This window comes from Micropterus salmoides, unplaced genomic scaffold (genome assembly GCF_014851395.1).
Source record: "Micropterus salmoides isolate LMB-PRFRI ecotype aquatic unplaced genomic scaffold, ASM1485139v1 Ms_hic_scaffold_15, whole genome shotgun sequence".
Taxonomy (NCBI): domain Eukaryota; kingdom Metazoa; phylum Chordata; class Actinopteri; order Centrarchiformes; family Centrarchidae; genus Micropterus; species Micropterus salmoides.
In genome coordinates this window covers 24,511,769-24,583,857 of record NW_024040596.1, presented here as the reverse complement: position 1 = coordinate 24,583,857, position 72,089 = coordinate 24,511,769, and the positions used below count along the sequence as shown (strand labels likewise).

General features: G+C 39.3%; 3 protein-coding genes across 7 annotated transcripts in view; 2 read left to right on the top strand and 1 right to left on the bottom strand.

The window, feature by feature from the left end:
• Window positions 1-4,316, top strand: part of tent5c (terminal nucleotidyltransferase 5C) — a 6,993-nt gene extending 2,677 nt beyond the window's left edge. For all 3 annotated transcript variants that reach the window (XM_038721209.1, XM_038721208.1, XM_038721210.1), the window contains exon 2: window positions 1-4,316. This exon is cut by the window's left edge and continues 1,026 nt beyond it. In XM_038721209.1, the coding sequence (XP_038577137.1) occupies window positions 1-148 (148 nt within the window). In that variant the 3' untranslated portion in view covers window positions 149-4,316.
• A 22,141-nt stretch (window positions 4,317-26,457) lies between these two features.
• Window positions 26,458-63,519, bottom strand: gdap2 (ganglioside induced differentiation associated protein 2). 3 transcript variants are annotated; one of them, XM_038721205.1, is made up of 14 exons: window positions 63,272-63,519; window positions 61,610-61,836; window positions 57,022-57,161; window positions 55,822-55,975; window positions 54,754-54,842; window positions 53,925-54,001; window positions 52,736-52,895; window positions 49,379-49,529; window positions 48,631-48,707; window positions 46,685-46,761; window positions 46,002-46,141; window positions 38,123-38,177; window positions 37,063-37,206; window positions 26,458-28,799 (listed from the first exon to the last, which is right to left on the bottom strand). In XM_038721205.1, the coding sequence occupies exons 2-14, from the start codon at window positions 61,789-61,791 to the stop codon at window positions 28,758-28,760; spliced, it is 1,488 nt and encodes a 495-aa protein (XP_038577133.1). In that variant the 5' UTR covers window positions 61,792-61,836; window positions 63,272-63,519; the 3' UTR covers window positions 26,458-28,757. The 3 variants fall into 3 exon arrangements, with proteins under 3 accessions (XP_038577133.1, XP_038577134.1, XP_038577135.1); XM_038721206.1 differs by having other exon boundaries at window positions 61,610-61,831; XM_038721207.1 differs by lacking the exons at window positions 61,610-61,836; window positions 63,272-63,519 and adding an exon at window positions 59,551-59,655.
• Window positions 63,520-64,688: 1,169 nt separating this feature from the next.
• wdr3 (WD repeat domain 3) overlaps window positions 64,689-72,089 on the top strand; it is a 15,274-nt gene continuing 7,873 nt past the window's right edge. Inside the window, 14 exon segments of the mRNA XM_038721204.1 lie at window positions 64,689-64,707; window positions 64,798-64,878; window positions 66,003-66,204; window positions 66,321-66,530; window positions 66,845-66,963; window positions 67,949-68,027; window positions 68,817-68,912; window positions 69,179-69,280; window positions 69,511-69,603; window positions 69,605-69,613; window positions 70,683-70,783; window positions 71,218-71,322; window positions 71,501-71,731; window positions 71,842-71,935. Of these exon segments, the coding sequence (XP_038577132.1) occupies window positions 66,031-66,204; window positions 66,321-66,530; window positions 66,845-66,963; window positions 67,949-68,027; window positions 68,817-68,912; window positions 69,179-69,280; window positions 69,511-69,603; window positions 69,605-69,613; window positions 70,683-70,783; window positions 71,218-71,322; window positions 71,501-71,731; window positions 71,842-71,935 (1,413 nt within the window). The 5' untranslated portion in view covers window positions 64,689-64,707; window positions 64,798-64,878; window positions 66,003-66,030.

The following is a 72,089-nucleotide window of genomic DNA, read 5'->3' as shown; positions in this document are numbered from 1 at the left end:
CTTCCGAGTGCTTGCGGAGCAGAACGCTATCCCTGATGCGTCCTGCGTCACCTGCTACTATCAGCCGGCGCCTTATGTCCGAGACCACAACTTCAGCAACTACTATGTGTCTAACCAGAACATTCCAACATGGCTGCCGTGTAACTGACAAAACGCGTAGAAGGATGTACAAGAGGACACCGCCTCCGCTGCTGCTGCTGCTTTTGAGAAGAGAGAAGGAATAAAAACACCTCCCCAAACAAATTAAAGGAAAAAAAAATAAATGCTATGTTCTTCTCAAGGCACATTTATATTTAAGTGGACAAGTGTTTTGCTTTGTTTTTTGGAATCCTTTCTCATTCCTTATCTACAGAGGTGTCTAGGTCATTGAATAGAAAGTGATATTTTTAAGTGTTTAGATTTATTCTTTCTCATCATGTTTGGTTGTTTCTGTGTTTATCAGCCTTTATTCTTAATGGAGTTGTATTTTTGTGCCTTAACCCCCCCCCCCCCCCCCCCCCCCCCAATAATTTAAGTGTGGGCTATTTTTTGAAGAAAGGGAAGGAAAAGAAAATGTTACAGCCTTAAATTTGTTTTTCTCCAGTTAACAAAATAATAAAATGTGAAAAGGCAGAAAAAAAAAAATTAAAAATTGAAATATTGGGGAAGCGGTAATACAATAGGTGATGGCCCAAAAAAAAAAAGCAGAGCACCAGTGTTAAGTTTAGTTCACTGGGGATGGAATTAAGGTGGTACACTAATAACTTTGTTCACATCAGAAATGAAGGGGACGTGAGAGGGGTCAATTTAAAATAATTGATTTTGACATGTAACTAGCTCTCAGACATTTGTGATCTCCATAATATGCCGTTAGTGCCTGTGATTATTTGTAAACGATGCAAGAGAAAATGTGTCCATTTTTCATTTTCCACTGTGAATTTAAGTGTGGGACGAGACCCCTCCACCCCCCCACCCCCAAAGCCTGGCTTTGAGTGGGATTCTGCAGTGAGACAGTTTTGGCCTCAGATAGACGGGCTCCTGTGTGTCTGAGGAGTTCATTACCCCCCCTGTTTTTAAGTCACTTCCAACGCCTCAGACACATCCAGATGTCACAATCCTTTCGTTATTGTGGGAGGCTGGCTGACAGCACAGAGTGGACGTAGGCCCGTTGAGATAATGCGGCTGGCCTCGTTGCTTGGAGCGAGAGCTGGTTGGCAGGCTGACCGGCTGTCCTTTCCCTTAAAAGGAGCAGCACATGGCGTGCCGGCAGGGTCGTCCCTCACAACCATTGCAGGCTCGACGGCAGCCCTGAAATGGGCTCCTCGTCTGTTGCAGCTCAGCGACTGGTTCTCACACTACCGCCCGTCTATAATTATCCTCTTCTTTTTTTTTTTTTTTTTTTCCTGGGGGAGGTACCGTCTGAACCGAGAACGGGTGTGCAAGCAGGAGCCCTGCCACCTTACATGTGTGGGAGCTGAATCACTTCCGGTCCACTACTAGTGCCTGCTGGGTACCCTGCAGTCTTTGAACCCCTTTTGTGGTCATGAGGACAGACACCAGCAAGTGAGAATGGTATGTTAAGAAAAACGCCAGCATGCCCCCACCCTCCCAAACCTACGAATTTCTATTTCTAGCCAAGCCTATTATTAGCTGTTAATTTTTGCAGTGTGGCATAGCATATGGCGTAAGCTGTGACTTAAACCTGTCTCATCTTCCCTCTCCTGACATTGTAGTATCCAGGTTTTGAGAGGAGTAAAGTTGCTCTTAAACCTCTTGTGTAAGTGGCAGCTGCTGTGTGCCCCCTCGCCCTCCCCAGTTCTACAGAAGTCCTCTATTATTCCTGCTCACTGCCTTGCCGCTCATCTCACTGCGGCTCGTGTTTATACCAGATAACCAGGAAACTCCTTATCTGGCTGACCCACAACTCCTGGCTAGTTGGAGAACTGCTAGGGGAAGGTTAGCTCGGCCTCTTCTGCAGGTCACAACCCGGGGTCAGGGCAAGTTCTGCTGGCTTAACTGCTGAACTTTTGGTATAGGAACTGCCATAGTCTGTTTTTTGTGTTGTTTTAAAACAAATGAGGTGCCACACACTCTGGACCAAAGTCTGCTTTACAACCAGCAACTGAAGCACAAAAGTGCCTTTTGACTTTTCAGAGAATGCTTTAGCTTTTTAAAAGTAGGTTTTTTTTTTTTTGTTTTTTTTTTTGGTTTTTTAAATTGGTGATTAAGAGGGATTAGCTTTCAGCCCCTTTAAATCCTGTGGAACATAACTAAATACAAGACTGTAATCGCTATATTAGATACTAGTTTATGGGAGAACATTTGGTTGGGGATATAATTTTGGTTTGAATTTAAGTTTTTGATACTTTATTCTTTTAGTTTCAGTCCCAACCCATACTTTTCCATGAATCTACTGGTCTAGTCATTCCTATCAGTCTTCTCAGCTATTTAGTTATTTTCCCTTCTTTGTGTTTTACTAGTAGTTTGGGCCTCATCACTGGCAACCATGTTGACTTCAGTATTGCCTGAATGCCTTTTCAAATGACATATTTACACCCCTACTTTAATGGACTGCCCAGCATTGTATCTCTTCCTGCTCCAAAGCAATCTGGCTAGATTTGTTTTGTTCCCCCATCCAAACCAAAGCAATACCTAAAGTGCACTGACGAGCCATACTGTGGCACAGTAGCTGGAGGTCACCCAGCAGAGACCCCATACTAACAGAAGCACTTTAAAGAGGCCTTGTTTTACTCCAAATCCAGCCACCTGAGAGAAATGTAAATAAGCTAATGTGGTCAATTGCTGAAGGGAGTTGAGCTGGTTCTCAGGGACATAATGTGTTTTTGAGGGCTTTGTTTTGTCAGTTTGTTTTGGAAGGGTAAATTGGTTTGATCTGCCCTTAACATTGAGATGTCTCTTCCTGATACTCTCCTTCATTTTGTGTCTTTTCCTCTCTGTATTCTCTTTCTCCTCTTCTCACCCAAGCTACAGGTTCTTATTAGAGTAGATCATGCTTGAAGGTGGAGGTAAGCCAGCAGACTTCAGCTTACTACAGCCTGGCAGCAGCTGTTTGCTCGGAACCCTTATAATCACTGTGGATAGTCCCTTCCTAGTTAAGCGCCAGCAGCTAAAATCCCTTTCAGGAAATTGCACCCCAGAACCTCTATCATTCCCCAGTTTGTTCATGTTCTCTGACTGATTATAAATGGGTTAATCAAAGCATTCAACATTCAAAACCAGCATCCTGGGTGCGCTGCTGCTGCTCACAGTTGCAGGTTGAAGTCTGCTGAGCGTGGCGAGGACTCTTAACTTCCTTGGCTGGCTTTCTTGTTGACATCGCTCACTAGTTGCGAGCAAGGTCAAAGAAAATGACAAACATTGCCTGGAATGTAAATCCTCTGCGTTTTTTGAGCCCACCCTACCTTCATGTGTTTACGGTTATTTTTCTGACGACTGAAAAATGTGTACCTGTTAATGAAAGCTTTACCCCCCACAACCCCACTAGATGAGAGGGGGGCTGCAGCAGGACCCATTATAAATCACTTCCTTCGTCAAGAATGATGTATGTATGTTTCATGTATGAATCTTTTTGTGAAGGACGGTGTGTGTGTGTGTGTGTGTGTGTTTCTTTTTTTTTTTTTTTTTTTTTTTCCTGCTGTAAACTTCTGTGTTGTTGATCCCGTTGCTTCTCTCCCACCCTGCCTTTGGTCGTCCAACTTGTTTGGGCCTTTGGTTTATTAGTGTGTGTGTGTGTGTGTGTGTGTGTGTGTGTGTGTATATTATTTTTATATATATTTTTTTTTTTTTTTTTTTTTATTTGACACCTGTAGATGTATTCTTTGCTGCGGGGGAGGGGTGCAGAGCAAGCTGTGGATTAGATATTTAGTGGTTATGCTTGTCTAAAATTACAAGTCTTAACACCATAGGAATGTGATGGAGGCCCTCTGGAAGCTCTCCTACAGTTTCGATATGAAGAGTTGTGAATTTCTTTTTGCAGCAGATTTGTGTTTACGTTAATGTGTGAAGGTGTGTGTGTGCTTGTTTGCATGTGTATGAAGGGATGCTTGTGGCTATAAGTTTAAAAAAAAAAAAAAAAAAGTGGGGAAAAATATGAAATTTGTCGCACTATATATATTTTTTTGAAATGGTTAATGCAAAAGAGCTTTTTTGTCAGCTTTGTGTGATTGTGACGATGAGTTTGATGGTTACAACCATTATACTATTTCATTTTTCAGCACTTTTACCTCACTTGAGTTTTTCCTTTTGAATGGAAATGTATATGTACATCAGGAAAATGTGTTTGAAGAGGAAATAATTAAAGAGTATTAAATGCAGAATCTGCTTCAGCTGTTTTCTGTTGACCAAAATCTTGCATGTCTTCAAACTAGCACGAGACTTGACATGGTCAAATGTAAATATAACTTTATTTCTTTGATTATTTAAACAGCCTAAACAAAACTTGTCTGTTTATAATATACAGTGAACTGAAATGTACTTCCTCCAGGACCACTATGCAACAACGAGGAGCACAGCTCTACATTGCAGTGTGAAAAGAGTGCAGTAATATTCAGTACAATAATGAAACGCAGTACAATAAACAGTGGCGCAGCTAGGCAAATAAAGGTAATTAAAATACACCCTTGATTTTAACCTTCGTTGGATAATTAAAATACAGACTTAACAAAATAGAATTGAGTACAAAATGTGCAACTACTGTTTGCTGAGGCTGGCTTCTATGACACATTACTCACATTTCTTGATGGACAATCAAGCAGCTCAGTCAACGTTTCTGCTGTTGCGCATCTTCACTTTTCAAATGTCAAACAAAAGAAGTCATCATGACGGGACCCATCATGTAGTATGTCGATGTGAATGTAGCAATATAAGATTACAGTTCAGATGATGATGGCATCCTGTCTTTCACAACACATTGACATCTGGCGAGCTCACTAAACCTGCTGCTAAAGGATCAGTTAACCTGAAATTTAAACTCATTTTTGTTTTAGTTTTGAAGTGTTTTTGTCCTGAAATTTCTGCCTCCACCACAATACAATGGAGGTAAATGCAGTTTTGTATATAGGCTTTGTTCGAAATGGAAGCCAGCTGCCTCGCTACTGTAATAGACAGGTGCTTCAGAAGGCATCACTATGAACATAAGTTTCGTACAGCCTTTTAGGATGGACGGCAACGCGTGACGTCGGCACGCGTCCTGCGTCTCTTCTAGCTGTGAGTCACCAGCAGCAAGCTAGCTATTGAACAGGCAAATGGCTATCAGACGCCTCAGAAATCATACTAAACAAACTTGATTGGTTACAGTCACAGGCTAATATGATAGTTCAGTGATTAGTTTGAAAATGTATATTTGTGAGAAAATATCTGACACTTTAGTAAATAACCCTCACATCTTGCTTTATGATACTCCAGTTCATATCTTAATGCTGCAATAAAATGGCTTATACACAACAGCAACATGACTTCACCGCAGTTAGAAGTGATATTTAATCGTTGACTGCACTCACAGAAAGTGGTACAACATAATGTATTTCTGGGAGCTTTAGTTCCCACTTTTACCATCCTCCTCAGTTTTCACTTCCCGACGACTTCTTCACTTTAAGTCTCGTGGGCATCCTGATGGAGACTTTAACCAGAAATGTTTTCCGTCTTCATCACTGGGGAAGCGGTTAGTGGAGAGATCAGTCAGCTCAGCATTCAGAACTTGAAGTCCTGTTGTTGCTGATCTGAGTGCAGTGGAAAACTCTCCCCCTGCCAGAGTCTTTATTGGCTAATGAAAGCCTGGACCATTGCTTTTGTGAACATGGTGCTTTAGGAGTACTTCAAAACATTTAAGCCTGTCGGCCTCACCATTCATTTACATCTCCGCACACTCTGCAGAGTCATTGCTTATGGCTGAACAAGAAAAGGAAGTTGTAAATGGACTTGTCATGTGTGCTTTTGTTAATTATTGATTTCTCCTTTTCCTTGCTGGCTGGTTATTCTGCTGTATGTGTTTTCCCTTGTAACACACTTGTGTTGTTGCTCATCCACTGTCCGCGTGCTCTGCCTTTTTCCGCTTGGATAAGACCCCTTCCCCCTGTCTCTCTCTCTCTCCGGCCCTGAGTCACTAGCTGCCATTCATAAAACGCATTGACATATCTGCAGGGAATGACTCACTGTGTAGACTTAGGTGACGCAGCAATCTGCCCTCACCAGCCTCTTTTTCCATTCCCCTCTGTCCACGACCTGATGCCGCTGTACAGATCGTATTAACCTTTAAGTTTTTCATCTAAGCCTCACTTCCTTCCTCCTCCTTCTCCTCCTCCTCCTCCTCTCTCCACTGTGGTTTGTGGTTTCATGTGAATAAAGTCGATATCTTCCACCATCTAGAGAGTTCCCTCTTTATTGTGAAATACAGTAGATTACTGCTTTGTTTGAATTTTATCCTTGGGTGCACCAAACCTGCGTCAGGCTCTCAGCGCCTTCAACAGCACTGCAGCTGGACAGTCGCTTGAAAACACTTTTTTCCCCCTAACCAGCAGTGTTTTTTTACAAGTTGCAAAGCAGCACCTGGTCCCTCAGTGCTTCTTACTGTCTGGCAAAGCTGCAGTGATTCAACCTGTCTCCCAAAATGAGAGTTCTCTATGAAACTAGTCTTCAGAGACACAACATGCAACTTTTTCTTTTTCTTGGCATGTTAACGCCCTAAAGCCTTAAAGTCTGATGAACTCTGGCATCTTCTATCTGTCTTCTTTAGTCTTGGACCCAAAACTTTTCAATAAGTATGATAATAACATAATAACATTGCTTTTGAATTGCAAATGATCTGAAAGTTAGGGTGTCTACTGATGGTTTTGCATGTTTTCTAAACTCTGAGGAATATATAACACAAACTCAATTTAACCTCTTAAACTCAAAATTTTCCCATTAAATTAGATAAATAAATAAAAAGAAAAAACCCCGCTTCAAAGGGTTGTAAAGTTGGAGCCACTAGTGAGTCCATCAGAGTTTAAGAGGTTAAATCAAACTGTTACAAGTTCAGGTGTTTAAGTGTTTGTTTACTTAGGATATAGAGACTAAACTGCAGCAGTATTATCATTTAGCTCTATGTAAAACACCTTACAATAAAATACTTACCTGAAAACAAACTTAGGTAGGTGAGCTGGTTCGTGATTATGCTATTTAAATGTTAAGGGAAAGTTATTTTTATTATCATTATTATTATGGCATTTCTGTAGCACAAATGAAATATCGCAGTCAATCATCATCTCATAGATGGTCCGAGGGCGGGCATGATAACAGGGATTTCTATTCCGTTGTGGTTTCAATTGCCTGAATACCATAATCGGAGTCAAAAAATGTTGAGGCTGAGTAGTAACCCAACCACCTGCTCAGTGAGTGCTTAGGAGAGAGGGAGAATTAGTGAGGGCAGTCAGCTGAGGGTTAAGAAGCTAATTGCTCAGCAGCTCGTTTATTTTGTTGTTGAGTGTCTCACACATCTTTGAACACATTTACACAGCTGTTGTAAAGTGAGATTGACCTTTGACCCTGCGCCTCTGCTGTGTGAGCCACACACACTCTGGTGCATGCTGGAGGTTAGCGTCGGCAGCATGTAAAATTGAAACGTTTCCCAATTTCATTTAATAATGAAAATATTGAAAATCTGTATTACATTTAATTCTAAGTAACTATAAGCATACTGAGAGTTTTTAGTCCTTCCCTTTGTCCCTTCTTCAACTGGTCTTAAAGTTTCGGTCACCAGAATTACATAAAAACATACCTCTAGTCTCACTTACCCTTAGCGGTATGTTTGCAGGTTTGGTTTGATTTGCCCAGGGTTTAAGATATCAGCCTCTGAGATTTCTGAAGTGCAATACAAAAAGAAAGGGATTTTTCTTTGCGTTGTTGACATGCATGTGTGGTACATTGTTCCTTTTACTCTGGTTAATCCACAGAACATGCTGCCAACAGAATAAGAACCAGCTGGACGACTTGAAACACTGAACCCCAGTCTATGCCAACAGCCTGTCTGAAGCTTTCTTGTTTGTTTAATATTACAGTAGATCGGGATACCTGCATGGCCGGTCACAAGCACATCAGGACGATTTTCAGGACGATTTTCAGGAGACATGTCTTGTATACAGGTCAATTCTTGGTCTTTGGTTTGATTTGTCAGAGGCAAGGCAACATTTCTGGCCTGCAGGAGGTTGACAGGTTAATCTCTCACATCCAGAATAGAATCTCTGGCATGCAGGATGGCTTTTTCCTGGTGGGCAGGTTGATTTTCAGTTCAGATAATAATAATAATAAGAATACTTCCTCCCTCCCTCCTGGTGTGTGATGGTAGTTGCCGTATATGTTTTGGAGGCATTGTCAACATCGCTGCATATATTCTCTTTATTGAGCTGTAACTTTTTCTCAGTCACAGTTAAGCATCTCGTTTCCTGAGTTTCTGAGGCGGAAACACAAAGCAAAGTGACAACTGGTCTCCATGAGGGAGTTTCAGGGCTTCAACAAAACCCACACAATCCGCCCTCCCCTGTACATGCAAACACAACCACAACTCCACATGCCACACACACACACACACACACACACACACACACACACACACACAAAAAAAAAAAACCCTCTGGCAATGTTTGGCCAGGTCAAACAATGCAGGATTTCTGGAAAAGGCAATGGACAGCAGATAGCATGTCGGGGAGGGGATGAGTCACCACACATCTGCCATACATACACCTGGCAGTGGCCTCTGATAGTAGCGGAATTCTACTTTTCTCCGTTTTTATTGTTTAACTGTAGTAATTTTTCATGACTTGTTTGTTCAGTGTCAATTCTTGAATATAACTCAATCAGCAGACGTGGAGAGTAATTAAGTAGTTCTAACCATATTGCTGCATAGCTTTTTTTTGTGTACATAGGCCTTCTATGTGTGTGTGTGTGTGTGTGTATGTACCCATCTTACTAATGTTAACGGTTTTATCTCAGTATTAATGTAGGAGGTTTCAACAGAGGTATTGCTGGCTAACGTTAGCTAAACAAAGTGCAAATGCAAACTTAATGACCAGAGTAACAAGTAGCCTGGTAAGTGATACAATTCTAGATATATCAAATTTGGTAATTAGCTGACAATAATAGGAAATATTATCGAGATAGCTGGCTAACGTACCCTCCTGAACATTATTTAATTCACTCGACTTCACCGGCTTCAGTTTTCACACTTTGCACCAGTGTGTTAATGCACTACACAGTGATGTAATGACCTTCTTCATTTTACAGTTTCCTTAGAAAGTAGTTCCAAAGAAAACGCCTTGAAAATATGTTTATATATTTATCTTTTGCAAAAGCAAATAAGATTTCTGTGAGCTTCTGATTGGACGTGTACCAACTGTGGAACTCCACAAGTCTGCTTCATCCTCGGGAGCAATTTCCAAATGCCTGAAAGTACCACGTTCATCTGTACAAACAATGATACACAAGTATAAACACCATGGAACCACACAGCTGCCTTACCACTCTGTCTCCTAGATATGAACGTACTTTAGCGTGGAAAGTGCAAATCAACCCTAGAACAACAGCAAAGGACCGTGTGAAGCTGCTGGAGGAATCAGGTACAAAAGTATCCACAATAAAAAGAGTTGGTTATCGACATAACCTGAAAGGCCGCTCAGCCAGGAAAAAGCCACTGCTCCAAAAGTGCCATAAGAAAGCCAGACTAAGGTTTGCAACTAAACATGGGGACAAAGATAGCTTTTTGGAGAAATGTCTGATGGTGTGGTGAAACAAAAATTTAACAGTTAGGCTATAAAACAAATGGCGAGGCTTGCAAGTAAATGAAGATTACGGCTGTAATGAACATATGTTTGAAAGAAAAAGGGGGAAGCCAGAGAACACCATCCTGACCGTGAAGCACGGGGTCAGCAGCATTATGTTGTGGGGGTGCTTTGCTGCAAGAGGGACTAGTGACTAGATGTCATCATGAGGAAAGAGAATTATGTCTATATATTGAAGCAACATCTCAAGTCAAGAGTTAAAGCTTAGTTACAAATTGGTCTTCCATTATTTATGACTACAAAATCAAGGAACTGGAGTGGCCATCACAAATCCCTGAACTCAGCAGGCCTACAAACCTGACTGAGTTACACCAGTTCTGTCAGTAAGAATGGGCCAAAATTCCAGCAACTTGTTGTGAGGAGCTTGTGGAAGGCTACCTAAATGTTTAACTATTTAAAGGCAATGCTACCAAACGCTACCTCAGTATATGTGAACTTCTGACCCACAGGGAAAGAGATGAATGAAATAAAAGCTCCCGATTATTCTGACATTTCACATTCTTAAATGGAGGAAAAGGCAACTTATCTGCAAAGTCGCACAGTGTTCTGAATGTGACTGAATGTGTGTAAATATTGGTATAAAAGGCTAAAGGGACACCACAGCCTCACAAACAGTTCAGCAGCACAGGTGAAGACAGATGTGTTTTTAGCACAAAGCTCCTTTCTGGAGTGCCTGTGCACAGCTTGACCTACGGGGCCATTGCATCTACTGAGGGAACTTTCTATTTTAATGTCACAATATTGACAACATTGCTCTGCAAAGTCAAAGGGAAAAAAACAACACACATTTGTGTGTCCCTCAAAGGTCATGACTAAGGTGGAGGAGGTGTAACGCCCACTGCTGTTTCAGTGTGTGGGGGGCAGAATAAAGTGATCGTGATTAGTCATTACCAGAAGCAATTGTGTTCCAGCAATCATGTAACTGTGATGCTATTGTGAGCCACTGTATTATAAAACGTGTGAGAAACAGAAACAATGTGGAGTCTTTCGGCAGGGTGTTGGGTTAGGAAACAAACAGGCACAAAATGTTCTACAGCTGCTGCTCATTCACATTGGCTTCGCGGCTGAGGAGGTTGTTGTCACCAGTTAAATGGAACTCATCTGTGTGGTAATTAATGTAGAAAAATGCTTTCATATCCTCGTGGTTCCGTCCTGTTTTCAGTACCACTGTGCAGGGTCCTCTGGGTCAGGGCAGATTAATTAGTACTTGGCTCGATTGACTGTAGATCCCTGAGAAACCTCATCAGCATCCATGCGAACAATCCAAGATTAATGAGCTGTGGCACTGATAGCATCTGTTTTCTGGGATGATAATTTTGCTGATTATGTGTTGTGTGTGCTTTAGTTCGTTCATGTGAGTGAGTTAGTGAATTGCAGTGCAGACAGGGGAGCGTGTTGACAAACTTGCCTTCTCATGTCTTCTTCTCCTGGCTGAAGATAAATTGCCGGCCGTCTTTTTGACTGAACCAAGGCTGTTTCTGCCCAATTTGATGCCCTGAGCCAGACATCCGAGACATCCACTGCTGACGTTGAGAGCTTTGATCTTGTCAAAGCCAAAAAATATTAAGATATTTTTTGTATTTTATCCCCACTCAACTCCACTCGACTCCATGTCATGCCATCAGCAACATGCTGTCCATCAATCAGTAATCTTGCACACGCACAATATGCTGGATATAAAGTTAAAACAGAACAAACAGGTTGGTGACAAATTAAAGGAAAAACCAACATTAAAAGTCTTAGTGCAGTGTTGGACAGCTATGAGCCTCCAGAACAGCTGCAATACTCATTAATATAGATTCTCCCAGTCTCTATTCCCTGAATTATTTGCATTTCTTATGTTTCTCCACTTATTCAGGTTTTTTGTCTCATTTGTCACCTATTTGTTAGTAATTTTTGTTTTTTTTCCTGCATATATGACTGGTAAGCAGCGTTGTGAGACTGCGAACCTTGGAGTGAAAAATAAATAAGCAGGATTAATTGGTGACATGACAGGGAATGTCAGTGTGTAGTGCAGCGCGAGAAGTTGGTTTATTCATATTTATGCATTGGACGTCAGTATGACAAACATTTGACTGTTGATTGAGTGTTTGAAATAATTTTCCCCCATCTCTCTGCCTGTCCAAGGTCACCTTCTCGGCTCAAGCTCACCTCATAACCTTTTTATCGCTGCCATGTTATTTGACCACCCAGAGTGTAAATCCTTTAAAGGACGCTCCTGGTAGTGGTTGAGGCCCATTAACTATAAATGAATGAATTTACTCTGCATTACTTTTACATTGATTCCCCACCACACAGACACCCATTAGCTTCCATTTAAACAATGTGTTTATGGCACCCTTACAATTTCAATTTTGTTGAGTGATAGCTGCAGAACCAGGATCATTAATCAATTGATTAGAGAAGCTACCAGTAGCCAGTGCAGGGTGCGGAGGAGCAGCGTAGTGTGGGAGAACTTGGGTGGGTTGAAGACCAGCCGAGCTGCTGTATTCTGGATGAGCTGCAGAGGTCAGACGGCACATATAGACACACCGGCCAGGAGCTAGTTGCAGTAATCAAGGTGCGAGACGACAAGGGCCTGGACCAAAGATCATCTAGGGTGGTAAGATATGTGGGTCTAGGTATTGAGGTTTAATCATTCAAATATAGCTAATATCATTTGAGCTTCCTGCATGAAGATCACTTTTGGTAAAATTTAATCAAATTCAAACAGTATATTATGTCTTAGATTTAACTCAATGTGTGCAATGTGCAATAATTTAAAAGCAACTCCATCCCAGCCTGAAGGTCCATTAAACCTATTACAACTTTCTCTCCATATGGCCACCGCCTGGACTTTCACCTGTGAAGGAAACAAATGAACATAAAAAAAGAACAAGGGTGAGAAGTTGAGCAGCTCATGTAAACTGTCCACCCTCCTCAGGAATCAAGCAAGCTGTGCAAACATCAACAGCCACTTCCCCCACCATGCAGAGCCCCAGAGGAGCGCCATTTATGGGAGGACATCAAGTTCCGAGAAACAGGTGGATGGGTGGCGTGTGGAGGGTGAGCCAGGGGCCGACCGACTTGTGGCTGAAACAGAGAAACAAAAAAAAAAAAGAAAGAGAGAGGATTCAGCACTTCTCATGTACCTTACCATGCACCGGTGATTTCTTTCCCAGAAAGACTTGCAATGCACACACACACACACACACACACACCACCTTCTACCCGTCAGTCTAAAAGACACCCACAGCCCCATAGATCCTGCGCTAAGCATAATGGGCAGGCCTGTATTTATGTCTCCTGAGGATTTACATAGAAAGTTACAGTTGGAAGTTTACATACACAACATTTTAACATTTTTTTATTACAATCCTAATAAACATTCCCTTTCTTAGGTCAGTGGGGGATCACTAATTAATAAAAGTAGAGAGAATGATTTATTTCAGCTTTTATTTCTTTCAACACATTCCCAGTGGGCCAGAAGTTTACATACACTGAGTTAGTATTTGGTAGTAGCCTATTGTCTTTAGATTTGGGTCAAATGTTTCAGGTAGCGTTCCACAAGCTGTTCAAAATAAGTTGCTGGAATTTTGGCCCATTCTTCCTGACAAAACTTACGTAACTGGGTCAGGTTTGTGGGCCTCCTTGCTCACACATGCTTTTTCAGGTTTGCCCACAAATTGAGGTCTTGTGATGGCCACTCCAATACCTTGATTTTGTTATCCTTGAGCCATTTTGCCACGACTTTGGAAGTATGCTTCATGGTCATTGTCCATTGTCCATTTGGAAGACCCATTTGCGTCCAAGCTTTTACTTCCAAGCTGATGTCTTGAGATGCTTCAATGTATACAAATAATTTTCCTTCCTCATGACGAGATCTATTTTGTGAAGTTCACCAGCCTCTTGCAAGATAGCACCCCCAACATGATGCTTCACGGTTGGAATGGCGTTAACACAAACATTATGGCTAAACAGTTCAATTTTTGTTTCTTCAGACCAGAGGACATATCTCCAAAAACCAAGTTGCAAATTGTTGTCTAGCGCCAAAGTACCTTTATCAGACAGAATGCTTCTCCTTTCTGAGCGTTAAGACAGCTGCGTGGTCCGGTGGTGTTTATATGTGGAAATTGCTCCCAAGGATGAACCAGACTTACACAGATTGTTTTCTGAGGTTGTGGCTGTTTTTTTTTTGATTTTCCCCCGAATGTCAAGCAGTGAGGCACAGAGTTTGAAGGTAGGCCCAAACGTACACCTCTAATGGACTCAAATGACATGATTTCCTGGAATTTTCCAAGCTGTTTATAGGCACAGTCAACTTAGTGTACGTAAACTCCAGGCCCACTGGAGGTGTGAAAAAGTGAATTATAAGGAAAAATTACTTCCCAACAGACTTGATTTGTTAACATGAAATCTGTGGAGAGGTTGAAACATGAGCTTTGATACGTTCAAGTCTAAAGTGTAAACTTCTGACTGCGACTGTCAGACAAAGATTACCGCCAAATTGATCCGTCCTGCATATTTCCAGCAGAGCGAAGCCAGAACAGCATGTGTTTGTCTATAAATAATAAGGAACCTCAGCATTGGCGTGACGTTTGTGTCCGTCTTCTCTGAACTCTGTGAACAGTTGTTGGTCAAGAGTTTGTTTCTGTACTTTTCGTGTACTCTGACATGTTGCATGCATTATACTCTGTTCATATAGATCGCTCTTCTTTCAAGTTGTCTGATCCCCTTCCAAGCGAATAAGAAAATGGGCCTTTTATCTGGGCGTCCTGTCAAACAGCACGTCTCTCACACCACGCCTGGACTGCAGAGTGAAGATCAGAGGTCGGATAAGGTATTGATTGCCTTTAAATTATCAGACTATTACTACATTACCAGGACAAAGAGGATGTTCAACAAGTGGATTTTCTTTTAAAAGTCTAACTGCACAGGACAATACCTTTACGCAATAAGTCAGCAGTCTAACTCTTAAATGGGATCACAGCGGAGAAGGATCTTCACTACTTGAGACGTTAGTTGAGACGTGTGATCATGTGGTGGAAGAAGTACTCTAAAAGTAGTAATGTAACCATGTAGAAATATACTCCTTGAGTCCTAGACACTGCTTTTTACATAAGAGGTCATGAGTCAAAAAGATTGGGACCCACTGGTGTAATCTTTTCCAACGTGTTGTATGTTACAAACCTATCAAGGACAAATATGAAGTAGCATAAAATGCTAATACTTGCATAAGGAAGAAGAGCCTCAAAATTCTACTTAAGTACAGTACTTGATTAAATGTACTCAGTTACTTTCCACCACTGGTGATTATAAGCATCTAGGCAACCATTACATTCAAATGATTTGTATCTTCTTCTTGTTATTTTCATTGTTAGTTTCATCTGCTGAGTTCACATTCAATATAAAGAGACAGGAAATATGAGCTGGCTTGAATCCAACAACTGGGTTCAGTCACTGTGTTTGTGAGTTTCTTTTCACCTCTTTTGGCCTCTTTCTCTTTTTCACTTTTCAACAATGTGAAAATACACTCAAGTGAAACTTGACTAAAGCTAAGTCAGCTAAACTGACAAAGCTAGGTTGTGTGTTTGTCTTGGGCATTTTGAAATGATCAAATACATCAGAAAGGCCAAAAACTAAACCAGACAACATCTTGATTAGTAACGTTCGGTTGTTAATTTTTTTTTTCTTTTAAGCAAAGGAAGTGTGCAGGCAGAGGTTCACTGTTTCTTTCTTACAAATTATTTTTACTTGTAGTAAGTACTGCAGCTGCTCATAAAAAGTACATACTGTTGCATGCAGTATGCATACATTTGGGTCATAATACTTTGTAGTTACATTGCTTGAACTTTGACCCTATTGCTCGAACTCAAGCTGTGCAGAGAACTGTGGGCATATTAAATAGTATGGCAGTATGGACAACACTGTCAACACTGTCATTGCCGTTAAACCTGCGACCTTTCGGTTGAGGACAGTCACCTTGGCTGTGCATGCAGAATACGTGCAGTTTAACTCAAGGAAGATAACTGCTGCTAACATTTTCTTTGTTGTGCTTTCACTTGTGGCCACACCACAATCAGGGATGTCACAGCAGGTGTTTTGCCTTTGACAGCTGATTGGAGAACACCTGTTGTGACATAACTGATTTGGTTGTGTGTAAAGCTCATAGTTACCTTAAAATTAAATTTAAATTGGCATGTTTTCGATGGCAATTTGGCAGGTTTGGACTTTGATCCAGTGAGAACCTTGTCAAAATGTCTGCAAGTATCCCAACATTTAAGTACAGTACAATAAAGAATTGGTCAAAATTGAAGCAGCAGAGGTTGAGATATTGTGACTTTTGGTCTCTAATATGAGTCAAGCTCCAACAAACCTGGATCCTACATTTTGCATAATGCACCTGGATAGCTTCTTCCTTAAACCCTTTCCTGCCTGGTAAAAATCTGAAAATCCTTCAAGCAAATGTACTTGTTTAACTTTGTTTGAAGAATAGTAACTATTATAAATGTATAGTGTATGTCCATATGGGATGAATTTGAAGTTTGAAAGTGGGACTATGTGGTAAATGCAGTCTGTAACTGTCTGAACAACCACTCAGAGCATTTGTTCTTGATGAAGGAAGAAGGGGCTCCATTAACACTATGATATTTACTGCCGGGTTCTTGAGCCGGTCGGCTGATCAGTACACTGCGGGACTTCCTTTTCTACAGCTGGTAAAGCCATTATCTGCTGGATCATGCTGCTGGGTCATTTATGGGAAGTAACAGTACATCACCATTGCCCCCGCTTGCAATCTCAGCTGTTGCAGTGAAAGACCTTCAAAATAACAGCGAGTTGTCCCCTGAGCCCCAAAAAAACGTCCTGAATTTACATAATGAAAAACAAAACCTGACCAACTGGGGACATAGTTTACACCAGTGAATAATTTAGCAGGCTCACAAATGATGTTTTGAAGTCGACCTGGCCGTGTTTATTGTAATAAAGAAACAGCATGGCTATCAATGTTTTTAGTAGTTTCTGGATTACAGGTGCATCTCAGAAAATTAGAATATCATGTAAAAGACTTTGATTTTTTTATCCCAAAATATTAGAATATTAAAATAAAGAATGTATGATACAGAAATGTCGACCTTCTAAATGTACTTGGTCAGAGCATCTTTTGTATTAATTACTGCATCAATGCGGCGTGTCATGTTGGCAATCTGCCTGTGGTGCTGCTGAGGTGTTAGCAAGCCCAGGTTGCTTTCATAGTGGCCTTCAGTTCATCTGTATTGTTGGGTTTGGTGTCTCTCGTTTTCCTCTTGACCAAGGGCATCACTTTGTGTTGAAAATTGAATGGGACATAAGGGCTTAGATTAGAGGCATGATGATACACTTGGGTTACGAGACGTGATGATGCACTAGAACAAGACGAAACGATTTTTACCACTATTTTGAAGAAATATGAAATGCTGAAATATATGAGCAAAAGGTCTGGGGGTTTTCCTCCAGACAACTGGAGCATTCAACACATTTCCTGCATTCTGGAGACATTTTCTGCTCCAATTTACGGTGGAAATGTCTTTATGTATATAAAGGGAAACAAAACAAAAGATTCAGCTGGCAATTCAGAAATATAAAAATATAACAGAATAAAATGCAGTAATCAGTAGCTTGTTTGTTTTTAACTCAAGTTACTTTTTTTGGACAATGCCCGTTTGTTTCTTCTATATTTAAAATGCATTGCTTGTTTTCTTATTGTGCAAGGAAACCTTTCTCAAAGTATTGTCATTTCTTAGTTAACATTTCTTGGTGTGAGCTATTTTTCAGAACATTTAAAACAAGTGTTTTAAAAAAGTGAGGAAGGACAAATCAGTCATTTCAAAATGTGGTTGGGACATGTCCCCAGCATCCCCAGTGTAAATGACACCTATGCTCTTGGCGTTCTAGAAACTTTATCAGACTGCAACCTATAACCAGTAGTGTAAAGGGCATTTAATGAAGGACTGTACTAAAGTACTATTTTTATTTACTGACTAATCAACATGCACCAACTCACCTCTCGTGAGATTTCAGAGTGAAACGTCTGTTTCTGGTTAAACAGAAAAGATCTTATTCTTTAACAAACAGGAGTCATAGGGGTTATTTTCAGTCACCTAGAATAGTCTGAGAATCTGTCAAAACATGTACTTTTAATGGGCGCAAATGCCCCCAAGGTTCACATTGCAACCGTTGTAGTCCATTTTGTGGTTTTGTGTTTCCTCTGATGAATATAAGTTAATTATTTACTTTCCTTTATCTCTGTTTTAGTCTCCTCTTGAGAAAAATATCTGACTGTGGAGCTGCTAAATGTTCCACTGTGTTTGCCAGATGGTCCGTGACTTTGTCAAGCTGCCATTTGGTGCTGAGCCAGTAGTGTACAGCACTGGTGGGATATAACTGTACATTAAGTCCAATACTGTACTTGAGTTCAATTTTGAGGTACTTTCCTTTTATGTTACTTTATACTGCTACTCCATGTTTACATTTTGGATTCAAATGTTGCTTTGTGTCTACTTTTACTTACAGAAAGTTTTGAATGGAGAACTTTTACAGAGGACTTAATTTCTGTGGCATTGCTTCTATAACTAAAGTAAAAGAGTTGAGTACTTCTTCCAGTCCGTGTGTTAATCATAGCTATTTTTTGTTGAAAACAGCTTGGGTTGAAAATAGCTGCCGGCTGCAGCTGGAAATGACACTAATGAGAGCAATGATACTGAGAGTGAACCACAACAGTATGCTGCATGTATAACCAAAACAATGAGGAAATGCTAACACCTCCCTCAGCTTTATGGAGGGGAACTACAGAGTTGGGTGATAATTCAGTCAGTGTGAGCATCTATTGTCACTGTCCACATAGTCATTTGATCCATTGTTATCTTAAAAATGCACAAACGTGCAGCATTAATTATTGCACCACCCAAAAGGACGCTAAGTGAGAAAAATCGACACCCACAACATAATTGCCATCTGCTTGAAACATGGTGAATCGTCCGAGAAGGTAGTGCTGCTGTTGATACTTTCAGTTACTTAAGGTCAACATAAAAAAACATTTTGAGATGCAGTGGGAGCAAAGTGGCTGAACTCAGAACTTCATGCCAGAATGCAAAACTCGCAGAATCTCGTTCAAGAAGGAATAACATTTTATTGATGAGCTAACACGTTACCAGCAGTACAAGTAATTAATAATCATCCCCACCGTACCTGCTACAACGGTAAAGTGATTTACACATTACTGCATCAGGGATTGTAGTCCAATACTGTAATATACGATTGTGAAGTGGTAATACTTTTACTAAAGTAAAAAGTTTGAATGAAGTCATTTTGTTTGTAGCAGAGTGTTTCTACACTGTGGTATTGGTATTGATAAGTAAGTAAAATATCTCAGTGCTTCTCCCACCACTGCTGATGTTCATACAGTAGGCTGTGTGTAGTTTGCCTTAGCGATGGATGCTATATATTGCTATTTATGCAGTGGTGGAAGAAGTATTGGGATCCTAAGTAAAAGTGGCAATACCACAAAAATACTTTTACTAGTTAAGGTCCTGTATTAAAATCTTACTTCAGTACAGTAGTATTATCAGCCAATGTACTGTATGTAAAGTATCAGAAAACCAGTATTAGCAGAAAAATGGCCCAGATATACATTTTTAGATGGTTAAGACTAATCATCATCAATGTGTGAGTAACATTTTACTGTTGCAGCAGGACACTGTGTCACAGCTAGCTAGTTTTAACACTTACATAACCTATTTGGGCCGCCTGAAACTGTTATTTAAATGAAACCATCTGAGAAGTTCAGAGGGGAAACATTCCCTTGGTGAATCATAATCTCTTTGTTTAACAACTCATCTACAAGAGGCCCCATTCAGACACAGATCAGAAGCTAAAAAGGTTGGGAACCACTGAATGGTATCTCATAAACTGATGTAAAGTCTTAATCTAAAAAGTAATTAGTAATTGCAGCTGTCAGATAAATGTAGTGGAGTAGAAGTACAGTATTTCACTCTGAAATGTAATGAAGTAAAAGCATAATGGAAATACTTTAGTACCTCAAGTACACTACTAGAGTAAATGTACTTAGTTATTGGTGGTCATTTTTGTTTAACTGCATGGGTTTTTGCTCTTTTATGATGTATTCTATGGCTGCATAAAGGAAGTTGGTTGGTTGGTATTTGGTATTGGAGTATTTTGTTGTGTGTATGGGCTGCTAGGCTTGTTTTTTGGGAAAAGCTGTTAACCCTGCCTACAATATTTCTGTACCGTAAACAAATATAGCATTTAAATGTTCCAAACTGAAGAGTTGCATTACTGACAAGCAGACATTAACAGGGATAATTTCTTTACATGCCTCAATGTCTCAGCTAGTATCAACAAACCACAGATGTATAACAGCTTATCTGCGCTATTGATACTGTTGCTGTGCTGCATTCAGATACAACATGCCCGGGTATCCTGAGTGAGTGCTTGCTTGCATGTGGACACAGTCACTATTTTACTTTATACACAACACATCTCTTTGTATAATAATTATTTTATGTAGCACTTAACAAGTTACATAATGCTTTACAAAAGACATAAAGCCAAGAATCGCATTGAGCTGAGTGAAATAAAACCCATACTTTAAAAAGTGGACAATAGTGAAGTATTTCTATTTTTTATTTTTCAGTTTGACCCCTCCAATCTGTACTTTAGCCCAGTTTGTCCCCTTAGAGGCCACATCCCTTCATTGTGTTTTGACCCCATCCTGACCCCCTCAACATTGCACAGAATTCAGGGAGGTGGGCATTCAGTTTTAATCAATCACATGCTCAGTTTGAAACCCTGCCACATGTCTGGGCTGTGAACACAGAACAGACAGCTCTGTTGACTGAGGCACATTCATACATAAAGATAACAGCACAGAGCCAGTTGACTTTTCCATATGAAATCTGTGTTTTATGGAATGTTTTGTCTCCAATGTTGACTTGATGTGTATGGGTGGATAATAGGGCTATTTTTACTACATTTTCTACTACCTTTCTCCTGTCATGGGAATGCAACTTGCTTATATCGGTCCACCACTTTGGTGTAGACTTAAATATTTTGACAATTATTGGATGGATTGCCATGAAATTTGGTGCAGACATTCATGGTCCTCAGAAGGTGATTCCTGCTGACTTTGGTGATTGATTGTCATGACTTTTGCTACAGATATTCAGGGTCCCTCGTGGATAAATTCTAATAGCTTTGGTGATCCCTTCAAAATTGCACCATCAGCAGGTCAAAAATGTTATTCGTTTGTACAGACAATGATGCCCCCAGGATGAATCCTAATGAGGTTGACGTGTTTGATTTTTATTGAAATAGCTTTAAACTATTGGATGGATTGCCATTTTTGAGCCCCTGGTCAATTTGTCCAGTAGTGTGGTTTTTGGCCAAATACTCAAAATAAAACTAACATTCCCATTTGCCTCGTCTGTGTTTTAGTGCCAAATTAGCAAATGTTAGCATGCCAAAACTAAGATGATGAACATGGTAAACTTAGCTGCTAAAAATCAACATGTTAGCTGCTGTGTCTAAGTTCAGCCTCACAGAGCCGATAACATAACTGTAGTCTTAGTCCTGTTTGATCTTGCTCTTTTGTGTCACCACAGTGCATCAGATTTTCCTCTGGTTTTTATGCTATTCGCCTCTGTAGACAATTTTTAAAAAAAACTCTTGTGTGTATTCTTCTTTCTTTTTTATTATGATGAAGACCAATCCTTTACTTGGGGTCACAAACATTTGGAGTGCGGTTACCAGTGGTTGAAAAGGACAAACCACCACATTGGATGGGTGACAGCAAATAAAATACACAACCAAAGAAAATAATTTTCAACAGCAGTATCGGCGTTCAAATCTTAAAGTAAAATGCTGGGAAATGTACCAGCAGGAGAAGAGGTAATGACATTGAAAACTACTCATGTACTCAGCATTCCCCAGGAGGTCTCATTAGTGCGCCCGCACACTTTCTATGGTTGCGACATTCCCCCCTTTCTGTACCTCGACTTATTACTAATATAGAAGGTTTTAAATGTTTTAATAGCTGAAGATTGGACCTAGTTTCAAATTAATCAAGCGGTCACACACTAGGCTGTTCACTTCAAGTGCTGAGGTTTAATGGCGATATATCATTAAAACTTCACTTGATGCTGCTGTTTAGCCAATTTGTCATTAGCTTGTTCATCTTTCATTGGGATATGTGCAAATGTGTGAACCTTGTGTTGTACAAAAAACCTGCAGATGATTCATCCTGATTCACAGCCTTTCCCTTTCTGTCATACTCCCTACAGGTTCATATGGTGGTTGGCCGTTACAGTGGATAATGGGAAACACTATCATGTAAAACAGCTGCATAAAAGTCCTTTGTACAGTCGGTCTAAAAGGGGAGTCAAGAAGCTCTGCGGGTGCATCCACACCAAGAATGCTTGGCAGGGTTTGACCTTATCAATAAAGTTTGTTTCACCAGATGAGAACAGATAATGCCTTTTGAGCTCTAGTGTTGCCACTTAAAGCCGGGTAAGGCAGTTTATATCAGAAGCATTTTTTGTGGTATTTGTTGAAATTCTCTTTATATCCCGAAAGGAAACAATAAATCAAATGTTCAGACGTTTCTGTGGCTGTCACACGACTTTAATAAGCACGGTCCAAATGAAATGTTTGGCTGGCCTACCTGCTTGTCTACCCACTGTGCATGAAAATGTGTTTTGGGGGAGTGGCTTTGGAGGGAGGGGTAAAACAAATGGTAAAATGGCAGGTAATGGTTTTAAAGGGCTGTAATGTGCCAGGCTAGCTCTCAGCAGTTGCTAGCCAACCAGCAGAGAATTCAAGAAGTCACTGTTCTTGACCAAGAAATAATGGAGAACAAATGATATAGAACATGTTCATTAGTGAGCCTTAGAGGTGCTTTAAGGCAGATCTTGTGACAGTCAAACAGACCCAGGCAGGATGTTTCCGCCTGTTTCCAGTCTTTGTGCTCAGCTATGTTAAGTTACGTGCTGCTGACTGTAGCCAAAGTCCTTTTAGGCTCTGCTGTAGCCTTATATTTAACATACAGATATAACAGTGGTATCATTTTTTTCATCTAACTCTCATAAACAGAAGAGTATTTTCCCAAAATGTCAAACGTTTTTTTTTATTTTGGTCCAAGTCAAGTCGAATTCTACAAGCACATTTACAAGTCAGTTCTGGTCTCTTTAATTAAGTTTTTAATGCTTGCCTAAAACCTGACATGATGTGGATGACCACAGCAGGTTCTTTTTGTGTGTATATATACGACAAAACAACATATTCACCTACACCAGGTGTCTCTATGTTTCAGTGCATTAAAAAAAGAAAACATTTTGCTCCTCTGTAATTTGAACACTGGCCAAAGCCGATTGATAATTTCCTGTTTTCCTGCGGTGTCTACCCCTTTGCTTTGACCAGCTAAACCCTGCCTGTCACAGAGGGAGGTCCATAAAAGATGGATTTGCTCCTCCACTCACCACCAGCTCTTTATTTACAGAATAGCCAACAGCATCCTTCCACCCTCATCACCTGCTCAGCACTTTAATCCAGCTAGAACGAATAGAGAGATTAAGAAGATGAAGACATGATGAAAGAGTCTCAGCAGGATGTGGGCAGGTGAAGAGACGGGAGGTGTCGAGGACAGCTGAGGGCAGATGTGCAGGTTGGAGGTTTATAATCAGGACAGGGCCACTTCTTAACTTCCTGGAACATGATGCTGTTATCTGCAGAGGCAAGGTTAGACTGCTGGCAAAAAAACCACTGAGTGCAACACCTGCTGTTTATCCTTTTTTATTCTGCCACTTACGTGCTGTGTTCTTAAAGGGAAAACACACCCGAGGAATTGTATTTGTTGTCTGTCTAATCTTTGAAGGTAAGTCTGTTAAATACATAAAAAATAAAATAAAAATTAAACCATATGTGCGTGGCATAATAAGATTGGTAATGTCACAGACAATACAACAATGTGGTGAACAAAAGCTGAATATTTGGCAAATAAACATGACAGCTGTACCTAATTCTGTTTCTAACTGAAGCAACTCATGACATGATATAACTTACCATGTTGTTTTGAGATCTCTTTCATTCCTCGAAATTAAGACATTTATGCAAGACAATATCCCACTTAAAGGATAATTCTGGATATATTTTATATTTAACTTACTGCAAAGGAACATGTCACTCAGTACAACAGTGTGGCTCATTGATAGAATAGTTTTTGGACAACAGTGGAGCTCTATGGAACAGAGAAATAAGATTTTGGCTACACAGACTTGTTTGTAGGACAACTTGTAAGGTTCAATTTAAAATGTTTCAAGCTGAAATCTGAAAATATGACTTATCTGACTATTGCTACGACAAATCTCTGAGAAGACCAAAATCTTCAATGAATTGAGCCTACTTTATCTGTGTAGCCAAAGCCTGATATTATTCCTCAGGACAGAAGAGCTCCATCCAAAAACTATGAAACACATCAGTGTCACAATCCTCACCATTAACACACAAAAAGTGGATTATTTTGACAGTTATAAAAACTGCTAGAGGACTAAATGTGGATTAATCCACAGCTAAAAACAGTCCCCAATAATTTCACTATTTACAGCCCTACTGTAGATTCACAACTTCAGTAGAAATGAACAGGCTTGGGGGGTGAGTGCCATAGACATGCTGGAAATATATGAAAATATTGAGACAGACAAACACGTTGTTGGTTTGGGCCTTCTCGTGCGCTTTCTGTACGAGAAAAATAAAGAATAATAAAGCAGCCTTATTCGTTAAGGTTACTTTGTGCTTACAACACAAAGCTTCCTCGATTGACTGTCCCATCACATTCAAAACATGTAGCCCTTTGCTAGCTTGTTTGTCCATTGTCCATTTGGTTACCACACGGTTTAAGCAAATATAGGATTCAGAATCCCAAAGCAGAGAAACAAAGCTGCTATGTTTATACTCAACTAACTTAATGTTGTCTTAATTGGATGTAGTTGTAAATAAGATTCTCTACTGTGCATTTTCTTATTTAGTGAAGTTTAAAACTAGCCATTAGCAGTGAAAACGTGGTGGAATGTAAATAAGTACATTAGTCTAATGCCGTTAGGTAGGTTTATAGTACTACTAATTCTACTCCACTTACTTTCAGATATTCAATTTCAGATTCATATTGCTAAATTAGCTCAATTTTGATCAGCTACAACATGATAAAGAAGCTTACACATTTAGGCATCAGAAGTAATATTCCTATAATACAATCTTCTTTCTCCTGTATTAAAACTAATCTTGTTTTTAATACAGTTGTACTTTTAAAGTAAATTTTTAACACTGGAAAGATAGGTAACCATAATGGACTTACTGTTTTTGTCTTTTATGGTGGTTTGACACCCAAATCATGTGAGCAAGTTACGATCCATGAAGTACAATTGTGACCACTTCGTCATTCTTCACTGCTCCTTACCTGTTCATAAAGTCAAGTCAAACCTTCACCCATCAGGACAACGCAGCTGACAGTGGTTTTGCATCATCTCCCTGGAGACACCCAACCTGAAATGTTAAAGTGCTTAAACTCAAGGCCTCAGGAGGTCCTTTGAAATGTAAAGTATCCACAAGTAAACTCTGTTTGAAGAAAGATTTTACCTCCACAGAGGTTTGGCTGCAGCACAGGCATAGACTGTATAAAGCAAGCACAGATTATTTTAATTTTATTCATCCCCGCCAACGGTTCCTCCCTGCAGCGTCGAGATCACCTATCCTTGATTTGAAGCGCATTATAAAAAAACAAATATAACCAAAATTATGGATAAATGATAGATAAACATAACTTTCTTTGTATTCAGCTTCAAATTAAATATGTTGAGCAACTCTTTTTACTAAAGGACAATAAGAGCCTTCACATAACAAACACTTTACAGAGGAAAATCATTTTAATCAGTGTAGACACACACACACACACACACACACACACACTTTTTAAAAAATCAGTACGTGAAGTTTAGAACACCAATGATGTCACTTCCTGTAAATCTCAAAAGTTGTTGAAATCATGAAAAAAGATAATATACATATCAATAAAGGTCCTATAAAGGTAAAATTTGGCTCACCATTTATATACATTCTGACATCATAGCTCTGACAATAAAGTTTATACTAACGACTTCACTGATGTGAAGCCAATTTTCTGGTTGTTTTTTCATAATGGATACGACTGAAGGGAAAACTGATTCACTCAAATGCTTCGCATTTATGACAGTTTTAACAACTCATTGTCATATTCAGAGTTTAAATCTTTATTTTTTGTAAAATGGAGGTGAGGAAATTTACCCATTTTCATTTCAATTCTCACTGGAAAATTAGAAAATTAGATTTAAAGACATTAAAGAGAGGATTAAAGTTGTTAAAATCTACTTAAATTTGACCGCTTGCATTTTCTTTACAGGGTGATTGATTGTTTATTGATTTAAAACAGAGTACAGCATTTACTGAAATGTCCTTGAACAACTGGTACAGCGCCTCTTTGCGTTGCTACAAAATCATGTAAGTTACAATTAAGTTTTGAGCTGAACTCTGCAATGATAATGTCACATGACTTATCTGATTGTGTGGACACACTTCTGTCTGTGTTTTCTTTTTTTTTTTTTTGCTAACAGAGCTGAAATTATTTAAAGACTCCTGACGTTTTGATGGTGTGTGAAAACACAGGAGACAGGATCGGGTAAAGACAGAACTACACGGACAGTCTATCTGTTACAACAGTAACAGACAGAATCTACATTTAATGTGTGATAGTGTTTCTGTACTCCTTGGGCTACCAGACAGATTGGTTTGCTACATAATGACTGCATGAATGTTTATTTCAGTACATTTGCAATTGCCCTGATAAGGAAACCCTCTAGTCTGATAGTCAAAGTTAAATTAAACTGTGCAAATAAAAAGGGAAATTAGTGACTGAGGAACAAAGCGCCCATTGTAACAAACAGGTGCAAAACATTTGAAGCTCCATTAGCAAGGGGAAACGAAAAATCAGCTAATTCTAGTTTCCATCATCATGCCAGGGTGATAATGGCTATAAAACTACAATTTACATCATCCCTTCTTGCTTGTGCACCCTTAAAACAAAGTGAGTGAGTGAGTGAGCAACAGTTCAACCAAAGAGAGTGAATATCAGAGAAAGCAGAGCTGCTGAAAACTACAAAGTAAGACAAAATATAACTTTGTAAGACAATTTGGAAGCAAATGCAGTAAGTTGGGAGTGGGAGAATATTTGTGATACATCTTCTCCTGAATGCATCTGCAGACAGCAAGGAGGCTAGCTATCCTCACACAGGCACAGACTTGTGATTAGGGCCACGACTACCGATTAATGTACTGATTTCTTTAAATATCTATTGCTGTATCTCTTAAATATCTATTGTTGTATCTCTTAAGTTTCAAAAAATAGTGAAAAATGATGACGTCCTGAATTTGCTTGTTTTTGTGCAGACAAAGTATGCAATTTTCAACAATGTTAAACATAAAAAAGCAGCAAATTCTCACATCTGAGAAACTGAAACCAGTGAATATTTGGCATCTCAGCGCTACTTTTAACAAGGTTAGTGACAAGAAGTTCACGAGGCTGGTAGAAGCACAGATATGCTCTGCCGCCTTCCATGAAATAAGAAATTACAACAGAAAAGCCGGCAGAGTTTGGATTTTTGTGATGTAGATATGTAGATCAGCAGCACTTAAACAATCATTTAACATCTTCAACACATCACCTGAAATCCAGCCACCGTGTGGATTTAAAGCTTAAACGAATAGGTTAACATTTTGGGAAATATGCTTATTTGCTCTCCTGCCGAGAGTTGGATAAAAAGGGATAGCACTTTCATATTTACAGCTACCCTGGCTCTGTTTCAAGGTAAGAAAATACACCTACCAGCACCTTTTAAAGCTCACAAACTAACATGCTATTTCTTGTTGGTCTTGCTAATCTGTATAAAAACTCAAGTGTAAAAATGATAAATTGTGGTTTTACAGGGACTTAGTGGTTTCCCCCTTCTAATAGTCTTCATGCTAAACTAAGCTACCTGTCTCCTGGCTGTAGCTGCGGCAGTGGTATCGATCTTCTCATCTAACTCGTGGCAAGAAAGCAAATAAGCATACTTTCCGAGATGTTAAATTATATCCTTAAGTTGCTAAATGGATAAATGTAACTTTGTGATATTAAGTTAATGTTCTATTGTACCTAGCTAGCTAACATCGAATGACATTAGCTGTTACACAAATAGCAGTGTTTTTGTCTAAGAAAATCTCCAATGCATTTTTCTCCCCCGGGATTTTCTGACTGTGACCGCAGGAGAACGCAGAGGTTGATACTACAACATACCGGGTGGGAATTTCCAACTTCCGCCTAAGTGAAATGCAGCATTAGTCTTTACTTCACTCAGAGTTTCACCTGTCCTGCGTGGTATGGTACAGAATGAAACGGTGTGGAAATCCAGATAGACGTCATCCTCCCGTGTCTAACTCCAGCATTTGAAAGTCTGACAGTATTCTGAGCCATGGGCAAGGACGTCTGGTGTGACCACACGATGGAAAAGGCTTTGAGCAACTGTCAGGCTTGACATGATACTTCATATTTAGGGATGTTTGAGGAAACTGCTGAATAAGAAATCTTGAAGTAAGGCATAATCCAGAAACCATACCAGATCCACAAATAAATAGTCTGTGGTGAGTGAGAAATGGCCGCTCACCACGCCACGTGCTGCTAAATGTGGGCTGCGACTGTTAATTTTGTCCTTTTGGCAGGGACAAAACAAAAGGAGTTCCCCCATTATGGTTCTATAGCCTTAAGAGGAGGTTAGGAGTTCAGACCCCACGGGCAACATGATGTCCATAAATGGCGTTCGTTCGTCAACCCGACAGGGAGGTCTGATTTGTGTCCTGTCACAGACTGGAAGACTGGGAGGGAAGGTAGGGTCCGTTCACCTGAGATGGAGGAGAAAAGAAGTTGAGGTTAACAGATATCACAGGAGCCAGAGTTGGTACATCATGTTGTCGATTTCAAACTAATAGTTACGTATACAAATCAGAGAACTATTGTATATTCTCAAAATAAAGTAAAGGTATCCAAAGAATACAACAAACAACAAAGGTCAGTCATTAACAAAAGATGGGTAAATGCATTTAAGGAGGTGGAAATAACTGTATAGTACTTCATAATTTACATTAATTAAATGCCTACCCTACCAGGAACGGGATGGAGGATGCGCCAGGAAGACTTGTTCACTGTAATTTGACCCCACTTGAAATACAGCAACACGAGAGGCATCCATTGAAGCTGGGGTTGGCCATTTATTTCAGAAGCATTTTTGTTTTATTTATGTTTGTAATTTTATTTATATATGCTCTGACACAAAAATGACATTGCTAGACTTTAATCAACACTGCCCACCTGCACCCACCCTGCGCGTGCACTCACTGCACATTAAAATGTGTTCTTGATTGAGTGGCTTTTGAGGGAGGGATTTTTTCCATGAAGAGACAGAGAAGGAGCAACTGCCGCTGCGGTGTTGAGCTCAGTTGGCCGCACCTCGTGGGCCGCGCAAAGATTAATATATCCTTCTTAAACAGTAAATTATTTGGAATAGAGCAACCACGAGCAACCGCGATGTGCATGTAATTGTTGGCCACATGCAAAACTCCTGCCATTCACCAGTCTTGGTGTGCAGAGAGAAAAGTGTTAACAATAAGCCTCAGTTTAGCTGTAGATGTACAGTGTTTACACTGACTAATGACCTTTGACTGCAGCTTATCAAGATTAAAGTGGAGCTTCCCTGTGTTAACCCCCCCACCCCGACACGTACACCTATGATTCGAGGATCAGTTGACTATAGGCGCTACTTGACGATTTTGATTCAACTATGTAAATCCTTAGTCGGGGATAGCCCTGGAAAACTGTATTTCTGTTCTGCAGCGTGTGAGTATGCAAAGTGGTGAGTATGGCATGACTATTGATTGATGGAAATAGTGCTGCAAAAATGTACATTGTACTGACAAACGGTAAACATGGAGGACCTTTGAGTTTGCATTAGCAGAAAGCATTGACATAAATGTAACAATCAGATAGGAAAACATGGAGGCTTCCTACCAGGGGCGTTTTTAGGATCTTGAAACATTGGGGGCTTAGCCCAGCCCATAAAACTTCATATCTTCACATAATAATTGACCCTCCACCAAGCAGTAAAGCAACAGTAAACATCCTCTACTTATACAGCATAAGAGAACTCACAACAACACTGTTTAACTGTGTGATGTCTGCTAAATTGTAATGTCATGTGTGTAAATTAAAGAATATAACAACAAAACTGCGACAGTATGAAGTGGGGGTTCTGGGGGTACTCCTCCAGAAAAGTGTTAAACACTTAATTTCCTGCATTCTGGTGTTTTTCTGCACCAATTTCTGCCTTTTCCGCATCAATTTATTGTGGAAATTATTTATGTAAATGGACACACAAAATTCAGGTAGCCCGCAGGGGGCTGTATCTTTGTTTCACAACCTTACTATGACTTGAAGGCTGGCAATTCTGCCTTCAGATGTTATGACTGATTGCTCGTTTGATCGTCCTTGTTGCTGAATTGTGGTGAATATTTAAGATTATTTTGATATTTTATGACCTTGTAACTGATTATTTATTCCCAGGACACTCTTTAATAAAAGGTATGATAAAACAATTCAAAATCTAAAATTGTAACAGAATATAATGCAGAGCAGCTCTCAGCTTTCAGATATGTTTATCCTGTAGATCAACTTTTAATATCATCACTGCTGAATCAACACACATGCAGGCGTGACTGATTGAGGTAACCTCTTTAAATGTGCATGTGGCACCATTTTACCTCATCATTAATAAATTAAATCAGTTTTAATTCAGTTATAAACTCCTGGACTTTAATAGCTACTGTGCTTCAGCAGGTTTTCTGTTCATGTTCTGCACATTCAGAATCTAATTGGGTTCTCTGACATTTCCAGAATAAAGGATATTTTCCGAGGTTGATTATCTGTAATTTAGCTATTTCTACAATTATTTTCCTTTTGACGGTGTTTATAAGATCACTTTAAAATATTACTTTTGCTGCCCACCAACTTTTGTTGCCTGTGCCTTTTATTATGGAGATAGCCAACCAAACCGCTCGCTTTGCAGTAGCACAGGCTACCAATGCAATGTGATTATTCCTGAATCATCTAGGTAATGTTCATAACGCAAAGAATTATTGTGGCAGTAACACGAGAGCAGCTCGTTGTTGAAGCAGGTAAACCTGCATACAGAGAAAGCTGGATTTCAGTTGTATTAGTAGAACATAAAGCCTTAAACTGAAAAGATATTTGCCTGATTTTCTAAATGTTTGCATGTGACAAGCGCCTGACCAGCGCTTTACTGCGCAACTGCGCGCACACAGTCAACAGAGATCTTGAAATGAAATATGTATAATGCCTCCTCTGCCTGTCAGGTGATTAACATCACCACAAATCCACACACGTTAATTTCAGTGCCTCTGATAAAGTGCAGCTCACAGCTTCAGGTGGAGCAGAGAGGACAGACACAGAGCTACAGTTGGATCATCTTATTCTCCGCTAATGTGCAGGAGAATAAATAATAACAATAATCTCTCTCTCGCTCGCTCCCGCGCGCGTAACGTTAGTTAAGCAATTAAAGTTCAATTTTCAGCCTTTTGTGGTTTGTTTTTTAAAAATCCTTCTGAGATCCGGGGCTTTTCAAAAAACATCCGGGGCCCAGGGCTAACGACGCCGCTGCTTCGTATATATATATATATATATATATATATATATATATATATATATATATATATATATATATATATATATATATATATGTATATATATATATATATATATATATATATATATATATATATATATATATATTATATGTAATGCATTTTTTTAAAAGGCTGGCTTTTTAAGGCCACTATTTAGGGATCTACAGTAAGAGAGAACATCATCATGTCCCTTTAGGAAGGACCCCTCTGGGCCAATTGGTAACAAGAACGGCAGCAGTGACGTGGCTGGTCTCCAACAGGTAATCATTTATTTGCGACCCTGAGGCAGGTGGAGGGCTCAGCATTGTTGTGATAGAGCTGAATATAATCACAGGTGCCAAAAACAATTCTCTACTGCTTTCAATTAATTTCATCTGGATCTGTCTGCTTTATTTTTTCTTCTATACTATCTACTACTACTACTATCCATCTGTAAGGTGGAACTGATTGTGGTCTTCTAGCTCTTCATTGCAATGCCAGGAAAGCTGCAATTAGCTGACAAATGGTTCACAACGTAGCAGCACGTCTGGTTTTGGATCAGCCCAAAAGGACTCATGTCACTCCATTACTGTGTGACCTCCACTGGCTCCCCATTGCCTCCAGAATCAGACTCAAGTCACTAATGCTTACATTCAGAGTCACTACTGGGTCTGCACCCATCTACCTAAACTCCATAATACAAGTTTACGTTTCATTCCCGGCCACTACGCTCCTCCAACGAACGCCGCCTGGCTCTGCCATCCCTTCACACAAAGCGATCCCAGTCCTGGCTATAACTCGCACTTCTTCTTCTTCTTCTTCATCTTCCTTACAGTTATCTTGTATTGATTGCACTTTTTTGTTTACTCTTTCCTAGGTATTTACCCCATTGATGCGATATGTGCTCTTACTAGTATTTATTGCTGCTCTTACTAGTATGTATTGTCAGTTGTAGATCTCGTGCTGAATTTGATGCTTTGTTGATGCTTGTATGTTGTTCCTCAAATGTAAGTCGCTTTGGATAAAAGCGTCAAATGAGTAAATGTAAATGTGGTGTAAGCTCAGGAACTTCCTAGCCCTTGACATACAGTTTATACTAGGGCTGGCATCATGAAATGTTTTATTTATACTCTTCAATTACCTAGCAGAAAAAAGGCTGAATATAACCACCTTACTTTGAATTTCAACTATTTCCTCACTGTCTGCACAAATTTTCTCACTCCACGCTGTTTCTGTTGTTGTGTCACATGTCGATGGTGTACCCAAATTGTGTGCGGTTTGCATGTAAGTGAAACTATCGAATATTCTATCAAACAATATTCTTATTGCTATTTAAGTGTCTATCACCGGTGGTACATATCTCTATTGTTTTAGTGACCTAGTTTAGACCTTTTTCCCCTTCAGAAGCTTTAAACTTCCCGAAAACAATGCTATGAGTGTGGCGAGAGGGAACCAAAACAGTGAAGTTAGACAGCTAAACAAAGCTGAAACTCGTTAAAAAGCTCCGTAAAGCTAAGGGGAGCTGCAGATTCAGGTGATTAATTCTCTTTAGGTTAATCACTGTGCTCACACAGCCTGTGTCTCATGTGGTGTGTTCCTTCTAACATTTTTAGTGAACAAGAATAATAATATATATAAATAATATTTCCTGGATTCAACTAGCACTGTAATTCAGCCCAGCAGAGCAAACTATTTTTGGGTAACAACAACACACAGGTGTTGATGTGAATGTTGTTGCCCAGTTCAGCTGCAGAGCTGAAAAGGGGAAATACCCTGTACTACAGCCTAAGAGGAGGCCAGCCAATAGTGTTCGCAAACTGTTAAATTCCCTGCAGGAGACTGAGGTTTACCAAAGAATATGTTCCTGATGAGTAAGTGAAGCCATAGAGAACACTGACAAACTGACAGTGAGAGTAGTTTCTCCAGACTGAGACAGAGAGAGGGAGAAACATGTGACCATAACACGTATTATTACTTATTACTATTACTAGTGACTGTGAGGTTTAAGAACTGTCTGTCAGCTTTAATTTGATGGTGTTGGCATTTTGGACTGTAGCGCTTTTTATACAAACCCCCAAGAGAGCTACAAGTCCTACACTGGATATTAACAACCTTAAATACTGCACTCTAAACATTGATGTCCAATGCTTTGACTACTGAGCCAAAAAATATGAAAAAACACATTACTCTGCTAGCAATTTCTGACAGCACTGTATATCAGAATCAAAAGCTCTGGTTATTATATCTTCTGCTAGTTTTACTATGAATTTATAGTTATATTTATATCTTTTCCATAGTAGAGGTCAGACCAGGATCCTGCTAGCTTTACTGGTAAAATCACTGCTAACAACATTACTATGGCTAATTTTAATAGTATAACCACTGCAGTCTAACCTAAATACACTCACCTAAAGGATTATTAGGAACACCCATTCAATTTCTCATTAATGCAATTATCTAATCAACCAATCACATGGCAGTTGCTTCAGTGCATTTAGGGGTGTGGTCCTGGTCAAGACAATCTCCTGAACTCCAAACTGAATGTCAGAATGGGAAAGAATGGGCATCTGGGTATCGTTTAAATGCCACGGCCTACCTGAGCATTGTTTCTGACCATGTCCATCCCTTTATGGCCACCATCCTCTGATGGCTACTTCCAGCAGGATAATGCACCATGTCACAAAGCTCGAATCATTTCAAATTGGTTTCTTGAACATGACAATGAGTTCACTGTACTAAAATGGCCCCCACAGTCACCAGATCTCAACCCAATAGAGCATCTTTGGGATGTGGTGGAACTGGAGCTTCGTGCCCTGGATGTGCATCCCACAAATCTCCATCAACTGCAAGATGCTATCCATCAATATGGGCCAACATTTCTAAAGAATGCTTTCAGCACCTTGTTGAATCAATGCCACGTAGAATTAAGGCAGTTCTGAAGGCGAAAGGGGGTCAAACACAGTATTAGTATGGTGTTCCTAATAATCCTTTAGGTGAGTGTATGACCTTTCTAATCTTACACCTAATCTTTACTAATTGTTATTCAATACCGTATTTAAAATGGTTATAAACATTTGCTCTGTTTGATACTATATGTAATTTCAGTTTGTCTCTACAGTGTCTCCTATTTGAATATCACAAGAGCTGTTACTATAAAAATCTATGTAAATATGGCAGTATAAGTATTTCGTTGCTGGAACAGCTGGAGCTAATCTGTTCATTTGTTTATGTAACATAAACTATGTAGCATAAAACTATGACTGGGCACCATGAAATGAAACATGCCTCCTCTGACTTGCAATTTTCTGTCCCTGTATGTGTCAAAAATACATTTATATATCAAAAATTTAATGTAAGACTAATATTTTACTCTGGTACATGGGGAATTAAACATAAAACCTGCAGGTGTACCTTCTTCCTAAAGCTAACTAACACTATCAGCAGTAAGACAGCTCCAACATGTGGATATGCACTTTGGTTTGCAGAAGTATTATTTCCAGTTGCCCATGTGCAGTCCAGGTGACTAAAGTTGATTCACTTCCAAGAGGCTGGTCTGACTGTTGTACAAGTTTTTTTCCCCCAGTATGAATAAACTGTAACAGACTAGACAAACTAACTTTCCCTGAAGGTGTATATGGTTCAAAATAGAGGAGCTTTCTCTACTTGTGAACGTTCATAAATATTCAAATGAAATCCCCTCTGATGTTAAATGGCATCTAGTTCAAGTTACAACAAAGTAATTTCATGGAACCTTGTGTGAATCCTGACAGAAGAATCCAACACATGATATAAGATATAAGGTTACTCTTCTACTGGGCAGAATACGCCTCAATCCTCATCCACAATCCAAGATTCAACAAAGGAAAGGACACATATTTATACCTTTTATCAGCCAACACAAACAACAAATCGCCACCTTTCTGATGTCCTAATTTGACATAGTTCCTGTTAAAGGTCTGGTTTGAATTCAAAACAGTCTCAAGCCTACGTCTGGGATCTAAACATTTCCTCAGTCCCTTTTCCTTCAGAATGACTTGCAACACTTTCTCACAGGTCAGTGCACAAGAATAAAGCTGTGGTAAGTACAGTTACCTCTCTTTTTCTGCACCAGAGTCTTGTTACATCAAAGCTATTGATACCCTTGACTTCATTTAATTATCTTAACATTGGATCCCAAATTATATTATATTATATTATATTCCCTTCTCTGGTTTACATGAGCAAAAAGAGAATCATCAAATGGAGATAAATAAACAGATTCCCTCTGTGCTGTTTTTCTACCTTTGAAAACAGATGATGAATAGTGCTCAGAATAAAACACACTGCGAGTAAACGGGAGATTAGCGGGAGGTTAGGTTTCCATTAAAACACAATAAGCTGGGGAGCGGATGTGAGGCTACACAGTATGTAACTCAAAACGCAGCTTGCCGCCTGCAAAGGCAAGACTGATCGGAAATACAAAAAGGGAGATGCACACAAACACTCAAATATATATTAGGAAGTCAGTCACTGACTATAGCTTTAAACAACAGGGGCCAGATGTAGATCTGCCATATCACTCCCCTTTTATCTGACGAATATCCTTCAACCTATATTAGAGTCACAAATGAGTTTTACACATCTGGCTCCAGAGATCTGCATCTGCTATACATCCTTTTCAAGTTAAAACACCGGGTAATCAGGATCATTTGTTTCAAATTCAAGATGTTTTGCAGACAGTAATTGGATATTTTGTTGGGTATTCAAGACAATCCATATCCTAAGCTAAAGTGTATGCCGCCTGTTGTAGACTGGGAAGCATTGCCCAACACCTCTAACAACCATTTTTAACCCTTTCAATCTGGATTCCTCCCACAACACAGCCTGAAACAGCCCTCCTCAAAGTCACCAATGACCACCTCCTCTCCTCTGACTCTGGCCACATCACCATCCTCATCATGCAAAAGCTCATTGCAGCCTTCAACACCATCAACCGATCCATTCTCCACCTACTTCAACATCACCCTGCGGTCTCTACAATTTTTAATGTACTGGTGTTGAAAGAAATCATTTTTATTTTTTTATATTATTATTATTATTATTATAATAACACACTGAAAATGTTGCAGGATGCATCTTCCTCAGCAACCTACATGAAGCTCCAGCACCATTTACAGACACAAAGTCAGGGGTTAAAGGCTTGGTCTGGTTGTTTTAGTAAGACACTGCTAAGAAAATACAGGCGATTCATCTTAAGCAATGCCCCAACTTTATATGCATGTGTAAAACAAGAACTTTCAGGATTTACTCAGTGGCGTTTTGAAAGTATCTCGGAGAGCCACAGACTTTAGAGGCATTGAAAAGAGTGAAATAGTTATAGATGGCTACAGATTATGTGCAATAGCGTCCGTGTGCGCGATCTATCTGTGGATTTGTGTGCCATGATGCTTACCCGTGCGTCATACTCCAGGACAAATGGAGGGATGTCGATCTGCTCAGGTTTGATGCAGGTGAAGAGCTGCTGCAGGTTGTCCAGGTAGCGAACCTTGTCCTTCATCCCCGACACACTGAAGGTGGTGAAAAACCACGTTGACACCTGGAATGAGCCAGCGAAAAGACAAAAGAGAACACTTCATCAGCTATAGATGGCATTTTGTCTTGATTTTGTTTCCAATATATTAATCTTGCCATAACAAAGACAAAACTGACACACAACTTTCTAAAGAAAACAACAGAAGTACATTAAGTCTAATGAACCTTTAATTATGCCCAAGAGGAAGATTGGCCATTGGAGCCAAAATTACTGCAATTCCAGTAAATAACAAAGAAACCAGATATAAACCAGAAAGCACTCAGAGGGCATATCTCTGCCAAGGTTATACAATTCTCTAGATGTTGTTTTAAAAATAGTAAAATATTTACATGTTCTGGTTTTGCATCTGGATCAGGATTAGCATCTAAATACAGTTTGATGGACAAACACACTGATGTTTGGATAATACCTCATCTACTTCATAGGGATTTTGTCCAAGGACACAGTTGCTAAAGATTTCAAGTGAGGCAGACACATAAACACAGAGCTATTTTAAATGATCATGTTGTTATAGCAGGCACATTTTGCAGGGCTGATGTGTTTTGTTGTTTACTGTAAGAGAGTCATGGCAGGTTATGGTAAACCAGTACTACATAAATCAACTGAATGACAATTATTTTAAGGTCAGCCAAATGTTTTACCAAATTTGGTAAAATTGGTTGAAATGTAGTAAAAGGGAGCCTTTACACCCTCATAAGCGGAAACATTTAGTGACAAATTCAGTTGAAATGTATGAATGAAAAAATGCAATCAACCACTAAATAAATAGAACAATAATACTTCTATAACAACAATGACTGCTACTACAATTTCAGTACAGTACAGAAATCTATGTAATGACTGGATCTAAGATCTAGGCCCAAATTTACAGTAGGCTCTGTCGAGACTGCAAATATCGGTAATTTCAATACAATCTTACCTTAGAGCGAAATGTTGGATGTACAAAGTAGAAGGCCTTTAAATTCTTTTTAAACCTGCAATACAGAAAACAGAAGACATCAGCAACAATACTTTACAGCAAGGAATGACTCACTACTTCTTAAACACAAAGGGAAAGATAAACAGCTTGTGTGAAAAGGAGGACTTTGATGTGCAGAGGATTAATCTGTTGAAAGAGAAGACAAGATGTGTGTGAAGTCACTGTCCTTGTGGCCAAAGGTTCGAGTTGCTGTCCCAAAGCAAACTTCAGACAATCAGCTCCAGCCCATCAATCAGCATGGAAATATTTACCACATACACACACACTCCTTCAGCGTCTCATGCAGCACACCAACCTTTATATATGTGCAGTGTCTGGAGACTGTACTTGTCAAAACAACTCTTTATATGGTTGATTATTATTATTTAATTGGGTGGAGAATGCATTCACAGAAGGGCGTAGATAGTTTGACTTTCAGTATGTGCATGTAACTTTTCTCGTCTGTTCAACAATAATGATAATGCTAATTATCCAAATCTTATGTCTATTCCAAACTAAATGAAAAATGTAATAACACATCCATTTCCAGATGAGACACCGTGAATGTTAACTTTAGTTTTACGTAAATTAATTTTTTTCTTCTCAACAACTCCAACAAAGAATTGATCCTTAACAAATATTGCAGCCAGACCTTGATATTCATACAGTATCTTATTCTTCTCATAGAGCTACATTATTGTCCAAAAACTATTAAAAACACATCAGTGAGTCACAGTGTTTCTTTATAACTATGAATGTGGGCGATGTGGCTTATTTTAGGTAAACCCACACACAGTCCTGCTGCCCTAAATACTCATTAGAGCAAGACGTGCTATTTCGCAGCTAGAAATAGTCCACCAACTTTTTTACATTACATTATTTTTACATTACATTACTTTAAAAATTGTAACTATGTATTAGTTGGTACAAGATGAATCATGGCTGTGTCACATCATTTAGTTAAAGAAAAGCAAAACTGACATTTATTTCTATGAAAATATCATGGATTATTAGAGAGATGACAAATTCGTGGCCCTATTTAGTAATTCTGACATATTTTAGAGAGTGTACACATACAAATTAAACATATTTTGGGCCAAGTGACACCCTTAATGAGAGAAACAATGTCTATCCAGATCAACCTCACAGGTGTAGCTCCGTAACTGCCACAGGAAGAAAATAATTTCACTTATTACAGAATTTGATCAAACCACCCATTCTGTAAACGCTCAGTTATTAAATAAGCAAACTCTACACTCAGGGTTTAAGGGCAACACTGTCAGAGTATCCAACAATCAGTTCACAGTGCAATATTGACTCAACTGATGATTAAAGACTTTGTCCACTGGAGGGGATATTTTTAACTGCACTTTTGCATGGGTTGTCATTAACATTGTTAAAGACATGTCATGGTCCCCAGAGGATTAATTCAAATTATTTGAGGTTTTCCACTTCACCTAACTTCCCCTTTGGTGCCATTATGATGTCACGATTGGAAACATTAGTCCAACATTTTGGTTCTCAACAGGATATTGCAAATAGTAAGTAACAGTAGGGTTCCCATGGATTTCCTCCTGGCCTTTTCTTTAAGCACCGCACACACATCAGATAGTTTTGTAGACAATATATTCCCAAATATCCCAGTTATTTTCATTGTCGATATCTGTAGTTCTCTGCAAATGGCTCTAACATTCTGTATTGGACAATAGCTGTGATTGGACAGATGTGCAAATGGACAGTGTCACCACAGCTGCCATACAATAATATTGTACTGTAACACTGACCAAAACACTAATCAGATGTCAGAATCACCTTAACTGAAGTCCTAAACTTTTCCCTGAGTGAGCCCAAACAGCCTGCAAAGGAAACTCATTTTAGTCATTTGTCTCCATGATCTCATACCCTGAGATCATGACCAGAGGTGTGGATTGGAACAGACTGGTAAATTCACCTTTGGACAAAGCTCTTTTTACTGCGACAGTCTGGATCAACACAACCAAAACCACAGATCAATAAGACACCAATCTGCCTGTCAATTGTACACACTTTAACATCACTCTTGAAAAAGGACCCCACAAAGCTCAAGATCCTTCACTTGAGGTAGCAACTCAGTCCCAAACAACAGGGAGCAAGCCACTATTATCTGGCAAAGTATCATGAACTCAGAGCTGGAGGTGCTGACCCTCATTCCAACCACTTCACCCTCAGCTGCAAACCGTCCCAGTGTGTGCTGGAGGCCACGGTCCAATGAAGCATGAAAACCACATCATTGGCAAAAAGCAGAAATGCAATCCTGAGGTTACCAAACCAGTATAAGCCAGTTAAGCCTGTGATTACCTTATAATTGGTAGCACACTCTCAGTTTCCTTGTTTTAAGGAGATGGGAGCCACCAGTCCTTACTGCCAGTCGCAGGGCACTGTCCCTAATTTTCATGTGACAGTGAAACCATGGCAGCTATAAAATACCCAGCGCCACAGGGTGAATCTCTGATGCCAACAAACCTGAAGTAACCTAAACTGTACAAACTGATCATTAAACCAACTGGCAACCTCCGGGTCTGAGAGGAGAAGCCAGTGCGTGAGAGGAGAAGCCAGTGCGTAAGTGCCTCAAACCTGCATTATTTCTAATGTCCAGCAGGAGGCAACTCTACTGGTTGCAAAAAGAAGTCTGATTGCGTTGAAGTTAATGACAAAACATTACCCTACTTCTCACTTGATTTATTACCTCAATAAACACTTTGCTAATGAGTTTATGGTATTAATTACTAGTTTTAAGTCATCTTCGATACAGCATAATGTTTTTAATTTAGTAAATTAAATAGATGCTTAGAAAATAAAACAGATGCTTTAGGGCGTGTGTTCATGTGCTCTTGAGTCGAAATGTGGAATCAACATGGTCGCTACTACAAAGATGTGTTGGATTAGCATTATCAGAGCATATAAACAACATGCATCTAGTTCACTCTACATGGACAGCAAATGAACCGTTATAACCACATTAGAAATTCCATGTTTGCAAAATATGTAAATGCAACACATGATTTGACATGAATCAAAGCTCCATGTACACTTTATACCTTTTTTTACAATAAAAGAAAAAAAGAAAAAAAATATTCACCATCAGTCACTGTGCACCCCTCCCTTTCTAAGCGTGCAGTGGCCGACACGCTCTGTTGGCGTTTGTGCTAAATTATACATATGCTATTTCATTTGTACTAATTTCTTTTCTTTTCTTACTTCTAATAAACCAGTTGACTACTACAACTAACGTTACTTGTTCTTCTTCTTCTTCGTACATATTCAACGTGGTGACAAAACGTGCTATGTTGCGCCCATTTGTCCATTTTGGCTACTGTAGAAACATGGCGCCGCATTATGGTGATGTCCATGTATGAGGACAAGCGTTGTATGTAGACAGAAATCAATCAATCAGTTTATTATTTGTCCCAAATGGACAATTTGTGCTGCAGCAGGCATATTAACACACAACAAATATGAAAAGAGAATATGACATGAACGTACAATATAATGCAGAAACACACAACAGCGAACCTATACATTGTGTTCCTTACACCAATGCAATGGTGGTCGTCCTAGCTTATCTGGAGCAGGCCACAGATGACCCCTATTGCTACCCAGGGCCTAAATGGCACATTCTAAGGAAATAAAAACACAACAGTTAATTTTTTAAGGTCTTTATACGCCACTGAAAACTTAGTTATGGATATTATATAGCATTACTGTCAATAGATCCTCCTAAATATTACACACTGAACCTTTAAAGTGAATTACAGATGCACCTTACAAACCAAGCTAGCTAGCTCCACCCTCCAGTCCAAATTTGGTTACTTCTGGTTCCAAAAAACTGAGATGGCAACGGACAAAATGCCAAACTCAAGGCTTCAAAATGGTAGTCCACAAACAAATGGGTGATGTCAGCCATTATTTTCAGATTTCAGTGACTGACACTTAGACGTGTAATCTATAATCTGCTCAGCACTGGTAGTGGAGACTTGGCAGTTCATTTCATGGCAGTACACTGACAATAACATGCCGCATTTGCAACAGTTTGCATTGTAATGACACACACACATACACACACAGAGGTGGTCTGGCTGGGGTAAGCTGCATCTGTTCATCTGACTGCATCTGACTTGATCATTTAGTTGACAAACTGACTCAGAGGGGAATCCAGAATACTAAATCATGACATGGATTCTGACAAAAATAACGATCAACATCACAAGCTCATCTATCTCCTGAAGAAAGCAATAAACATCTCCCCACTTTGCCAGACAGTTTTGGAAACTTTTGTATTCATGTTTGGCTTTAGGCTGCTGGTTAGGTTGCCTGCAGCCAAAAGGCATCTGTAGCGAATCAATAGGGTCGATGGGCTGGACATGCTGGACATGCCAGGCCAGGGTTAGTGGTTCCAGTCCCTGTTTAGATCATCACCAAGGCAAAAGAGCCAGTATCAGCTTAAGAAGTGAAACTAAGAAAGATTGCTTCAGAATTAGAAGTTGAGCCTTTATTAACATTTACAAGTTTTGTTTGTATGTGAAATATGATCCCTAAATCTGGTCTCTGTTTTAAAAACACAAGGAACTTTTTTGTGCTGGCCCTTTTGTTTTGCTTGTAGAATAAACACAAAAGGTACCAGGGGAAAGGGTTTGATTCCCACTGAGACTGCCTGGCCCCACCATGCTGTAAAACCAGTGGTCGGCAATAGGCGGCCCGCGGGCCAAGGCATGATGCTGAAACGATGATCACAGTCATGACAGCAAAAGTTACTCACATAATCACTTCCTCTTAAGTGACTGTGCCAACAAAATAATGAAAATGCTTAATGTGAACATGTTAAACGATCTCTTCATAATCAATTTGTTGAAAATGGAGAAAAATAACACTAGCAACAAGTAGGGATTCAACACAGAACCCTTCGAACGGGAGTCCTGTGTACTGCTGACTGAGCTAAACAGGCACACAGTAAACAGCGGATTATAAATGATAAATTGACTGTTCTGGCTCGCCATCTAATGACTTTAAAAAATATGGCCCGATGCCAGACTTACTTGCTGATCCCTGCTGTAAACCATCCACTGAAAAAACTGATTAAAAATACAATCATGGAACAAAGGAAAAAAGATGACTCCTTACAAAATCATAGATAACTACAGAGCCTAGCTCACTGCTGAATGACAAACCTTTTAGAAGAAAGGTTCTGTGTTTTTACTACTAAAATTGTCCCCTACAGACAGGCCAAGGGCAATATCTAAGTCAAAAGCTGAACAAATAAACAAAAACAGCAGCTTTAAACATTTAAATCAGCTGGTTGGTGGCTGTCAAACTATTCTGAACTGCAGTCTAATTAGTCCGTCTTCTTATAACAAGGGCATTCATGAGCCAGGGTTAAAGGTTTGCAGAACTTAAAATAACCTTGATATTTTAAGGTGATCAGCATTAAACCCTGAGCTGCAACTCTGTGTGTGATGAATCAGCAAAGTGTACTGAAGCAATCATGGTTATTATTTATGACTGAATGGGGTTTCCCTGTTCCGATGAAAGGGGGAAGCTGCATGAAGGTGTCTTTATTCATACTCACCGTTGAGTCTATGAATGGGCAAACACCAGGAGAACGTTCCTACTTTTCAAAGTCTGGTATAAGACCTAAGAGCTTGACTGAATTTTTCCAGAAAAAGGTTAAGAAAGGTGCGGTGAAACCAACTGGATGACCAGCCTCAGAACAGTAATGAGTAGAGCAACACGGGGGTTGAAAGGTGCATAATGACTGCATGGAGTTTCCCACTGACACAGGAAGCTTGTTTGGTTGTGGTTACTAGAAACTAGAAAGAGACTAGAACTACCAACGTTTAATTAACCCATTGAGCCCTGGAGTTTCTTTCTACGTTTTTCTTTTAGTAGCTACCAAGTTAGAAAAATACATATTTTTTCTAAAGCCATGACAATATATATTATATTTTTATAGATGCCTTCGTGATGATGTTAAAGGGTGCTATAAACTAAACCTAACTTGCTTTATTAAAGCTACAGTATATTATTATTATAAAGTAGATTTAAACAATGCTTGGCTGTGTAAAAAACAGGTCTGAGAGTGTTGGAAGTATCATTTTAAAGATAACACAGAACTGTGGGTCTACTCTGATGGCATGATGGCAGAGTGGAGCTGTAAACAATTCTGGTTTTCATTTGGAGGATGTGACTCCTATTTAGCTTGACGACAATGTTCATCAACAGTGAACGTCACAGCAGGCTGCAAATAAAGATGTAATGTTAGGCTGGTACTGATGCAACATTTGGCTACATGTGAAGAGTATTTGATGTGATAATGCTGTGTATGTGAGGAGTGTTTCAGAATATTGAATAAAATATAACATCTATGAAGTTTCACAATAAAATCATTGGTTTAGATCCAGGTCTGATATCTGGGCTGCATCTGTCTCAGTGACAAGTTATCATCCACACGTTCTTCTCACATTCTTAAGTAGGAATATTTGTTAAGTTCATCTTCAAATATATGGTACGGTATGACAACATAGCGTGTGAGTGAATTTAAAGTGAGTAAATGTGAAGTGAGTTGGCTGTTGCTTCTGTAATTTCTACTTTCTTCAGCAGTTCTTCATAGTGAGAAGTGATGAAGTGATCCGCTGAAGGCCCATTCTTCAACATAGACACTTTCACAAACAAATATAATGTGTAACGATTAATTTTCTAAGTAAGGAATAAGTTATTCCTATGAAAGGCCTATCCAGAGCTAGTTCAGAACAAGGATCCACTTTCAAAACTTTGAACCCTCTGATTAAAGCTAATCACAGCCAATACATCATCCCGAGAACGCGCTCCAAGTTTGGGATTCCTGTTCCAAATATGGTCGCCAGATTTCCAAAACCAACAGTGAAACAAATGCATTTCACAGCCCGTTTTGCCTTTCCTAAAGTCTAAACAATATAACCTTGGCGTTGTAATACTGTAGCATGAACAATGTATCTGAACTCCAATACGACTGCAGCAGTCAGCAAAATCAGTTGGGGACTGAGAGAGACCCAAATGAATGGTCAAACAAGGGTCAAATGACAGCCTAGTCTCACAGAAGATGCTTCGTTTTGCAAACATTATCACATCCCGCTATAGATTTGACACTAAGAAGGCAAGTGACAATTCTCATACTGCACTTTTACATTTTATTAAGATAGTTATTACTATAAACAGAGAAACAACAAAAACACCAGGGAGCTGTCAAAGCCTGTCAGACCTTTGTTTCATCTGGAGGATCTTTTGAAGACTTTTTTTTATAATTTCTTAGCAAAAAACCCTCACGCTCTATGTTTGATATGCAGTTCTGGCTATTAAAAAGCAAAGCCATAGCTGGCCAAAGGAGTTAGCCAAATGACTGCAAACCCAGAATGCACACTACAGAACATTAAAGTTATGCCCTTGGTGGGAGGCAAAGCAATGACAACTCCAGTTTTCTTATTCAAATCATTGTCTGTGGGAGAGGGAGAAGACAAAACTGAGAGGAGAAAGCCTCAAACAATGGAAGCTAAGCTGGCGTCTAACTGAATTACCCTTCTTTTTGACTTCAAAGTAATCACATTTAACATATGAGGTGCTTTGATACAAAATAAGGAGTCCGACAACTGCAAAATGTAAAAATATTATTACAAAATGACGTCCATCTACAAAATGCAACATATCATTGCATGCATTTGGTGTAAGGTTTAGATCATGTTCATTTGGCTTTTCACCCACCTCTGTTACAGAGGAAGTTACTCAGAATAGCAGTTACTGGCTTAGAAGCGGGAGTGTAAAATGTCAGACTAACTTGGTGTCGACAATGTCGTAGAGATTCTTGAGAAAGCCGGAGTCCAGGTGATTGTGCTCGCCGGTCAGTGTGTGGAAGTAAACCATCACATATTCCTTCACTGTGATGTGGTCCATCACATGGATGAAGTACAGCAGGGCCTGCACACACACAAACACAGACTACATCAGCGTGCATGCACTTTTGCATGCAGTTTTCTATTTAGTCTTTTACAGTTTTAAATTTTTTGAATTGCAGTTGAGCATCACTTGGTTTAATAGCAGGTGAAGTCGCTTTTTGGTTACTTGTGCGTTTATTTTAATTTTTTCCAAACTCAAGTTTTATTTTGTTTTAATACAAGTTTTAGTAATTTTGGTAAGTGGTGGTAAATTTTAAGGCACGATAAAATACATTTTGAATAGGTCTACAATATTTGTGTGCAACAGGTATTGAGGAATAGAAACATGTGCACATAAACAACATACGTTTGCGTAAGTGCTCAAACACGCACAAAGACGCATCTACTGAAACAGAGACACATGCACACAAAACACATGCAAACATGATTTTAAGCACAAACACACAACATGTTATTTATGATTAATATAAAAATAAACATGTGCTCACAGATACACTGATGTAGTCAATTGTGACTGACTGTAATGTCAATAAAGATATTTTATTTTGAAAAATTATTTTGTTACCTTTTCGATGTCGATAAGGGTCACTGGGATGTTTCGACCAACCAAAACCATCACTGTTCTGCCGCACATATCCACACCTGGACACACACACGATATTAAAAGGGTCAAACACACATGTTCAGATTTAAAACAGACAGAATTGCTGCAATGTTTCAGCACTAACAGGCCCACAGATCATCTCTCAATTCAGCAAAGAGTGTGTTACTATTACATTTTTCTGTTCAACCATGATCATCGTTTTCACTGCTCTGTTTTAATTTTCACAAATCAAATGTTAATTTTCCAGGAAAAGGCCAAGCAGTGTTTTAAAGCTGAAACAGTTAGTCAGTTAATAGAGTGACATATGACAGTCACAACTGTAATAATCATTTATTTAAATCATTTAGTAAAAGAGAAATAACTAAACATTCTTTAGATATAGAATCTTAAATGTGAAGGTTTGTTGCTTTTCACAGTTTTATGTTTTGTAAATTAAACATTTGGGTTTTGGGCAGTTAGTTGGACAAAACAAGGCATTTTAAGATGTCACCTTGGGCTCTGAAAACTTGTGAACACTATATATTATTATTACAATAATCGTAAGTTGCAGCCCTAGTTTATTTGTAAAGATTTAATGACACAGCCCCTCAGTATCTCACTTTGAAGTGTTTCAAAATACTAGTTATAGTTGTGCTGTTCTAGCTCTTCTGTTAAAGCTCATTCTGCCTCTCTAGGCCTTCGTGTACTGCCTCCCTTCCAAATCAAAACCTGTCCCCACAAAGGAAGTGACAACATTACTTTGAAAAACACTGAGGAGTGGTCGGCATTACAGCAGCTTAGCCCCATCACATGTTTATCTGGTGATGTTCTTGATTTTGTTTTTGTATTCTGTGCATGTGAACTTATTCTGAGGGCTGTGTTTAGTTTAAAACCTTTTTATGTTTTCTGTGTCTACTGTACTGAAGTTTCAGTTTTTTGATTTTGTATTTGTCCTTTTCCTGAATGCAAAATAATCCTAGCATGACCATAGCATGACCATGAAAAACAACAAACACAGTTTCTTCATGTAAAAAAACAGCAGTATTGCCAGTGTATTCAGTCATAAATTCAGTCATGATAGCTTTTATATTATCTTTTTAGCCTACTATAGTCTACTTTACTCGAAAATACTCATGGCAGCTGCAGCTTTACACTTTGTGTTTGTCAAACAGTTCTGTCTGTTTTATACTCTGGTTCTAAAGATACATTACTTAATTTCACCTGTATTACTTATATCTGAAATGAACAATAAACTTAACTTTTAACACAGACGCTTAAAACAATGGGTCTATTTTGAACAAAAAGTGGTAATCATCACACCTGATATCAAAACACAAAACTAATGTTCTGCTTGTGAAACTGAGATCAGCTTTCAGAAAAGCATCACTGCATTTGCTCCTTACATTAGTTTTGTGGTATTTATTGGGTATAATTTCAATTAAATATCATTACAATTTAAATCAGAAGGACGTGGGGCCAGTCAGTTCATATGGGTATAAACATTTTCCTGGTTTGAGACAGAAGGTTAGACAAAGTGGAAGTTTTCAAATATCATTTTAAATCTGAGCTCATGGGCAACTTGTCCTATGACCCCCAAGACTAAATCAGAAAACAATCAAGGCTAAACTGCAAAACAACAACGCCTCCTACTGGTCATGACTGTCAACTGGGTCTTATAACAGCTGAGAGAGGAGACAGAGTTGTTGTACGTGATTTTCTGGTCTTTTCTAATCCTGCAAACAAAGACCAGTTCTGTGTTCAATGACATGAAAGAAAACATTTCACCAGATGAAGGATCACCCAACACTGCTGCTCTTACTAGTATCTATTGTTACTCATAGATGTCTTTTATGTTGTTCCCCAAATGTAAGTTGCTTTGAATGAAAGCGTCTACACACGCACACACACACACACATATTATCACATACCGGTTTGATATAAGGCTTTCAGTGCAGCGATGTCTGACAGATCCTCTGCTCTTGCCCGACACAGCCAGCGATTGTAACTGCAGGACAAAGACATGCACAGAAATGGCAAAAATTAAGTTCAAGGTTACGTGGCTGCAGCATGCAGCAGATATAATGGATTATATGCTAGACATGTATCTAAAATACTCCTCACAGTTGCCTTTCTAGAAACATCACTGTTATGTAACAACAAAAAATAAAAAGACTGTTTCTGGTAAATCGTTGAGGCAGGAAAGCTGCTTGTGGGTTAGTAAATCATGTGTGAGAGCTGACATGCAGGGACATAAAATCATTTTGTTGGTCAAGTGTGATCATAAAATAAATCAAAACTATTTCATTTAGAAACTAAAGCTACGACTTCTTATATGACATACTGCTCTGCAAACTTTAGTTACAGCTGTGTGATTTTTTTAAGCCATCCTTGTTTTCCACAGTTTTTGTAAGGTCTTGATATAGTGGAGGCATCCTTATGGCCTAGTGGTCCTCACTTCAATTATGGCTGGGGTCCTTAGTTACATTTCTTCCTAAGTATCCCTGTCTGCCCCTAGTGTCTAACCTCTGAATAAAGGCAGAAATGTCAATGCTAATGTTGCTAGTGCTAATGCAAACGTTCATGGGGCACAACTCAACTGATCCCAACTGACACTTGGAGAAATGTATATTATCATATTAGTAGCTTCCAGTGATTTTAGCATTTGGTTGGACTTACTTCCTTTGGTGTTGTTTATGCATGGCTGCCTCTGACAACTGGCCCTGTAGGATCTGTTTCCGCTGCTTGTCCACATCACCCTCCATCCGGGCAAAAGCGTGATTCCCCACCTGACCGAGATCTGACTCCAGACTCTCCTCTTCGGAATCATCTACACAAAACAAACAAACACATCATAGCTGCTTATTCAATTTAATAACTTTAATGGATTCATTGTGGTAGTGGCAGCATATGCATGTGTGGCATATTCAATGAAACACATTAGTGCTCCTGCAACACACACTATAAAAACAATAAATATTCCTGCATCTGGCTTCATTTAGATCTTTGATGTGATAATTTCTCCCTCAAACGATATACTGTATGCTTGAATTTTTTGAGATGCAAATGACTGTCTTTATTTCATTTCATTGATCCTAATTTATCTGTAAGGGTGAAATTATTTGTGCATGTGTTTCTGAAAAAAAGCTGCAGTGAGGTCATAAACTCATAATACACAATTTATGCTCAAGTTCAATTCTGTTCCTCTGCTTGTTTTTCTACAACCACATGTATGGTCATATGCATGTCCACGCATTTTATCTGCAAATAGTCAGTGTGAATGCATCAGCCTGTTGTCATTGGGTTTTACTTGCAGACGGCCTGCTTGCTTTGGATCAGCACCTCAAAGCCACATCTCAACCCTTTGAAGCGTCACACTAACATCTGACATTGGACTGTTTCCCCTCTTTGTTCTTTTTTTATATCTTCTTTTCTATGCTACAGAGCCAACTACTGTACATGCAGTCATACAAGCCTTTGCCCTTTCTCAGTTCCTGCATGACTTCACCAAAAACTATTCAGTCAAATAAAATTTGGATGACAAATAAAAGTTAAAACATTGTTAGGCCAAAGTGAGCCTCCAGGACAGCTTCAGTGTACCTCTATATAAATAAATTCTACATGTTTCTGGTATGGGCATGATTGACTGACTGACTGCTGGCCAATGTGTTAAAGAAGCTGAACGTGACGTGGCAACATTTCCAGTTTGAGTCCTTCCTTTTGTTGCATGTAACCTCCCTTAACCCCCCTCACATTAAGGAGAAAAGAAGGCAAGAAAAAAGTCAGAGCATCATGGGAGACAGTGGTGGATAGTTGGGAGGTTCGGAAGAAACAATGGTGGGGTGGTATTGTTCTGGGATGATAACTGTGGGCTCATTCCTATGTAGACTGAACTAATGAAGTTTCGTAAACACAAACACACACATACTCACTTTGTTGATGGCCAGATCAAGTCTACAGTAGGGGAATAAATGAGTGCCCCCTCCCAAAATTATATTATCCTACCTTAATCTAAAGTCTTAACAGTCTGTCTGGCAGAGTTGGCACTATTGTACACCGGGTTGAAGAGAAAATAACGAGAGGAAAGCAGCAGTGCCAAAAATACTGAATAAAAAGGAAAGAACACCTTTGGCAGGCTGCAACCAAGTGCTCTAAAGTAACAGATATATTTAGTGCAGGTGATCAGCGTAAGTGCAAACTTTTTAGAGTAAGTGGTCAGTATAGTCACTTGCTGCCAATTGCACCTCACCTGAAATCAAATTTATGCCTGATGTCTTTGACTCTTTAACCTGCATTGATGGATCCTCCGTATATCTGGAACAAACTCCCAGATAACTGCAGGTCTGCTGAAACTGTCAGTTCTTTTAAATTAAGACTGAAGACTTTCCTTTACCATTGCTTTTAATTAAATATTTTACACTGCACTGTAACTTTTATTATTTTTTAATGTGTATTTTTTCAATTTCCCTATGTTGCTTTTAAACTTTTTTTTTTTTTTTATATATATTTCCCTGTTACTTTTATGTTTTATGTAAAGCACTTTCAATTACCTTGTTGTTGTGCTATACAAATAAACTTTCCTTGCCTTCATATAATGTGACTTCATAGAATTCTCTTTTTTACTTTCTGTACTTTGATGGTACATTAATTAATACATTTGAACCCAGCCAAATTTGTATTCCCTGCCCTCCACCTTACATTACCCAAACTCATATCAGTTTGTTTCATTTCAAAACCCAACTTGCAACACTCTCCTTGCTGATGCATAGAATTAATTACACCGTTCCCTAAAATAACTTGTGAGAACAGACCAAGAAAACAACCAAGAAACACCTGCTCTGTGTTAGTCAGGCCTGCTGGTAACCAACTGAAAACGCTTTGTAAGATGCAGATGTGGAAAACATAAGTCCCCCAGAAAGGCATGGCTCGCAGAATGAGTGAGAGCCGGCACAAGTAGGTGTGTGTGCGAGTGCATGAAGGTACTAGTGGGCTATAGGGTCCAGGCAGCCAGATGTTCCACTGACCAGGTTACAAAACATTGTGCTATGCTGCTCTTCCATGTCCTTTGACTGGCATACTGACTGACTGAGCTCAAACTCATTGTCCTCAACAGAATTCAATCCTTGTGCAGACACAATCTTTGTAGATATTTGTTAATGAGTGGCATCGGACGGATGACTGACTGGTTGCCCAAATGGCCGGTCGGTGGCCTGACTGTGGTTTTTTGACTTGATTTACTGGTCAATTGACAGGCTGACTTAGTGACTGACTGATCAGCTGGTTAACTCTCTATCCACAGAAAAAGAGGTGAAAACATAAACACTGTTAACATGAAAAGCTTCACCTTAAGTAAACCAATAAAAATCGGTGCCCTTTCTTGGATAATTTTGAACTACCTAGGGTTGGGTATTGTTTAAAATTTTACGATACCAGTACCAAAACCAGTACCCTTAAAGTACTTCATTCAATCCTTTGCATAAAATGCCACCTGTTTAAACCATAGTAGATCTATTTTCTTCACTTTTGTCTTTTAAAAATATTGGGAAATTGTATCAGATTACTTGGTCATCCTCATAGATGCAGTGCTCATTTGACTAGAGAACTTTCAATACTACTTGATACTGGGCTATTTTGGTTGATACCTTAAAAGTATCGAGTAGCGATACCCATCCCTAGAAGTACCTCAAACTGAAATAACATCTGTCTGAGGTCAAAATTAAACTACAGGGGAAAAATCATCAAATAATCTCTTTTCTTCAGTGAGATGAGTAGGCACAGAAATGGAGAGGATAAAATATTAAATCGTGCCTGTGTGTGTATATTTTGCTGACTGCCATAAGGCACATCAATTGATCTTGGACTACTTCTTATTTAAGCAAGAAGATAGTCTGATTCCAAAATTAAACATCAACCACAAGAAATGATGCTTACTCTTATAAATAGATTGCTGTCGTGAAAGTGAAGCACATTACGTGTCCATTCTAATGCCAGGAAACATTTCATCACATAAGAAAGAGTTGTGTTGAACTTGAGTACCTTCCAGGGTGCCTGGTTTCTCGGCGATGCGGATCTGTCTCTCCGGGACGACGGGTTCACCCTCAGAGTTGCCAATGTCAGCTGGGATGAGAGGCAGGGAGGCCTTCTCCTCTTCCTCAGAGCGAGGGTAGTATAGAGGCAATAACTTCTTGTACACCGGCTGAAAGAACACACACACACACACACACACACACACACACACACACAGTTCAGTCTATTGTGATACCCAGCAGATAACTTTCTGAATTAGCCTTGAGCAAGACTATAAAGCTGTCCGTGTGCTTCAACCCAATTAAAACCACAATTGTAATTTTCTAAAACCAACAGTTTGACAACCACACCCTTTTGATGCAGCGATTGGGCAAGTTACAGAGATGAGAAAGTTAGCAGGGTTTGAACATCATTCTTTACACAATGGTCACTTTACGACATCTGTACAAATTAGTGAAACAGCTATAAATGAAGTTTGATGACATGTCATATGCGTTTTATTTTTGTCAAGGGAGTCTGGTGGCTTTGATGAGAGGGATGCAGCGACTGTTTCTGGTTAAACAAAAAGGATTTAAGTCTCTGTAGGAATCCTTTCCATAATGTTGTCAGACACACTGCTGCTGACTTCAGCGAGTTCGCTCAATAATGGACCAATTCCAAATAATGCTGTCCCAATTAGTCACACAGACACGAAAATAGAGTACAGGTTGAAAAATACCCGTTACTCTTTATCACTGTTCCAAGTAAGGGGCTGACTTGTCTGAAGGATGCAACCCAGGATAGTGGGTCCTTCAGAAGGGTGACCAAAACAAGTGGTGCATTTGAGGGCTTCTCATTAAGTTACAAATTCAGAACTTTCAATGTTTATCATCAGGAAGGTGCCCTCAAACACCCGACAATGTGTAAATGTGAGTGGTGCATACATAGTGGGTGTGTTTCTGTGTTTCTTCATATTTTGTTTAACATCATTATCAAGAAATCATGACACTGACATTAATAAATGACAAAAAAAAATTTTTCGCAGCAGGTTCAGCAGACATTGGTAAACCCACCTTTCCTGCACTGCAAGATTAATCTGGACACAAACGAACATTTATTTCAAGTTTTTTTCTGAATACACTTTTCACTTACCCAAACTGTGACTATTACTGTGGAAGGAAGTTAAAGGGAATTGGCACAGACTAAAAGTTATGCAAACCTCCTCTGTGTCTGTCACTGTGAACACCACCGTCTCTATACTGTTTCCATGATTCTCCAGGAACCTGCGCACTGTTCCTATGAACACAGGGATTAAAGGATTAAAGAATTAAATGATAAAATGTCAAGTTCCAAACGCCCCAGACAATTCCCCCAAAATTGCTTATTGTGCCTATCCAACGGTCCAAAACACCAAAGACTTTCCCAGATATAAAGCAGCAAAGTCTCACATTAAAGACAAATGTGCCACTGAATGTTTGCCTTTTATGGTTTTAAGTGGAATAAATAATTAACTGATGATCAAAATTAGTATTTCGCTGTGGATCAAGTTATCAATACTTTGGAAACTGGCAGAAAAACCTGTGTCTATGTATTTACAAAACTACTTAATGTAGTCTAATACAACAGTATTAGTATTAAATCCTACCTACTGACAGGTGTTTCCATGCAAATACAGAAACTTTTGGAGGAAGCAGTACCTATATGTGTACTGAACATATTGTTTATGCGGCCCGAAGCATCACCTGCAGAGGTGGTTTAGGTCATTTGGATGTGTAATGTATGTGGGTGCTTCTGAAAATTGAACAAAAAAAGAATTGCAGTGTATGTTATTATTAAATGTGTGTGTGTCTCCTTTTACAATAAAAACAAATATTAAAAGTAAATAAAATCTAAAAAATGATATAAAAAACAAGATAACATTGTTTTAATAATTACAACAAATACCATCAGTTAGGCTCTCCAGAGCGATCGCTATGAATTCTTACACCCGTTGTATTAAATGCACTGATAAAAAGCTGCATGTGTGAGTGTGTGTGCGCGTGTCTTACTGAGAGCAATGTGTGTAGCATCCTCCAGTGGGTAACCTCTTTTGGTCGTGCTCACCACACAGAAGCCAACAGACGCCATTGACTGCTCTCTGAAGTTACAAGAACAACAATCTCACACACTGTACACCACATTTACCACACACACCAACTCCTCTTTCTTTCTCTCTCTCACACCCACACACACACACACCCACACACACACAGACACACCCACACCCACACACACACCCACACCCACACCCACAACCCTTCTTTTACACTTACACTACACATACCACTGCATACCAAATGAATAAAGTACTTCACATTTTATCACCATTATCAGGACCTTGTATATTTCTGCATTAAAAATATTGTTATTCAACATAACATCTCACATGAAGACTTTATTACTGTGGCCACTTTGTAAACCAGATTCAGTGCTGCAGATTAAACACCTGCCTAATGGAACAGAAATCTAAAATATATAACAAAAACATCTATCTCGTCAAGCAAATACAAGATAACAAATCACAAATCATAATCATAGGATTCACTGGCTTTTATGTTGTGGTGTGAGGCAGAGGCTGCAAACTTTTAAATGTGCAAATCCCTTATTTTTCACTTCTGACTAACAGCCCTTTTACATTGTTACAACTTTAATGAGTTAATATATTTATCTAGCTTTTCAGTTTTACCATCAATCCCAGATGCAGCTTTTCTCCAAACAGTGTTTTTGAGATGTTTGTTCCTGCAGTCTATCAAATGTATTTTTTTAAGAAGAACTGGGGAGCTCTGAGTGGCTTTCATAAAATCATGTTTATTTGCACCCGTCAGGCACAAATATTGTTTATTAAACTAATATATGGGGGGGGGGGGAAGCAAGATTCTGTCATGACAGCTGAACTCTACAAGAAATTAATGGATGTCACATCACTTATATAACATGTTGCTTTGCCGGGTGAAAACACAATTATGAGTCGTGAGAAGTGCTGTGTGTTTATACGTGTCTTTCATTAAATCAGTACCGCCTGGTTCAAGACCAGCTGGCTAACTAATTGAATCACTGGTTGGTTTGATGGTCCTTACGCGGCCAGCTGCATGATGTTCCTATAGCAACTGTACAGCGAGCTCTCTGCCGCCGTCCTGTACTTGGCTTTGTATTTTGGTCCCACCGTGTGGATGATGAACCTCGCTGCCAGGTTGAAGCCTTTGGTCAGCTTTGCCTCCCCTGTCCGACATCCTGCACACAAGCACGCAAATAAAACTGATTTACTGTTTAGTATAAAGTTGATTGCGAGACAAAATCTTTATTTATGTGTATTTATGGCTTTTAAAATACGGGTTGTTTTTTTTTACTTTAAATAAGAATTTTCATGTATGACTTTCAAAGTTTCAAGTTATACAGATTACAAGAACAAATTTGGTATCTAGCCGGGCAGATATGTTCAGTGTCTTTGGAGATATTTGGTTTTAAAACTTGCAAAATGTCACCAGAGCCAATGTCATTTTGGTGAATGACAGATTTTTGGTGCTCATAGCAATATAATTTATAACCGCAACATCTCTTTCCAGAAACATTGTGCTGGTTACTCTGAATAGTAGAAGTAGGGCTATTTCATTGGTAGAAAATAGTCCCAGTGAAAGTTGTTCACAATGTGTTGGATGTGGATTATCTTGAGTACCCATTGTCCTGCAACATCGGGCGAAAGGCAGGGTACACCCTGGACAGGTCGCCAATCCATCGCAGGGGCCCATTGTTACATTGAATTTTTAATGCTTTAAACACCACAAAGAAACTGTTCTTGTGCTGCAACAGAAACTTCAAAAACCAAAATCTCAAAATCTTAGCAGATAAAACCAAAACTCTTTGGATGCAATGATACCACTGGAGGTGGTAGAGGAAAAACCTTTCTTTCTACGAGATGATATGCTGTATATCAGAGTAGCCACGGTAGTTACGGCCCTTTCCTTTATTAAATTCAGCTGATCATCATGTGCCTGGCTATGTCTTTGTAAAACAACCAATCAATTCACATTCGTATTTTGTGTTCTCCTGCTGACATTTATGTCTTCTGCCTCTTGAGCCTGCAGCATCATTGATCAGTTCAAATCAAACTTTTCTTGTTAGTTGGAGCTCATCTTCCCTGTTCCCTCAGTAACGAGTAATGCAGCGTTACTTGCCTTAGTAACTAGTAATAATATTACCGTTTTAGAAAAGTAATTAGTTACACTACTTAGTTACTGGGAAAAGTAATATTATTACAGACCAACGCTGCTCCACATTACCTTTGAGTTTGAGCAGCTCGTCTCGTAGCTCAGGCCCTGCCAGCTGATGGATGCTGTCAGACACTGGGTTCTTGTCGTTTAGTGACTCGTTGCTGGTGTTCACAATGGAGGTGCAGTTCAGCAGAGAAACATCACCAGGGCTGGACAGAAAAGCAAAAAGTTACTTTCAAAAGAGACTTGAATGATATGTACATAAACATTTAGGCAAAAACACATATGAACATGTTATCTGGGTACAAATTACAACCATTTCTTAAATTTTATTTCACTCAAAATCTCAAAGACACTAAATAATGTTTTTTTCTAAGGGTCCTAAAGTTGTATTGCTGCTGTTGTGCATTCTCAAATTGCTTTATTGATTTGTTTCTCTAGTACTCACGGTCTAAAACACTTCATTTGCTATTTTCTTATAACTACCTATTTATTGCAGTGAATCCCCTAATATCAGCACAATGGATCATTTAAGTTTAATCGAGTGGATAAACACATTTACCCATTAGTCTGCACACATTTATCCAAACAACCTAAAGTATTTCGCCATTTAGCCAAAATGCTGTTTCTTATTGCTTCAGTTAAGTTATTTCTTCACTCTGAAGCCCTCCAGGTTTGTTTGGAAAGAACTACGAGGAACTACTTGAGCATATGTTGAAAGCATTTACTCACAAGACAAGTTCAGCCTCCAGTACCAAGTTTTTTGTTTTTGTTGATTTAATTATCATCCAGGTTAATAAAAACAATAGTCACTGCCTGGATGGCAGAGTTTCTGTTTCAGTTAGTTTCTGCCATCCAGGCTGGCAGAAACTAAGTGTTACCGACAGACCTTGTTGGCAGACAAACCCTCACAGAACCTGTTTTACTGAGTCTTATCATCACCTGTCTGACCTTAGGTTACAAATCCTTGAGAAGCAAAACGGCAGAGTAAGTAATTAGACAGATCATATATCAGATTGATATAAACTGCGTTACATCAACAAAAACATTCCAGTCAATCACTTCCCCATTCATCATATGAACTAAACTCTTCGCATGCGGCTTATGTTCGAGTTACGGGGTGTGCCACTTCAAAATGTTCACGATAATAGTCTCATCAATTTTAATGTAATAACAATTGTGACACGTCAGCTTATTATTTCGTGACTTCAACTGCAGAAACAATCTCTGGAAGGGATCCTAAGGTTGCTGCCAGCTCAGCTGTGTGGGAACCGGTTCTAAAAAGCAAAGTGGCTTTGACAGTGAGGCACTGGTTTGGAGGTAAAAAGTGAGATCTACAACAAACAATGGTAAAAATGTAAGCAGTAAGAAGATTTCAGAAGATGGTGAAAGGGAACAACACAGGAAACTTATTTATCTCAAGCAGAACCACCTACAGAAGCTGAAAACGATGACAGCCGACAACCAGGAAGACAAGTTTTTTTAATAATATAGAAAATCAAAATACAATTAATAATTTGTATAAAATTAATACAATTGCATAAACACCCTGTAATATCATGATATAATGTTATGGTGATATCGCCCACTCATAGTTAGTAACCTTTCTTTATAACTGGGATTTTTTGTACAATTAATATTCTTTACCAAAACTGAACTTCATTCTTCTACGTTAGAATGAATGATGTTGCACACGAAAAGAGCACACCTCACCACAGACGAAAAGCAATGGTATTTGAAGAAGATTGATCCTTTAGGTTTTGATCCTTATCTATTGTCAAGTGAACTGCTGACTCCACTAAAGTCTAGTAAAAACCTGCCAAATTTGCTGATATTTACATTTAGCTCGTCCACAATCCCTCATGTCAAAGATATGAACCAACAAATAAGACTCAAACAAATGTTAAAAGCCAACAAACAAACAAACATACAGTTATAAACCATTATACATTTCTGGCTTCAGTGCAATATGTTCAGATCAGATTTGGATTAGAAGTGACAATTTTGTTTAGTGTTATTGACATCTAAATTAAATTTGTGTATCCGACTGAGCCCAAAAGAGAGCAAGAATGAAAGCAATTAGGAGTGTAAGATACAAACTTAATGGAAACTTGGGGGGGGGGGGGGGGGCATGTGTTTTCCTGAAGACAACAACAGCCTCTCATATTTCCAATCGCTTAATTTCATCTTGTAATCTGAAACATTATTTTTAGGTTCTATGGAAACTATGAGATCTCAATCCTGTTTCAGATTTCTACCATCATCCACTGGGTAAATTGTTCGCAACCTGGGGGTCAGGACCCCTCCACCAGTTGCAAGGTTAATATGAGGAGTAGTAAAATGCTTACCAGGACTGGAAAGAAAAAAAGTTTATATAGGTAAAAGTATATTTGTATAATAATAGTTTGTCCCTTCTAATATGTAATACAATGCAACAATCTAACAAGGTTATAAGAGGAAATATATCTATGGTGTGATGAAGTGGTCACAAGCCAAAAGGTAGCACTGCCTGAGGGTCAGTTCTTCTTGGTGCAGCAGGAATGTGCTCGCTCCTGATGGCTGAGCAGGGGAGGGCTGCTACAACAACAAGGCTCTTACTGTGAAACTGCTGCCAAGCTGGCCACCGGATGGTCATGTGTTCCTACACAAAGAGGATTTAAGAGGTGATCCGGACTCTGGACTGGTCCCAGTGAACACTTGGAGAAACACACACACACACACACACACACACACACACACACACACACACACACACACACACACACACACAAAAACTGCTACTAACACCTGATCAGTATTTATTACTGCTCCTGTAATTTCTAGGATGTAACTCCCATCTGATACAAACAAACACTGTCTGTGTCTTTACTTTGCAGCAAACTGTGAAAATAAGCTTGTCTCTGGTGAATGGTGTAATCACAATATTCCTATTCATATCAAAGCTGACAAAATCACCCTCAAGCTTCCACGCACATTGCATGTAGGCTGAATGAATACCAGGATTTGGGAGATTTTGGTGCTGCAGTGTGAATATTGCTTGAAGAGTACAAGGGACAAAACGTATAGTGTAATGATGAGATCAAATGTTTGCTGCTCTGAATTTATTTGTATTCTATTGAGCCTACTTGAAAAAAAAAAAAAAACATCACACAAATTCAGTCTGAACAGTGAATCAATAATGACCAATCTGGCTCGAAGTAAGTAAATGAATCTTGTCTAAACAGTTCAGTGGAAGCGCATGATTCAAGTTAAAAAAATACAAAGAAATGATTCAAAAAAGGAACTCACTGCACTGATACAATCAGCCAACATTTCATAGGCCAACAAAAGAACTTTAAACGGACTGAAAATGTTTTTCTAATGAAAGTAAAGATTTATTTAAGAGCATGACCCCAACATGAGACTAATTCTGTAAACATTTGACTTTAAGACTGAAATAAAAAGAACTACTGAAAACCTGATGTATGTATTTGTCTACACAACAAGTGCAGGGCTCTTCAGTTAGTGAAAAATCTAATTCTATGCTAAATGAAAAGAGGATTTATGGCTTCATCAAAGACGTTCTTGGCTCAAGGAAAAAAAAAATAAAAAAAAGCTCTTCACTGAATCGTGTTTCAGTCACCACAAGTTCGACAAGCCGCTTCGATCCACAGCAATTTCAAGTTCAAAAGTTACACTTTCATGGATTTTCTTGTCACAACAATCCACGAGAAATTTTGCAGCATGTGTAACTCTTCCGACTCAACTCGGCAGCTGGATGGGATGTCTGATCCCAGGAAAACAAATAAAAGCTCGGGTAAACACGAGTGGAGATTTAGTTTGGAAAGATCTTCATTTCTGTCCAAAACCAACAATGCTCACCATTCTCTGTGATCGGCCACGTCACACACACAAATGAGGAGTGCGACGGGTGAAAATCTAATTTTCTGGTGATTCGTTTGTTCACACATTAAATTCACATGGTAAAGAATGGTAGTGTATGATCGTTTGACGAGTGTGAACTGCAAGGGTTTAATTCTGATGATATCAGTGAAAGGCCAATAGGACTGAAGTCACTTCACCTCTTGTGTTATAGGATCTCATGACTCCACAAGATGGAGGATAGAGTTAAACAAAAAAGCATTTCAATTAGTTGAAAATGCCAAAGTTAGAAGAATTGTAGTGATGATCCAAAGTATTGTGCAAGCCTCTGAACAAACAAAACTTTCCACAAAACTCTACAAATTTTTTCTCAGCAGAGTAACCCACCACAACAGAACTATTGGGAAAAATTAAGCCTTTTTAACGACAAATGGGTGAATACTTTTCTTAAATATGCAGAGACCTATTTTTCCACAGTTGAGAAAGGAACATCATCGTATCAGATTGTTTTACATTGTGTGCATGTATATGCAATACAGATGTTTCGACCTTTTGAAGTTTTGGTTATTCTGATGTTGTGTCTTCATTTAAAAGCTTAGATGATCCTCTACTGGTGGAGAAAATCTTACTACTGTGCTTTTCACCTCTATAAAGCCCTTTCCAAACGTAGGAGGCGAATTCAAAAATGCAAACCAGTTCCCCTAAAACTTGAGTCTGACACTGGGGATCCTGAAAAAGCTGACACGTGCATTTTCGCCCAACAGCAACAATGTGAAGAAATACATGGGTGACTCACAAGAGGATGATCTTGCGGTTGATGTCTGGCCTGAAGGGGAAGGGCGAGGGAAAGGTCTGCAGGCTGAACAAGCTGTCGTCCTGGTCCACCGTTGTGGCCTCAACATCCTCCCCCAGCTGCTGCTGCCACGTCGAGAGAGTTTGAATGTCCACGAAGTTGGAGCGAGCACCCAGAGGATCCATCTCCGCTGGCACAACAAGCTGACGCTGGATCTCCAAGCAGCTGCGCTGCAGGCAGGGAAGAGAGAAACTTGGATTATAACATTACATATAAAGTCAATTTTATTTATAAAATGAAAAATCTGAAATCTGCCTAAAAGGGCTTTAATATCAGTCAGTTCTGATCACCTCTGCTATGATGGAAGTTACTCCCAGGATACAGCAATAAAAAAGCACTAATCAATAAAATATCAGAAAAAATATTTAAAAAAATGCCCAGTCTAATTTCCCAAAAATCCTTTACCACAAGTCCAAACTACAAAGAAATTAAGAAATAGATAACAATTACAGGTATCAGGTAACTAATAGTTTTAAGCTCTATAATTTGATACAGGGTACAAGGTAGGATCAATGGTCACATTACAACAGGTTGTAAAGTGAAATGTGGTTTGTAACTCCCTTCTGCTACATAGCAGACACTAAATAAATTCATGCATTAATTGTTACAAGTCATTCATGAAAGAAAAGCCAAACCATGTGCTGGTTCCACTTTCTCAAATATTGGGAGAGGGATAATGAAAATGACTGTTAGCTTCAGGCCCAACCGAAACGATGCCCGCTTCACTTAAATGTTCCGTTATTCCAGTTACATATAGCAAAGAGGAGTTCACCTCCTTTTCCCACAACTGTTATTTCTACTTCACTTATTTGAGATGAGCTGAAGCATTGCGACTGCTGGAAAACATCTCAATATGATGCTATTCTTAAATTTGGGCAGGCATCCACGGGACAAGAAAAAAAAGGCACCTTAAATAATAAAGATGCCAATAAAAAACTAAACTCTGATGGCAATGTACCCTGCAGGTGTTTTGTAAGTGTGGATTGTCCTAGGGCTGGTCTATGTCGGTCTATGAAATGTTGTCTATAAGATTCCAGAAAAAAAGTTCCCAGAGTCCAAAAGGACATCTTCAGATTGCTTGTTTTGTCACATAAACCTGTACTGTTTTCGAGCTGCAAAATGACAAAGAACCGTGCATGTAATAACGTTATAAAAGGAGATAAAATACTGCTTTTCTCCTTGTTATATTATTCTAACTTGAACTTCTGAGAATCTATTAATTGTTTAAATCAAGCAAGGAAAAAAAGTTTCTCATATGCAGCTTCTTATATGTGAGGATGTACTGCCAGTGACCCAAGTGAAATACCACGCTTTCATGAAATGTATACGACATTATCATGATTTCTCCACCACTATGCTATTAGTGAAAGACAGAGCTCTGGACAGCTGCATATCATTAAATTTACCAAAACACAGGATCGTAGTGAGAAAGTAAAGAGCATTGGTCACAAGAAACAGTCGTGTCACTGTCAAAAAAATGCATTTCCACCTGATATCTCTACTCCTTTATCTTGTTAAATATATTACAAGAGTAATATTTTCCTTATATATCGATGAGGACTGTGTTTTGATCTCTCTCAACACACAAAATCAGCAGTTACCCACCAAGCCAGCTGTATTTCCTCCAAGCAGAGGTGATGTCCACGCCAAAAAAATATCTTTAAAAAATCAATTAATCTTGACAGAACAATTCACAGACTCAAGAAATATTATCGTCCGTCTGAATTATCATACTAGCGTGCAAAGTAATCGCAAAAGCAGTCAAAAATTAAGTTTAAAAGTGCCAAATAACTAGGTTTACAGATTTAGCCTGTATGCTAGGTACCTAGTGCTCTAACGTCAAGGTAGCTACGGTAAACACGGCAACATCCGATTATGACTTTCAAAATAAAACTCTAATTTCTTTTTTTTTAAACAAATTTTATTTCAGATTATGTTTGTTTTTTTTCCTCATTTTTATGGGTTTGTTGAGACACTTATATACCTTTATAGAAACACAAGCACATTTAAATTTTCTACACTTTCATCTTCACATGTATCAGATTCTGTAATATTTCCATATTTTAATCATATGTTAAATGATAGATTATTGATATATTAGAGCTGTTCCTCATATTGAACTGTGTAGGGACAGTGCTTTGGAATAAAAAAGACAATGTGTCCCAGTGTGTGATCCATGGGAAAGATAAAGTGAGTAATCTGTTGTTTAATGACATAAAATATATGAGTGAGTTGATGGATGAATGACTCACAATGGCTAGAAAAGGATGTAGACCTTAAATTTGCACAAAAGATTGAATTATTTAATTAAAGATTCTTAAAATTACCACTGCTTTTTCGTCCCTACAAACAAAAGTCTATCCAACTATCTATGAATATCCAGAAACTGTTAATTTCGAGAGTTTAACTCGTGGATACAAGGTGTCTTCAAATTCTACACTTTCTGTGTGTGTGCTGGATGTTTCAAGGTTTAGATTATACAAAGATAACAAACTGTTGTACTGCAAAGACAGGTACCTTCTCCCACAAAGGAATTGTACATTATGGCATGATTTATATGGTAACTTTCATCTACCCGAGATTGTGGGTATGTTTATTAATATGCTTTTTTTGCCCTGCAATTTCCCCATTGAGAAGACATCAAAATGTGACACGGTTTTATTTTGTATAGCCAGTAAGAGTACATTTCCGGTACTGTTGCTATTATTTCTATTCAAATTGACGCATTTGTTCTTCAGTTCCCTAATCAGCTGACTAATGTGACAAACACTTCCGCTGTGGTTGTTTGAGGACCTACGAGAAGCTGCAAACCCCACTGACAGTGAACCAAATATGATAAAATAAACAAAATATCAGTATTATTTCAATATTAATTTTCTAAGAACTGACACAGCTAAATAAAAATACAAGCCTGTCCATGGTCACGTTTGTTGTGTATTCTCTGGAAGGGCAGACATAAGCAACAGAAAAAAAAACGATCAAGCAAAAAAACTGTTTCTCACCGCACAAGCTGTCCTTCACTGCCATTGAGCGCTTTTGCTGTTAGTATACAGTTAGTATATTATATTTTTTAAGGACACACTAGTGGTGCATAATGAGAAAAAAAATCGTCTCTTTTGACTGTCTTGCAGCGATGTGTGATCGACTGGTCGTGACTGAAACAGCAGCGCAGGGAACACAACAGAAGTGTAGCAAGCAGCCGCGTTTCAGAGGTAAGCGGAGAAACTAAACAAAACATTTTACGTGATGCGTTGAAGAAAGAAATGTCAACTTAATGTAAAATATATCCCGACATAAATCTATTGTATATTAGATTGTAAGAGCTACACATACCCAGAAACGTTCACCACGTGTGTTCAGGAACAACCGGTGTACTCGATTCATTGTACAGCGGTTAGTGGGCGGGCGGAGTTTTGAGTTTTGGGTTAATTCAAGGGCCTGAAGCTCTAAACCCCGACCGCGCGGGCATGCCATCGTACCAAAACAAACGCTCCTCTGACTATGTAGACTAGCGTGCTACACCTAGCTAAAAAAGTAATGTCAAACAGTAAGCCTAGGTTAATAATCGGTTATTTAAAAGCGGGATATACAAATATTAGCTACAGAAAACCAGCATACACCTTTAACTTTAGTAATAATAAAGAGCCAACTTTAAAGTACCAACGAAACACTGTCTAAGCTCACTCTGGACCACCAGACACATTATAAATCGTTGCAATGTAATATACTGTATATTTTGACACTTTAATATTGTCATATATCAGGTCAGTCACGAATCTAATATTTCATGCGTATATGCTGTGCAACAAATTTGTCATCGCCTAATTAACATGTGGAAGCTATGAGATATATGTTAAGATATCTGATAGGTGACATATGGTATGTTACACTACACTGATCATTCTGTAATTGCTATATATGCAAGTTATGGCAGATAGAATGTGGATAAGTTTGTGTACTTTTGGTCTGCTGCTGTGTTTGATCTAAACCCCTTTAAGTTAAATCGTAATGCTACAGCATGCTGTAATGTTTTAGTGCTTTTACAACTTTGTGTTTTTAACTTGACAGTGTCCCTGTGCAGAAAAGCCAGGTCCGTATAGAACCCAGTTTGGTGTGGAAGAACTTGACTCTCCTGGTGTTAGATAATAAACATAGTTTTCAAAATATTTTAGAATATGTCCTGTCGCATATTAGGGTCACTATGATGTCAGTTTGAAATGCCTCATACACACACCATAAATTTCTCTTGGAGCTGTTTAGGAATACCACTTTGTTTAATTTCTGTTCCACAAATACTTTGACCAATAAAAGTCTCTCCTGTGTTCTTGTGAAACAGGATTCAACATCGCTATAGGCTGCCGGTCATGGGGTTGACCAAGCAGTACCTGCGCTATGTTGCCAGTGCAGTGTTTGGAGTCATTGGGAACCCAAAAGCCAACATCGCTTATGTGACTCTCCGAGGGGGAGAGAGGGGACGCTACGTTGCTGTGGCTGCATGTGAGCACGTGTTCATTTGGGATGTCCGGAAAGGAGAGAAGGTGAGATTTTGACGTGATTATGACAGCAGTGGAGGTCCTGTCCAGGTCAGTTTGTAAAGACTCTTTCCAGCTCAGATTGTTTCCCGATTTCATCCAGAGTCTGTCTTGTCGTCTAGGTCCTGATCCTGCAGGGGCAGAAACACGAGGTGACCTTTCTCTGCCCCTCACCCGATGGCATCCATATCGCTGTGGGTTACGAGGACGGCGCTGTACGAATCTTTAGCTTGCTCAACGGCGAGAGCAATGTCTCTTTCAATGGCCACAAGTCTGCTGTCAGTGTCATGCGCTACGACAGGCTCGGAGCTCGGCTCGTCACTGGTTCCAAGGTTAGTTAGATTGGTGTGGTAAAAGGTTTACATGTTTTTAAAATTATACATGAGATGGGAGTGTTGAGGAGACAGTCGGCCTTTGAGATCAATGTAATTACACATATGCAATTTCACCTGAGAAGCATAGGTGTTTAAATCAGTAGAAGACAAACAGGATTTCACACGGTAGAGAGACTTGGTTTGCTCTCAGAGAAACAAGCAAATCCTTTTTCTGTGTGTTCAGACTGGATTAAATCTTATTCCAGTCTGGATTCCGGGCTACCCGACTTGTTGCCTATTTGTTAAAGCATGTTATTACTTTTTGCCTTCAGGACACAGACGTGATCGTGTGGGACATCATCAACGAGTGTGGGCTGTACAGGCTGCGAGGCCATAAAGACGTCATCACAGAGGCCTTGTTCCTCAAAGACAAGAACCTCCTGGTCACGAGGTAACGCACCTGTTACCCGATCAAGTTTGGCTGTTTGACAAAGATAAGAATTATTAACTCATTTTAAAATAATGCCTTACAGCTCAAAATGTCTAGAATGTATCTGCAGAGTTTTATGAAGCTCCTTGTTTTTACCTTCTCTGTGTCGAGGTACCTGCTTCTAAGAAATCCAGTAGTGTTTTGTAACAAATCATTTCCTCCTGTTATTAGAGTTTAAAAAGCCTGATACACACACAGTCAGTAGTGAAGACAAGTGGAAATTTAATTATTGGGCAGAAACCAAATGATGAATTACTGAAAGTGGGATAGTGTTTGACCTGACGCTCGTTAACTTTGCAGCTCCTTGGACACTAAAAAATGATTTGATGGCGTGCAGCTTTAAAAAGCAAACAGTATCACGTTATGTGTCTAAAAATAAATAAATAAACAAATAAAACAAGAATCCCCGCTTTTTGGGTCACTTTCAGCAACTGAGAAGTCACCCCATATTAAAGAGCTTCATATTCACAGATGAACATGACAGCTTTGGGATGCTCGCCCAGCAGGGTTTCTGGGCTGTGATTTTTTACACCAGCTGTCTTATTGACCTCAATCCTTTTTTTGGCAAATGAGGACATTTCTACTCAGGCTTTCATATTAATTTTAAATTAATTTGGGATAATGAGATCCCACATGTTATCGCTCAACAAATATAAGCATGATGTTACTTCGTATGTGCAGTGGATAATGTAGTGGCTGTGAGATTAATGTGCTGTGCACCACTATGACTTCACGCTGCCTGGTTTGATTAGTGCTTTTACATTTGAAGCAATAAAATCTTGAATGTAATATAATATTTAATGTGATATTGTTGTGCTTTTTAAGCTGATAACCCTTAAAACCATTGAAAACACCCTCGTAGGCTTAACACTGTTCAAAACAAGAACAAGTAGGGCAGTGTTACTAACACAGTGTGTCTGTCTGTGTCTGCTCTGCTGCTGTACAGCTCCAAGGACAGTTTTGTGAAGTGGTGGGACCTGGACACACAGCACTGCTTCAAGACCATGGTGGGCCATCGCAGTGAGGTGAGCGGCTTCTTACTCTGTAATCATTAACACAAGCAAAGGGATGTCCTGACTGAGGAGGGGTCACTTTAAAGTAGACAGCACAAGAACCAAATTAGCTACATGAGAATTAACAGGATTATTTTAACAATCTAACATCATATTAGCCTGGATTAGTTAATCCACATTTAAAGAAAAGGGTCCAGGATACTAAACACATAACCAATGTTGTCAGATAATTCACAAGCGGGTTTCACTTCTCACACACTTTTATTTCCAGTTCTGCAGTTTTCTAAAGCAGAGCTAATGTAGTTTCAGACTCCTGATAAAATCAAACATGTAATTTGATTGTATTGCAACTTTTGTTGACATTAGGCAAGGAAGACAGACAGACAATTGATTCATTTAACTGAGCGGAGCCTGATAATTGGATCACTGTGACAGCTCTTTGAGAAACAATATTCTCGTTCAATGTTATCTGCAAGACCTTCTGCTCTATCTCTAAGCTGTCAAAAAAATAAGCTAATAAGGGCTTGTTTTTGTTCCATGACATTTTTTTTCATGAGATATTTCCATGCATATTCACTAGTTTAAGTTTGTTATGAGAAAGGAAAAGTATTTTGTGTTGGCAATATGTCTTTAACATCTCTACACAAAACTTTAAACTGACCCCTGGACTGCTGTAGATTTAAAGATATTTCTTTGGTTTTCCAAGCGGCTGCATCAGTCACTGATGACAGTTTACATTTTCTTCAACTTGAATCTATGTTACAAAGCTTATTTTCCTCTATGTATGTGTGTGTGTTTTAGGTGTGGGGCATGGCACTGCTGAACCAGGAGAACAGGCTGTTAACAGGCTCAGCAGACAGTGAACTTCGAGCCTGGGACATCAACTACCTGCAGGAGGTGAGGAAGAACACAGGTGGACACTTTGTTGTAGATACATCCCAGGTTTTCTACTTCCTGTAACTGCTACAGAGAAGAACTGGGAAGTTAGATTGAGTGCTGAAAGCCACCACGGCCAAATAAAGCCCCACCTATGGAAACCTTACCTAAAGAGAAGGAAGAATTTTGATTTAATTGCTTCACAACTAAAAAGCAAATTGACAGTCTATGAGTCAAAATTTGAACGAACAAATGTCTGTTTGTCTGCCTCCTTGCGTCCTCTTCAGGAGAAAGCTGAGGGTGAGCCCAAGGTGAAGAAGGGGAAAACTCTGCTGGATGATGACGATGATGAAGACACTGAGGAGGGGGCGGATGAAAGTCTTGAAGAGGTACAAGAGTAATTATTTGTGTATACTTTAATAAGATGATGCATATGGCTATATCAGTTTTTGGGTGTTTCCTTTACAAGAAATTTACGTCTCAGAGGGATAAAGAATATTTCTCTGGATCATCAACTTTCAAACAACAGCAGTGTAGCTTGTTGTCCTCAAATACATCTTTTCTGCTTGCACTTTGCTTATGTTGCTTTGTCCTCTTTCTCTCTCTCTCTCTATGTCAGCGGATCTTGAGTTGTAAGAAAGCCGGCTCGATCCTGCGAGAGGCCAGAGACCGAGTCGTCTCGCTGACAACAGACACCAAGTCCAGAGTCATTTGCATGCCACGTGAGTTCGAAGCACAGATAAAGCTCACTGCTTTCTTTTTTAGAAACATTTTACTATCTCAGGTAGGAACTCAGATGTCAGATGATTTTTTATTTTTATTTTTTTTTTTTGGAAATGAGGCTGATTGTGACATTTGTTTGTTGCGGTTGAGGCCTACCATCATCCATAGTTTTGGGGGTTTTCTGGCACTGTTTGCTCCAGTAGGCCCTCATCAGTGGCTGGTTGGCTGATTTAGCTGATTCATCGTTGAAGACAGTCTTGTGACTGTTCAGCCCTGTCTACCTATTGTTTGCATTTGTCCAGACAACACCACAGCTGGACACCAGTGCAAATCACAGACAAGCTTTACAGACCCAGCTGCAAATTTCTGTCCCATTATTAAATTGCGACTGTTTATTGTGACTCACAATGGCATGAAATGTGTTTGTTTTGTTTGTCTTTCTTTAATGCGTTTTTGGATTAGAAACACTGTTTACTGACAAGGTATTTCCTCTCATGCAGACACAGGCCGAATAAACGTGCTTGTTCAGCTGCCTGTCAGCTGTAGTTTTTGTTGTGTGTTCAATTAACACGAGGTGAAATGAGTGTGAGGTAGCAGATGATTACTGTCTGTGTATGGTTATGAAGTTGGAATGACAGAGATTACATTGTTGTAACAGATTACCTGCAGGTGGAAAAATCCAAGAGTTCTGTGTCTTTTCAGTGACTTTATGAAACAAACTGCTGATGGAGAAAGTGAGCAGAGCTGACAGATACAGGGAGAGAGAGACAGACAGAGGCAGTGCAAGCTGCTGTGTTTGCAATAAGAGAGCAGAGGTGTTTGCGCGTTTATGAGTGTGGGTAAAAGAAAGGTGTGCAGATTCAAGTGGTGAGTAATAAGGTGGAGAATGAAGTAGAAATTTAAAGATCGGAAATAAGAAGTAACTACCAGAAATAGAAATATACCCTGCTAACACCCCCCACCCCGGTTGGCCACTGCCACAGTACGCTGTCATTCCTTGGGAAACACTGCATATTGATATTTGATATATAGGCAAATAATGCTTTATACATCTCCCCTCTCATTCAGGGCAATGATTCAGTCTTGGAGCTGTTCACTGTGCTGTCAGAGGAGGAAGTGCAGAGGAAAATGACAAAGAAGCTGAAGAAAGCCAAAAAGAAAGCAGCTAAGTAAGTACAGGAAATACAATAATTTCTGTTGAGTTCATTTGTAAGGTTTACATGTTTACTGTTATCACTGCTGCGACTAAAATTGCTACTGATAACAATGTTGGGTGTGTAACTTGTAACTGCTGTACACAACAATCATTATGTCTACTTTTTGTACTACTGCTACTTTGATTGGTGGAACCATCTCTATTACTGTTTCTTCTTACCGCTCTGTCTTTATCTGCTAAGTTTTTGTGCTACTAATACATTGACATTCCTGCTGTCACACTATGTGCCACTACTACTGCTACTTCTAATACTGGTACTTTATCTAACGTTGCACCCACTTCTAAAACTACTGGCACTGCTGCACTGTTAGTGTGTGTATGCAGTTGTTAGCGTGAGTGTAGAGGTCAGCATGCTGAAGCTTGTTGTGTGGCTGCCCCCTGCTGTAGAGCTCAGGAAGATGCAGGCGAGGAGGCAGCAGAGCCGGTGGTGGAGAGGATGCTGAAGGACGAGATCATCAGACTGACCAACGTCAAAGCATCCGCCAAGATCAGGTCAGTGCGGAGCCAAACATAACAGCAGCTTAGAGGTTCGAGAGGTGAACTTGTGACCGACAGGCCACTGGTTTAGACACTCAGAAGCATCATTCATCCAGACTAAACTTACAAACACTGATGTAAAGCATTAACTGCGTATTAACTCCTCACACACATCTTCTCCGTCTCCTCCCAGATGGGCGGACTGCTTGTCTTGTGCAGGCGGTGAGCTGAAGGTGGCGCTGCTGCTGCAGAATAACACCATTGAGACCTACAGCCTGAAGACTTTAGACAAGACCCCAACAGCCAACAAGACGGCTCGTCTCACACTCGGCGGCCACCGCACCGATGTCCGGACGCTGGCCTTCAGCTCGGACAACCTGGCCGTCCTGTCCGCCTCCGGTGACACGGTCAAAGTTTGGAACAGGTGAAGCTGCTTCAGTCCTGGAAATGTCTTTGAAGTCTTATGGTTAGTTGTGTCACACTCATTCAACAGCTGAGTGGTGGTCTAACAGGATGTCCCGCCCCCTGTTACAGGTCAACTCTGCAGGTGATTCGCACCATGGCCTGTGAATATGCCCTTTGCTCCCTCTTTGTGCCTGGAGACAGACAGATCATTCTGGGAACTAAGGTATTTGGACTCACACACACACACCAACTCACTCAGACACCCAGCAACATGTCTTATAAAACCAAACTTAGATTTTCTTTGTAGAAAAGGTTTAAAAATATGTTTATTCATACACATTATATCCACCTTTTTATGACTTTGCTGCTGTTTAGGA

Excerpts from the sequence above, each read along its gene's own strand:
- gdap2 (XM_038721205.1), bottom strand. The coding sequence starts at position 61,791 with ATGGATCCTCTGGGTGCTCGCTCCAACTTCGTGGACATTCAAACTCTC. Across the intron at positions 57,162-61,609 it reads AACCGCAAGATCATCCTCTT|CCCTGGTGATGTTTCTCTGC; the intron begins GTGAGTCACCCA and ends TTTTCTGTCCAG. Across the intron at positions 54,002-54,753 it reads TGCTACACACATTGCTCTCA|GAACAGTGCGCAGGTTCCTG; the intron begins GTAAGACACGCG and ends CTGTGTTCATAG.